This window comes from Bufo gargarizans, unplaced genomic scaffold (assembly GCF_014858855.1).
Source record: "Bufo gargarizans isolate SCDJY-AF-19 unplaced genomic scaffold, ASM1485885v1 original_scaffold_975_pilon, whole genome shotgun sequence".
Classification (NCBI taxonomy): Eukaryota; Metazoa; Chordata; class Amphibia; order Anura; family Bufonidae; genus Bufo; species Bufo gargarizans.
Window position 1 is genome coordinate 266,470 of NW_025334778.1, and position 68,374 is coordinate 334,843.

The window sequence follows — 68,374 nt, forward strand, 5'->3', positions numbered from 1 at the left end:
CAGCAAAACATACCCATTTCCGGACTGGACTGCAAATTGTGTTTTATACTGGTTTTAGACTGTTCCTGCACCGTATTGTGCTCATGTATTTATTGCATTTTATAAAGAAATAGTCTGAATATATTCCTTGAGACACTGACTCTTTACATTCAATAATCTGTAAGGAGACTAAACATCATTCACACCTTATAGGGTTATCATCAGCAGAACTGACAGTGAAAATAACTTGGGGAGGTTTCTACTTCCTCTGCACTCGGCATTTCCTCTTCTCCGAGGATCTTGTATTTCTACGCGCTGTGCACGGCTTTCAGGTAAGACCTTCATTTCCTATATACTGTATATACAGGGTCTCCTGTGTTATGGTGGGGGGGTCTCACACTGCTCCCTGATATGAGGGGGTCACAGACTTCCAGGAAAGGCTGCTGCAGTGAGGGAGAATAGGAAATAATCTTTTATTAGAAGTGCTTGTTTAACTAAGCGATCTACAGCGATTGTGTTTTGTGGGTGCAGTGCATACTTTTTGTTACCCTGAGCCCAGTGACACGGAAAAATTACTTTTATCCGTCTGTTAATTAGGTGGGCGCCGGCGGCCATTTTATGCAAGTTCAGTGCACCAGCACAGCACATGTGCTCTTGTGACAGTCAAATACAAGCTTGAAATAATGCAATTATATTCTGGGTTTAAAAAAAATAACAAATTTTTGGCAATACCCTACATCTGGGGCCTTCACTGCATTTGTCATTGGGAAATACAAGATTGCAGGGGACCAACTAAAAGCAATGACAGGATGGAATGCCCATAGGAGACAATGGAATGCCCATAGAGAATAATGGACCAGAGTGGAATGCCCATAGAGAATATGGACCAGAGTGGAATGCCCATAGAGAATAATGGACCAGAGTGGAATGCCCATAGAGAATAATGGATCAGAGTGGAATGCCCTAGAGAAGAATGGATCAGAGTGGAATGCCCATAGAGAAGAATGGACCAGAGTGGAATGCCCATAGAGAAGAATGGACCAGAGTGGAATGCCCATAGAGAAGAATGGACCAGAGTGGAATGCCCATAGAGAATAATGGACCAGAGTGGAATGCTCATAGAGAATAATGGACCAGAGTGGAATGCTCATAGAGAATAATGGATCAGAGTGGAATGGCCATAGAGAATAATGAGCAGAGTGGAATGCCCATAGAGAATAATGGATCAGAGTGGAATGCCCATAGAGAATAATGGATCAGAGTGGAATGCCATAGAGAATAATGGACCAGAGTGGAATGCCCATAGAGAATAAATGGACCAGAGTGGAATGCCCATAGAGAATAATGGATCAGAGTGGAATGCCCATAGAGAATAATGGATCCAGAGTGGAATGCCCATAGAGAATAATGGACCAGAGTGGAATGCCCATAGAGAATAATGGGACAGAGTGGAATGCCCACCATGGAGAATAATGGGACAGAGTGGAATGCCCACCATGGAGAATAATGGGACAGAGTGGAATGCCCATGGAGAATAATGGGACAGAGTGGAATGCCCATAGAGAATAATGGACCAGAGTGGAATGCCCTAGAGAATAATGGACCAGAGTGGAATGCCCATAGAGAATAATGGACCAGAGTGGAATGCCCATAGAGAATAATGGACCAGAGTGGAATGCCCATAGAGAATAATGGACCAGAGTGGAATGCCCATAGAGAATAATGGACCAGAGTGGAATGCCCATAGAGAATAATGGACCAGAGTGGAATGCCCATAGAGAATAATGGACCAGAGTGGAATGCCCATAGAGAATAATGGACCAGAGTGGAATGCCCATAGAGAATAATGGACCAGAGTGGAATGCCCATAGAGAATAATGGACCAGAGTGGAATGCCCATAGAGAATAATGGACCAGAGTGGAATGCCCATAGAGAATAATGGACCAGAGTGGAATGCCCATAGAGAATAATGGACCAGAGTGGAATGCCCATAGAGAATAAGGACCAGAGTGGAATGCCCATAGAGAATAATGGACCAGAGTGGAATGCCCATAGAGAATAATGGACCAGAGTGGAATGCCCATAGAGAATAATGGACCAGAGTGGAATGCCCATAGAGAATAATGGACCAGAGTGGAATGCCCATAGAGAATAATGGATCAGAGTGGAATGCCCATAGAGAATAATGGACCAGAGTGGAATGCCCATAGAGAATAATGGACCAGAGTGGAATGCCCATAGAGAATAATGGACCAGAGTGGAATGCCCATAGAGAATAATGGACCAGAGTGGAATGCCCATAGAGAATAATGGACCAGAGTGGAATGCCCATAGAGAATAATGGATCAGAGTGGAATGCCCATAGAGAATAATGGACCAGAGTGGAATGCCCATAGAGAATAATGGACCAGAGTGGAATGCCCATAGAGATAATGGACCAGAGTGGAATGCCCATAGAGAAATGGACCAGAGTGGAATGCCCATAGAGAATAATGGACTCAGAGTGGAATGCCCATAGAGAATAATGGACCAGAGTGGAATGCCCATAGAGAATAATGGACCAGAGTGGAATGCCCATAGAGAATAATGGACCAGAGTGGAATGCCCATAGAGAAGAATGGACCAGAGTGGAATGCCCATAGAGAAGAATGGACCAGAGTGGAATGCCCATAGAGAATAATGGACCAGAGTGGAATGCTCATAGAGAATAATGGACCAGAGTGGAATGCCCATAGAGAATAATGGACCAGAGTGGAATGCCCATAGAGAATAATGGACCAGAGTGGAATGCCCATAGAGAATAATGGACCAGAGTGGAATGCCCATAGAGAATAATGGACCAGAGTGGAATGCCCATAGAGAATAATGGACCAGAGTGGAATGCCCATAGAGAATAATGGATCAGAGTGGAATGCCCATAGAGAATAATGGATCAGAGTGGAATGCCCATAGAGAATAATGGATCAGAGTGGAATGCCCATAGAGAATAATGGACCAGAGTGGAATGCCCATAGAGAATAATGGATCAGAGTGGAATGCCCATAGAGAATAATGGATCAGAGTGGAATGCCCATAGAGAATAATGGATCAGAGTGGAATGCCCATAGAGAATAATGGACCAGAGTGGAATGCCCATAGAGAATAATGGACCAGAGTGGAATGCCCATAGAGAATAATGGACCAGAGTGGAATGCCCATAGAGAATAATGGACCAGAGTGGAATGCCCATAGAGAATAATGGACCAGAGTGGAATGCCCATAGAGAATAATGGACCAGAGTGGAATGCCCATAGAGAATAATGGACCAGAGTGGAATGCCCATAGAGAATAATGGACCCAGAGTGGAATGCCCATAGAGAATAATGGACCAGAGTGGAATGCCCATAGAGAATAATGGACCAGAGTGGAATGCCCATAGAGAATAATGGATCAGAGTGGAATGCCCATAGAGAATAATGGACCAGAGTGGAATGCCCATAGAGAATAATGGACCAGAGTGGAATGCCCATAGAGAATAATGGACCAGAGTGGAATGCTCATAGAGAATAATGGACCAGAGTGGAATGCCCATAGAGAATAATGGATCAGAGTGGAATGCCCATAGAGAATAATGGACCAGAGTGGAATGCCCATAGAGAATAATGGATCAGAGTGGAATGCCCATAGAGAATAATGGACCAGAGTGGAATGCCCATAGAGAATAATGGACCAGAGTGGAATGCCCATAGAGAATAATGGATCAGAGTGGAATGCCCATAGAGAATAATGGATCAGAGTGGAATGCCCATAGAGAATAATGGATCAGAGTGGAATGCCCATAGAGAATAATGGATCAGAGTGGAATGCCCATAGAGAATAATGGACCAGAGTGGAATGCCCATAGAGAATAATGGATCAGAGTGGAATGCCCATAGAGAATAATGGATCAGAGTGGAATGCCCATAGAGAATAATGGATCAGAGTGGAATGCCCATAGAGAATAATGGATCAGAGTGGAATGCCCATAGAGAATAATGGATCAGAGTGGAATGCCCATAGAGAATAATGGACCAGAGTGGAATGCCCATAGAGAATAATGGACCAGAGTGGAATGCCCATAGAGAATAATGGACCAGAGTGGAATGCCCATAGAGAATAATGGACCAGAGTGGAATGCCCATAGAGAATAATGGACCAGAGTGGAATGCCCATAGAGAATAATGGACCAGAGTGGAATGCCCATAGAGAATAATGGACCAGAGTGGAATGCCCATAGAGAATAATGGACCAGAGTGGAATGCCCATAGAGAATAATGGACCAGAGTGGAATGCCCATAGAGAATAATGGACCAGAGTGGAATGCCCATAGAGAATAATGGATCAGAGTGGAATGCCCATAGAGAATAATGGACCAGAGTGGAATGCCCATAGAGAATAATGGACCAGAGTGGAATGCCCATAGAGAATAATGGACCAGAGTGAATGCCCATGATAAGATCAGAGTGGAATGCCCATAGAGAATAATGGATCAGAGTGGAATGCCCATAGAGAATAATGGACCAGAGTGGAATGCCCATAGAGAATAATGGACCAGAGTGGAATGCCCATAGAGAATAATGGACCAGAGTGGAATGCCCATAGAGAATAATGGACCAGAGTGGAATGCCCATAGAGAATAATGGACCAGAGTGGAATGCCCATAAAGAAGAATGGATCAGAGTGGAATGCCATAGAATATAATGGATCAGAGTGGACATGCGGAAACGGAATACACCGTTTTTTTGGCGGACCCATTGAAATGAATGGTTCCATATACCATCCGCAAAAAAAAAATAACGAACACAGAAAGAAAATACGTTTGTGTGCATGAGCCCTAAGTGCTTCCCTTCCCCCGTCATACCGTTATGCCGCTCTGCATGTACTGCTGTTACTTATCAGCATCCTTCCCTGGACTGATTCTGCAGCAGTTCTCATGGTCCTGACGACCAATGCGGGAGGCACAGCAGCTGCTTTCTAAGGTAAAGGCCTTGTGCACACAACAAACAGTAGATCTGCAGAATACGGACCCTTCTGTGTACACACCGCGCCCTTCTCACTCACATCACTAGACTGTTCTTCTATATTGCAGACCTCACATCATCTCCTCCCTCTGCTGTCTGGATTGGTTTTGGCAGACCCAAAGAAACAAACAGGTCTGTGCGCTGTCAGATTGGACATGTGTACGCTCGTGTGCACGAGGCCGTACTATGGAGACTCCGAAAGCCACGGAAGGACTTCTGAGTGTTTCCCACAGTGTGTCACCCACAGATCCCCCATAACAGGGTGTCATCCACAGATCCCCCATAACAGTGTGTCATCCACAGATCCCCCATAACAGTGCGTCATCCACAGATCCCCCATAACAGTGCGTCATCCACAGATCCCCCATAACAGTGCGTCATCCACAGATCCCCCATAACAGTGCGTCCCCCACAGATCCCCCATAACAGTGCGTCCCCCACAGATCCCCCATAACAGTGCGTCCCCCACAGATCCCCCATAACAGTGCGTCCCCCACAGATCCCCCATAACAGTGCGTCCCCCACAGATCCCCCATAACAGTGCGTCCCCCACAGATCCCCCATAACAGTGCGTCCCCCACAGATCCCCCATAACAGTGGGTCCCCCACAGATCCCCCATAACAGTGCGTCCCCCACAGATCCCCCATAACAGTGCGTCCCCCACAGATCCCCCATAACAGTGCGTCCCCCACAGATCCCCCATAACAGAGCTTTTAAAAATGGCACCCGCTCGCGAGTGGAGTCGACGCCATAGCCGCCGGGTGCCTGCTGTTTTAAACGGCATACATCCGGCGGTAATGTCGGACAGTTAACCCTTCAGATGCTAAAACCCAGAAGCTTGCGCTTCCATCTGTGCTCCGGCTCCCCCTGTCCGGTTATTTCGGGCAGTCCCATAGAAAGTGAATGGAGCGGCAAGAGGGAAATATTTCGGTATGAAACGGGCAAAGGGAAATTCTTGGGATGAGAGAAAAAATAAAAACTGAGAGTCTCCAGTCGTTGATGGCTTTTAATGGCTAGCTGATATTATGTCAATCAGTAGCTTTCTAGACTGCTGAGGTCTCTTTATCAGGCATGGTTTAATACGGGGGGAGGCACATTAACCCCCTTCCCAGCGGGTCTTTAAAGATGGCGCCTGAATGCCTTACCCGCTGTTTTCCTGCCAGCAAGACACCAGGGCTAAATCCACGAGAGCATTGATCGTAGACATTTCACCCCTCAGATGCTGTGGTCAAATGTGAACACGGCATCTGGGAGCTAAAAAACTGGGGCCCGCATTGTCCCCGCTCCCCCCAGCAGGGATAGGGGGTGTCATATACTGTGTGCAGCAGCCTAGGTCCTCCTGAATGATCTCAGGCTGCCGCAGACGGAAGAGCGCCACGGCGCATGTACGTCAGCCCGTCCGCAACTGAGAAGTTGTATTTAATCACAAGCGCTCCAATCTGCAGGTGGACAGCAGCGCACAGGACATAAAGCGCGGTACGGTATAGCCGTACCTGCTGCACATATTCAGGGAGGTTATCTATCCGACACTGCGGAGCGATCAGAGCGCTGCTATTGTATTATGTTACTATACGGGGGGATACTCCTGCTTTTTTATGATTTTATGGACCCATATATATAAAGATGTATAGTAGCTGCCGGGCCCGCAGCAAAACATACCCATTTCTGGACTGGACTGCAAATTGTGTTTTATACTCGTTTTGGACTGTTCCTGCACCGTATTGTGCTCATGTATTTATTGCATTTTATACTGAAATAGTCTGAATATATTCCTTGAGACACTGACTCTTTACATTCAATAATCTGTAAGGAGACTAAATATCATTCACACCTTATAGGGTTATCATCAGCAGAACTGTCAGTGAAAATATCTAGGTGTGGTTTATCCTTCCTCTGCACTCGGCATTTCCTCTTCTCCGGAGATCATATATTTCTACGCGCTGTGCACGGCTTTCAGGTAAGACCTTCATTTCCTATATACTGTGTATATACAGGGTCTCCTGTGTTATGGTGGGGGGGTCTCACACTGCTCCGTGATATGAGGGGGGTCACAGACTTCCAGGAAAGGCTGCTGCAGTGAGGGAGAGAATAGGAAATAATCTTTTATCAGAAGTGCTTGTTTAACTAAGCGATCTACAGCGATTGTGTTTTGTGGGTGCAGTGCATACTTTTTGTTACCCTGAGCCCAGTGACACGGAAAAATTACTTTTATCCGTCTGTTAATTAGGTGGGCGCCGGCGGCCATTTTATGCAAGTTCAGTGCACCAGCACAGCACATGTGCTCTTGTGACAGTCAAATACAAGCTCGAAATAATGCAATTATATTCTGTGTTTAAAAAAAATAACACATTTTGGGCAATACCCTACATCTGGGGCCTTCACTGCATTTGTCATTGTGAAATACAAGATTGCAGGGGACCAACTAAAAGGAATGACAGGATGGAATGCCCATAGAGAATAATGGACCAGAGTGGAATGCCCATAGAGAATAATGGACCAGAGTGGAATGCCCATAGAGAATAATGGACCAGAGTGGAATGTCCATAGAGAATAATGGATCAGAGTGGAATGCCCATAGAGAATAATGGACCAGAGTGGAATGCCCATAGAGAATAGTGGACCAGAGTGGAATGCCCATAGAGAATAGTGGACCAGAGTGGAATGCCCATAGAGAATAGTGGACCAGAGTGGAATGCCCATAGAGAATAATGGATCAGAGTGGAATGCCCATAGAGAATAGTGGACCAGAGTGGAATGCCCATAGAGAATAGTGGACCAGAGTGGAATGCCCATAGAGAATAATGGACCAGAGTGGAATGCCCATAGAGAATAATGGACCAGAGTGGAATGCCCATAGAGAATAATGGATCAGAGTGGAATGTCCATAGAGAATAATGGATCAGAGTGGAATGCCCATAGAGAATAATGGACCAGAGTGGAATGCCCATAGAGAATAATGGACCAGAGTGGAATGCCCATAGAGAATAATGGACCAGAGTGGAATGTCCATAGAGAAGAATGGACCAGAGTGGAATGTCCATAGAGAAGAATGGACCAGAGTGGAATGTCCATAGAGAAGAATGGATCAGAGTGGAATGCCCATAGAGAAGAATGGATCAGAGTGGAATGCCCATAGAGAAGAATGGATCAGAGTGGAATGCCCATAGAGAAGAATGGATCAGAGTGGAATGCCCATAGAGAAGAATGGACCAGAGTGGAATGCCCATAGAGAAGAATGGATCAGAGTGGAATGCCCATAGAGAAGAATGGATCAGAGTGGAATGCCCATAGAGAAGAATGGATCAGAGTGGAATGCCCATAGAGAAGAATGGACCAGAGTGGAATGCCCATAGAGAAGAATGGACCAGAGTGGAATGCCCATAGAGAAGAATGGACCAGAGTGGAATGCCCATAGAGAATAATGGAAATGTAATATTTGAATTAGAGACAAAACCATTTGAAATATTAAATTAATTATTTTGCAGGCTTTCTCCAAGTTCAGTGGGATTATATTATGTTCAGAATAAGTGGAATTATCACTGTTTTCTGCAGAATGACGAGGGTGAATGACAAAGGAATGCCCGTAGACTATAATGGGAAGTAAAAAGTGACTTGGTGTCTGAAACATTCAACATATCAAATAAATCTGTAGCAGGCTTTCTCTTCAAATTCAGTGGGATTTTTTTAAATTGAGATATAGTGGGATTATCATGTTAATGTCCTACATAACACAGATTTACCTGCAAATGAGCTCATAATTTTCTTCCCATTATAGTCTATGGGCATTCCATTGTGTCATTCCCCTTCTCATATCATAGAAACCAATGATAATCCCACTTAATCTCAATTTTAGATAATCCCACTGAACTTGAAGAGTAAGGCTGCTACAGATTTATTTGATATGTGGAATGGTTCAGACACCAAGTCACATTTTACTGCGCATTATAGTCTATGGGCATTCCATCACCTTTGCATTCTATAGAAAACAGTTTTATAATCCAAGGTAATTTTTATTTTACAATGTGCTTCTCTACCCAGGGAACACTTGCGTTAAAGGTTAATGTCCTACATAACACAGATTTACCTGCAAATGAGCTCATAATTTACTTCCCATTATAGTCTATGGGCATTCATTTGTGTCATTCTCCCTCGTCATTCTGCAGAAAACAATGATAATTCCACTTAATCTGAACATAAAATAATCCCACTGAATTTGGAGAGTAAGCCTGCTAAAAAATTATTAACAGATCCCCCGTAACAGTGTGTCGCCCACAGATCCCCCGTAACAGTGTGTCGCCCACAGATCCCCCGTAACAGTGTGTCGCCCACAGATCCCCCGTAACAGTGTGTCGCCCACAGATCCCCCGTAACAGTGTGTCGCCCACAGATCCCCCGTAACAGTGCGTCCCCCACAGATCCCCCGTAACAGTGTGTCGCCCACAGATCCCCCGTAACAGTGTGTCATCCACAGATCCCCCATAACAGTGTGTCCCCCACAGATCCCCCGTAACAGTGTGTCGCCCACAGATCCCCCGTAACAGTGCGTCCCCCACAGATCCCCCGTAACAGTGCGTCGCCCACAGATCCCCCGTAACAGTGTGTCGCCCACAGATCCCCCGTAACAGTGTGTCGCCCACAGATCCCCCGTAACAGTGTGTCGCCCACAGATCCCCCGTAACAGTGTGTCGCCCACAGATCCCCCGTAACAGTGTGTCGCCCACAGATCCCCCGTAACAGTGTGTCGCCCACAGATCCCCCGTAACAGTGTGTCGCCCACAGATCCCCCGTAACAGTGTGTCGCCCACAGATCCCCCGTAACAGTGTGTCGCCCACAGATCCCCCGTAACAGTGCTTTTAAAAACGGCATACATCCGGCGGTAATGTTGGTCGGACAGTTAACCCTTCAGATGCTAAAACCCAGAAGCTTGTGCTTCCATCTGTGCTCCGGCTCCCCCTGTCCGGTTATTTTCGGGCAGTCCCATAGAAAGTGAATGGAGCGGCAAGAGGGAAATATTTCGGTATGAAACGGGCAAAGGGAAATTCTTGGGATGAGAGAAAAAATAAAAACGGAGAGTCTCCAGTCGTTGATGGCTTTTAATGGCTAGCTGATATCATGTCGATCAGTAGCTTTCTAGACTGCTGAGGTCTCTTTATCAGGCATGGTTTAATACGGGGGGAGGCACATTAACCCCCTTCCCAGCGGGTCTTTAAAGATGGCGCCTGAATGCCTTACCTGCTGTTTTCCTGCCAGCAAGACACCAGGGCTAAATCCACGAGAGCATTGATCGTAGACATTTCACCCCTCAGATGCTGTGGTCAAATGTGAACACGGCATCTGGGAGCTAAAAAACTGGGGCCCGCATTGTCCCCGCTCCCCCCAGCAGGGATAGGGGGTGTCATATACTGTGTGCAGCAGCCTAGGTCCTCCTGAATGATCTCAGGCTGCCGCAGACGGAAGAGCGCCACGGCACATGTACGTCAGCCCGTCCGCAACTGAGAAGTTGTATTTAATCACAAGCGCTCCAATCTGCAGGTGGACAGCAGCGCACAGGACATAAAGCGCGGTACGGTATAGCCGTACCTGCTGCACATATTCAGGGAGGTTATCTATCCGACACTGCGGAGCGATCAGAGCGCTGCTATTGTATTATGTTACAGTACGGGGGGGGGGGGGGGGAATACTCCTGCTTTTTTATGATTTTATGGACCCATATAGATAAAGATGTATAGTAGCTGCCGGGCCCGCAGCAAAACATACCCATTTCTGGACTGGACTGCAAATTGTGTTTTATACTTGTTTTAGACTGTTCCTGCACCGTATTGTGCTCATGTATTTATTGTACTTTATACTGAAATAGTCTGAATATATTCCTTGAGACACTGACTCTTTACATTCAATAATCTGTAAGGAGACTAAATATCATTCACACCTTATAGGGTTATCATCAGCAGAACTGTCAGTGAAAATAACTTGGGGAGGTTTCTACTTCCTCTGCACTCGGCATTTCCTCTTCTCCGGAGATCTTGTATTTCTACGCGCTGTGCACGGCTTTCAGGTAAGACCTTCATCTCCTATATACTGTATATACAGGGTCTCCTGTGTTATGGTGGGTGTCTCGCACTGCTCCCTGATATGAGGGGGGTCACAGACTTCCAGGAAAGGCTGCTGGAGTGAGGGAGAGAATAGGAAATAATCTTTTATCAGAAGTGCTTGTTTAACTAAGCGATCTACAGCGATTGTGTTTTGTGGGTGCAGTGCATACTTTTTGTTACCCTGAGCCCAGTGACATGGAAAAATAACTTTTATCCGTCTGTTAGTTAGGTGGGCGCCAGCGGCCATTTTATGCAAGTTCAGTGCACCAGCACAGCACATGTGCTCTTGTGACAGTCAAATACAAGCTCGAAATAATGCATTTATATTCTGTGTTTAAAAAAAATAACAAATTTTGGGCAATACCCTACATCTGGGGCCTTCACTGCATTTGTCATTGGGAAATACAAGTTTGCAGGGGACCAACTAAAAGGATTGACAGAGTGGAATGCCCATAGAGAATAATGGACCAGAGTGGAATGCCCATAGAGAATAATGGACCAGAATGGAATGCCCATAGAGAATAATGGACCAGAGTGGAATGTCCATAGAGAAGAATGGACCAGAGTGGAATGTCCATAGAGAAGAATGGACCAGAGTGGAATGCCCATAGAGAAGAATGGACCAGAGTGGAATGCCCATAGAGAAGAATGGACCAGAGTGGAATGCCCATAGAGAAGAATGGACCAGAGTGGAATGCCCATAGAGAAGAATGGACCAGAGTGGAATGCCCATAGAGAATAATGGACCAGAGTGGAATGCCCATAGAGAATAATGGACCAGAGTGGAATGCCCATAGAGAATAATGGACCAGAGTGGAATGCCCATAGAGAATAATGGACCAGAGTGGAATGCCCATAGACTTTAGCACAGGGATGTCAAACTCGTGGCCCTCCAGCTGTTGCAAAACTACAACTCCCATCATGCCTGGGCATACTACAGCTATCAGGGAATGATGGGAGTTGTAGTTTTGCAACATCTGGAGGGACATGAGTTTGACATCCATGCTTTAGCAGGAAAGTGGAATGCCCATAGAGAATAATTGAAATGTAATATTTGAATTAGAGACAAATCCATTTGACATATCTAATAATTTTTTAGCAGGCTTACTCCCCAAATTCAGTGGGATTATTTAATGTTCAGAATAAGTGGAATTATCACTGTTTTCTGCAGAATGCCTATAGACTATAATGGGAAGTAAAACGTGACTTGGTGCCTGAACCATTCAACATATAAAATAAATCTGTAGCAGGCTTACTCTTCAAATTCAGTGGGATTATTTAAAATTGAGATTTAGTGGGATTATTATGTTAATGTCCTACATAACACAGATTTACCTGCAAATGAGCTCATAATTTACTTCCCATTATAGTCTATGGGCATTCCATTGTGTCATTCCCCTTCTCATATCATAGAAACCAATAATAATCCCACTTAATCTAAATTTTAGATAATCCCACTGAACTTGAAGAGTAAAGCTGCTACAGATTTATTTGATATGTGGAATGGTTCAGACACCAAGTCACATTTTACTGCGCATTATAGTCTATGGGCATTCCATCACTTTTGCATTCTATAGAAAACTGTTATAATCCAAGGTAATTTAAATTTTACAATGTGCTTCTTTACCCAGGGAACACTTGTGGTAAAAGTTAATGTCCTACATAACACAGATTTACCTGCAAAAGAGCTCCTAGTTTATTTCCCATTATAGTCTATGGGCATTCCTTTGTCATTCACCCTTGTCATTCTGCAGAAAACAATGATAATTCCACTTAATCTGAACATAAAATAATCCCACTGAACTTGGAGAGTAAGCCTGCTAAAAAATTATTAGATATGTCAAATGGTTTTGTCTCTAATTCAAATATTACATTTCCATTATTCTCTATGGGCATTCCACTCTGGTCCATTATTCTCTATGGGCATTCCACTCTGGTCCATTCTTCTCTATGGGCATTCCACTCTGGTCCATTATTGTCTATGGGCATTCCACTCTGATCCATTATTCTCTATGGGCATTCCACTCTGGTCCATTATTCTCTATGGGCATTCCTTTCTGTCACTCCATTTAGTTGGTCCCGACGGGACGTTGCAATGACACTTGCTCACCGCTGCCATGTCCACGGTGAAGAGAAGACAGCGCTCATACAAACACTGCTTTCTCTTCAAACCGCTAATTGGTGGGAGTTAGGGATGAGCGCATCCAAAATAGATTTGCATAAAACTTTGTTTCCATACTTCGCCATACCGTATTGGAATGTATTGGCTCTGATGAGCCGAAGTTATTACTTCGTGACTAGAGTTGAGCGGACACCTGGATGTTCGGGTTCGGCCGAACTTGAAAAAAAAAGTTCAGGTTCGGGACCTGAACTTGACCCGAACTTGAACCCGAACCCTATTGAAGTCAATGGGGACCCGAATTTTGGCCACTAAAATGGCTCTAAAATAGCCCTGGAAAGAGAGAGAGAGCTGCAAAAGGCAGCAAAATGTGATTGAGCATGGCAAATGCTCTGCAAACAAATGTGGATAGGGAAATGAATTAAAAAAACATAAAAGACCTTAAAAAATCTAAAAATTAGAAATTATGTAGGAATTATGTACTACATGTATGTAATATGTATGATGGAGCTGTATGTTCTGTGACTGGATATAATGTATAGGTAGAGTATACAGTGAAATGCACTGTGACGTACATGTTTTTCCGCACAGGGATCCCTAAGGAGTTTCTCACGGACCGAGGTACACCCTTTATGTCTAAGGTTATGAATGAATTATGCAAATTGTTTAAAATCACACACATATGTAAATCTGTGTATCACCCCCAGACAGATGTGTTAGTTGAGAGATTCAACAAGACCATGAACCAGTTGTTCAAAAAAGTATTAGAAAAGGATGGCCATGACTGGGATTCTCCACTCCAGGGGGGCTGGTCCTGTATGTGGTGATGCCATTCAGGTTACATGGAGCCCCTTCTACGTTTCAGAGGTTGATGAACGTGATCTGGAGGCCACATTGTGACTACGCTGCCGCTTACCTTAACGATGTGGTCATTTATTCATCTGATTGGGAAAGTCACCCCTGGAAGGTACAGACCTTGTTAGACTCCATTAGTGATGCAAGCCTGACCATAAACCCTGAGAAGTGTGCAACGGGTCTAGAGGAAGCGGAATACCTGGGCTACATTATTGGTAAAGGGCTGGTTAAACCCCAGGTCAACAAAGTGGAGGCAATACAGAACTGGCCTAAGCCCTCAATGAAAAAAAAGTCAAGGCCTTCCTTGGCATAACGGGGTACTACTGTCTGTTTGTACCAATTTTTGCCTCGATCTCGGCACCGTTGACTGAATTAATGAACGGTCCTAATGGTGAAGTGGACCCCAGAGGCAGAGAAGGCTTTTCAGAGCCTAAAGTCTGTCACAACTCCATTAGTAAATGTGCCCCAATGTGTTGTGTGAGGGACTAGCTGTATCTCCAGGGTCTCAGTCACAATATTCTTGCTGACAACCATGTTGAATGTCCAAACAGTTCATTTATTTCAACAGCAGCACACACAAAACAATACAAATGAACACCTGCCCGTCTAGGCTCTAACTAAACCTAAACAAAGTATCCCTGACTCACCTATAAGACTTAGTTCATACAAGGAGCCAGATGCGGCTTCCCAGTCAGTCAGTCCTACAGCCTCCTGGCTGTAACAAGCTCAATGTCTCTTCTGGGGGATTGAGGCTCAGTAGTCCGCATGACTATGGCCCTGCCACCCACTTCCCAGGTGTCGCTTTGTTCCCCAACTCCCAGGCTATCTCCCAGCCTCATGGTCTCCTAGCCAAGCCCGGCTGAAACCACACATCCAGAGCCTCACCCAGCCTATGTTTGCACACTCCCCCTGATAGTGATGGATGAACATCGGCCGGGACGGTTCGCGAACCGCAAGTTTGCGGTGGGCCCCATTCACTTTAATGGCAGGCGAACCTGAAAAACCTTCAGCTCATATTTGCAGCCACCAAATAATTACAAGAAGTGCACAAATCGTCTCACAACATGGACAGTGACATACCAGAGGGGGGTCAATGGCAAAAATTACCACCAAAAATATGTATTTTAATCAGGGGCCATTTTTATTCATCTTAAATTAAAACTCTAAAAAATGTGCCATGCTGGAGCCTTGAAAATGTTTATTTTAGGCCATGGGAGTACAGACCCCCAATTATTAGGCATTCGCCGGACAGAAAACATCAAGTGATTATGTGGCTGGAGGTATATTAGACGGTCATTAGATATCAATTTGACTGCAGGCCAGTGGAGTACAGGCCCCAAAAATTATTCTTTCAATGTACAGAAAAGAACAAGCTTTGTCTTCTTCTCATTGTCTGGCGCTAGTATAAGCCTAAGCATGCCAGGCAGGTTCCCCCAGAAGTATCTCCTAAAAAAAAATATTAAGTTATTATAAAAAAAAATTAACATTTTATTATGAAATTTATTCCATATATATTATAAAATTCGGTGTCTCCATGATCAATCTGCAGCGTGGGGGTCCCACACGGGTTCTACACACTTCCAAAATAAAGTGGGGCGAATAGGTGACGGATGATCGGGACGCTCTGTGATCTTCCTAGGAGCTTCATGATCTTCCCAGGAGCCACGGTTCATTTCTGAGACCTCTGTGTGGGAATCCGAACGCCATCTCCATCTCTGTACACCACAGGATGTCCTCCTCCTCCTGTGTTAGGAAAAATGAAATTTTTATTATAAAATGTATTAAACATGTTATTATTAAATGTATTCAATATAATAAGGATGCCCTCCTTTCCATTCCATGATGACTAGGAACCCCTGAAGGAGAGACTGGGTCCTGGTTGGTTTGAATCTTGATTAAATTCACAACTCTTCCGGGCTCCAAGCAATCTTGAAGCTTTGTCGTCTTCTCATTGTCTGTCTCTAGTAGAAACATAGAAACATAGAATGTGTCGGCAGATGAGAACCATTTGGCCCATGTAGTCTGCCCAATATACTGAATCCTATGAATAGTCCCTGGCCCTATCTTATATGAAGGATGGCCTTATGCCTATCCCATGCATGCTTAAACTCCTCCACTGTATTTGCAGCTGCCACTTCTGCAGGAAGGCTATTCCATGCATCCACTACTCTCTCAGTAAAGTAATACTTCCTGATATTACTTTTAAACCTTTGCCCCTCTAATTTAACACCTATGTCCTCTTGTAGCAGTTTTTCTTCTTTTAAATATTCTCTCCTCTTTTACCTTGTTGATTCCCTTTTATGTATTTAGCAGTTTCTCTCATCTCCCCTCTGTCTCGTCTTTCTTCCAAGCTATACATGTTAAGGTCCTTTCATCTTTCCTGGTAAGTTTTATCCTGCAATCCATGTACAAGTTTAGTAGCTCTTCTCTGAACTCTCTCCAAAGTATCAATATCCTTCTGGAGATATGGTCTCCAGTACTGCGCACAATACCCCAAATGAGGTCTCACTAGTGCTCTGTAGAGCGGCATGAGCACCTCCCTCTGTCTACTGGTAATGCCTCTCCCTGTCAGGAAGCAGGGGGTGTTACCCCTACTCTGGGACCACGGGCACGGCGCAGGGCACGGGTTCCCCTTCAGCTCGGTAGAACACCTGGTGCCCGAGGTGCGGGTGCACGGCGTGTGCGCAGTACACAGGCTGCTCGCACATTTCCGGGTGCATAGAGTTCCTGCATTATCCGGCTGTCAGGTGTGAGCCTTGCTGAGGGAGATTCCCAGTACACACCTTCCACCTTCCTCGCCTGCCATTGGTTCCTGGGGAGGGTGGTTCCTACCTTCCCTGGCTATAAAGACCTGGCCTGAGCTCTGGTTCATTGCTGAGTTATTCCACCTTATGGTGAACACCTACCCTCCCTGCAGATCCTTCTATTGCCTGTTGTTTCTTTGTATCCTTCCCGGCTACTGACCCCTGGACTGTCTTCCGCCTTGAACCTTCGCTGCCTGCCTCGACCCGGATTGGACATTGACTACCCCTCTTGGATTATCCCTAAACTTGTACCGCATTCTGGGCTGTCAGCTGCTTACTGCCAGTGGGTTCCTCATCCCACTACTGGCTCCCTGGGAGGTTCTGACACTCCCTAAGGCCTAAGCATGCCAGGCAGGTTCCCCCAGAAGTATCTTGCTGGATGAGCAGCCAATACCGCACTTGCATCAATCTTGACAGGATTCGGCTCCAGGTGGAGAGTAATTATATTTTTTTTTTAATGCTTTCTCCATCGCAACACCACGTCATTGAATAAACAGAAGACTGGCTGATTCTCTCCTGTTTTACCCAACATTAAATTTTTATTACAAACCGGATTCCAAAAAAGTTGGGACACTAAACAAATTGTGAATAAAAACTGGATGCAATGATGTGGAGATGGCAAATGTCAATATTTTATTTGTAATAGAACGTAGATGACAGATCAAACGTTTAATCCGAGTAAATGTATCATTTTAAAGGAAAAATACGTTGATTCAAATTTTCACGGTGTCAACAAATCCCAAAAAAGTTGGGACAAGTAGCAATAAGAGGCTGGAAAAAGTAAATTTGAGCATAACGAAGAGCTGGAAGACCAATTAACACTAATTAGGTCAATTGGCAACATGATTGGGTATAAAAAGAGCTTCTCAGAGCGGCCGTGTCTCTCAGAAGCCAAGATGGGTAGAGGATCACCAATTCCCACAATGTTGCGCAGAAAGATAGTGGAGCAATATCAGAAAGGTGTTACCCAGCGAAAAATTGCAAAGACTTTGCATCTATCATCATCAACTGTGCATAACATCATCCGAAGATTCAGAGAATCTGGAACAATCTCTGTGCGTAAGCGTCAAGGCCGTAAAACCATACTGAATGCCCGTGATCTCCGGGCCCTTAAACGACACTGCACCACAAACAGGAATGCTACTGTAAAGGAAATCACAGAATGGGATCAGGAATACTTCCAGAAACCATTGTCAGTGAACACAATCCACCGTGCCGTCCGCCGTTGCCAGCTGAAACGCTACAGTGCAAAGAAGAAGCCATTTCTAAGCAAGATCCACAAGCTCAGGCGTTTTCACTGGGCCAGGGATCATTTAACATGGAGTGTGGCAAAATGGAAGACTGTTCTGTGGTCAGACGAGTCACGATTCTGTGGTCAGACGAGTCACGGTTCTTTTTGGAAATCTGGGACGCCATGTCATCCGGACCAAAGAGGACAAGGACAACCCAAGTTGTTATCAACGCTCAGTTCAGAAGCCTGCATCTCTGATGGTATGGGGTTGCATGAGTGCGTGTGGCATGGGCAGCTTGCATGTCTGGAAAGGCACCATCAATGCAGAAAAATATATTCAGGTTCTAGAACAACATATGCTCCCATCCAGACGTCATCTCTTTCAGGGAAGACCCTGCATTTTTCAACAAGATAATGCCAGACCACATTCTGCATCAATCACAACATCATGGCTGCGTAGGAGAAGGATCCGGGGACTGAAATGGCCAGTCTGCAGTCCAGATCTTTCACCTATAGAGAACATTTGGCGCATCATAAAGAGGAAGGTGCAACAAAGAAGGCCCAAGACGATTGAACAGTTAGAGGCCTGTATTAGACAAGAATGGGAGAGCATTCCTATTTCTAAACTTGAGAAACTGGTCTCCTCGGTCCCCAGACGTCTGTTGAGTGTTGTAAGAAGGGGAGATGCAACACAGTGGTGAAAATGGCCTTGTCCCAACTTTTTGGGGATTTATTGACACCATGAAATTCTGATTCAACATATTTTTCCCTTAAAATGGTACATTTTCTCAGTTTAAACTTTTGTTCTGTGATTTATGTTCTATTCTGAATAAAATATTAGAAGTTGGCACCTCCACATCATTGCATTCAGTTTTTATTCAGTATATAGTGTCCCAACTTTTTTGGAATCCGGTTTGTATTAAATGTATTAAATATTTTAACATTCATTTTATTAAACCAAAATTTGATTTAAATTCTAAGAAAGTATACTTAATTTGCCAAACCTGGCCTAATAATTGAACTCTGCCTCACAGGTCGATGTTAGTGTCAATAAGAAGCGCACTCCTTTTACACCCTTGTCAGCTGATTCCACATAGAGGTCTACAAAACCTGTTCTATTACACACTTATAGAAATAGAGCCCCTTGACAGAGTGGAGAAGGTGTCAGCAGTAAGTTTGTGTTGACGTCACTGATTGATTTGCCCTTCCTCTGATCCGTCAGAACAATAACCCACGAAAAACAGATCCTGTCTTTGGAGCATACGCCTTCACTCGGTCAGCATTTTCTCAGTATTTCTAATAACAATAAAAACAAGAGTGGATCTAAAACAGAGATGACACGTGAATGGAATATTTGCATGTCTTCTGTGTTTTGTACCCACTCCTGCTTTTGTCTACCAAATCATAAGCCAATTCTGATGGGAACATACAGGCCTTACAGCTGCTACACAGACAGGATCTGTTGTGCGTCTCATTTTTCCTTCCTTCTGACAGATCAGAAGAAAGGTTAAATAAATGATGATGTCAGCCAGGCCGAAAGCCAAAATAGTGGCCCAGTCATGAAGTGGGAAGGGTGTGACTAGCATGAAGTCCACAGAGTGTCCCTATGACAAAGTAGTGAGGTGGAAGCGGCATGAGGAGACCACACAGTGGCCCAATGACAAAGTCTGGAGGTGGCAGCAGTATCAGAAGGCCACAGAGTGACACAATGACAGTGTAGCAGTGGCAGCAGTATGAGGAGGCCACCGAGTGGCACAATCGCAGGGTATGCAGTTGGCAGCATTATGTGGAGGCCAGCGAGTGGCCAGGTTACATAGTGTGGAGATGACAGCAGCATAGTACAACAGAGTGGCACGGTGACATAGTGTAGATATGGCAGCACCAGGGGGCCACAGAGTGGCAAGGTGACATAGTGTGGACATGACGGCATCAGTAGGCCACAGAGTGGCAAGGTGACAGTGTGGAGGTGGGTGGCAATACTAGTACTCGCTGAAGATGGTGGGTAAAAGAAGGAGCACTTGGCATCAGATGTTTGGCATCAGGTGGGTAACGGCATCAGAATAGTAGCTGAGGCAGGTAGCCAGAAGAAAACGGTCTCTTTTGTCAAAATGTTGGTGCGGCACCATGGATGATCTAGTCTGATGCATCAGGCATTGGGGTGTTGAAATCCTGGTTGATCCACGCCTGATTCATCTTGATGCAGTGTCCCACTATGTGCTATATTTGGGCACTTTAATTTTAAACTCTTGCTAAATGTCATATAAAATGTATTGTGGTATCATGCTGTAGTTCCCTTTAACAGGCAGGCAGTATCATTTACCTTTATTCGCTCGTAGGTGGTGCAGGAACCACTTAGATATATAGCTGAGGGAGGGGGCGTAATGTTAGTGTGTCCAATGTCAAAGAAGAGATGAGGAAGGTAATGAAGGAGGTGGAAGTTATTCACAAAAGATTTTACCGCATATCAGTGCAGCGCTTAACGCCGAATACAAGATTTTTTCTGAAGTGAACGGGATGTAGCGGAGGAAGTAGGTCCGCGCTGGAAGAGCGAGATGCTGACCTTGTGCGGTTTCTGTGCTGCAGAAAAGTCCTCGTAGTGTCCAGTAAGCAATACCGTAAATAGATGTGGGCTGGTGTGAATTATTTAGCATTTTTGTGCAGGGTTAGTGTATAGTGTATTCACTTGTATTGGTGCGCCACTCTTATGGACGTCTAGACATAAGTGCGCAGTGTGTGAAACGTAAATACTAAATTTTAACACAATGCAATTCAGTCCATACCGCAAAAAGGACTTTCCCACATAAAGCTGCAGCGCTGAACGCTGAATATATCTTGATTTTTTGTACAGAAATACGCCACTAAAGGCTTTACCTCATATACCTGCAATAGTGAAAGCTGAATATATTTTTATTTTTCTACTAATATACGTCAATAAATGTTTTTCAAGATATAAGTGCAGCAGCGAATGGCGAATGTAAATTTCTTTTTCTACTGCTATGCGGCAGTAAAGGCTTTACCAGATATAACTGCAACAGTGAACTGAGAATATTCTTTTCTTGTAGTACTGAAATACGCCCCTATACGCTTTCACCAGAAATAACTGAAGAAGTGACCTGAGAATATATATTTCTTGTTGGACTCAAATAGGCCACTACGCTTTCAACAGAAATAACTGCAAAAGTGAACTGGAAATGTATTTTTCTTGTTGGATTGAAATAGGCCACTATACTGTCACGGTAGGAAAGATAAGGGAAGGAAACAGCACACGGCAAAGCAAACAAAAAAACTGACTAGGCCCCAAATGCTAGGGGACAAAGGGGTCACCTCCTAGCAATCCCTAAAACACTTTCCCTAAGCTGCTATGCCCATGTGCATATCTCGATGTTAGATATTCACATGCCTACGTACCTAAGACTGTAACACACTGAACCAAACCCTCAGCTGTAGGGAAGAGGAAAAGAGGCACCCAGCTCCTTCAACAATCGATGGAGCTAGCGTCACCCTAGAGGCCTAGTCAAAACAGACACAGAAGGAACAAGGGAAAAGGACTTCTCTAAAGATGTGTTGGAGCAGACAATCCACCAAACTTCCAGAGCTCACACGAGGCAGAACTATAACCCGCAAAGGCTATAGGGAGAGGGAGGAATAAATGGCCTCACCAATTACCTTAAGAGCAACAACTGGGAGGAGTTGGGATTCTTCTCAAACCCCAACTCTGACAGATCTCCTCAGAATACCCACAGGGCAGGGCGTGACATATACGCTTTCACCAGCAGTGTGTATGTATTTTTATTTTTTTATGAAATAAGCCCCAGAAATGAATGCAGCCGTGCAGTGCGTTTAACTGTTTAGTGCATTACTGAAAAACCGCCCTATTCTCTTTCACAAGAAATGACTGCAAATGATTTTAGTGTAAATAACACCCCTGTTTCAATCAGTTTTTTGGGGGGGCAACTGGTAAATCACACCAGTAGAAATGTATTTCTTTAAATAGTGTTTTTCACTCTGTGTAGATGCGGTAACGCAGCAAAACCGCACACAACTGCTGTACAATACAACTGCACTATAATATACTTTCTATGTTAGAAAGTGTATTATAAGTATATTACACCCCTCAGTATGTCACACCTATCGATAGCACACCTATACCAGTCCATAAAAAGACTTTTGTGGCCCTATTAGCTAGCATTGTGTACCTAACAGTCTGTCCCTGCTCCACACAGCAACCTCTCCCTACACTGGCAAAAGACTGAATGTAAAATGGCGGCCAGATCAGGTTTATTTTCAAGGTAGGGGGTATGTCCATGTGCTGAAACGTCTCAATTGGCTGTCCTGTCCCACCTGATGGAGTTCTTCACAATGGAAAAGAATATGGCGGGAGCGTATATCGTCATATGTTCACCCGTTCCGCGAACGAGCAAAGTTCGCCGCAAAACTACTGCCGGGCGAACCGCAAGGCCATCTCTACCCCCCTGACTGACAGTCTGGGCTGGGCTCTTATCTCAGACTGATTGTGGCACCTGGTGCTTCCTCAGCCCTGATGATTGCCAGGGAAGACATAGAAACTCCTGGCATAAATCTCCCCTAGCAGCTATGAGGCCTGTCACTGGTTTTTATGGACGCCAGTCCAGGTATTGTTTTACTTATAAATAGGCAATAGCTTCTGTCCTTACAGACTTAGGACTCTTGCACACGAGCATTTTTTGTATCCGTGTCTGTTCCGTTTTTTTTTAAGCCCATATTTGGAACCATTCACTTTAATGGGGCTGCAAAGAAAAACAAACGGAAATGACTCTGTGTGCATTACTTTTCCGCATGTCCCTTCCGTGAAAAAGTAGAACAAGTCCTATTATTGTCCGCATAACAGACAAGGATAGGACTGTTCTGTTATTGCCAAGCTGTTACATTCCATAAAATGCGGAATGGACACGGACATCATCCGTATTTTTGCAGATTCACATTTTGCGGACCACAAAATACATACATGCATGAGCTCTTATTTTGTGGCTACTGAGGAAGGGGCTGAAGGCCAGAAAAGCATGTGACTGAACTACATTTTATTAAGCAAGAGCCCGAACTTCTGAGAAAAATCGCATTTCTATTCTCAAGAAAAACATTACGTTGCCACCACCAACGGGCGGACTCTCCACGGACTGCACAACTATACGCAATATAGAAGTCCTGTGGAACTACAGCACCCAGCAGACGGGAGAGCGCCACGGCGCATGTACGTGGCCCCTTCTGCAGCTGAGAAGTTGTATTTAAAGCAGCGCACAGGACATAAAGCGCGGTAAGGTACCTGCTGCATATATTCAGGAAGATTATCTATCCGACACTGCGGAGCGATCAGAGCGCTGCTATTGTATTATGTTACTGTACGGGGGATACTCCTGCTTTTTTATGATTTTATGGACCCATATATATATAAAGATGTATAGTAGCTGCCGGGCCCACAGCAAAACATACACATTTCTGGACTGGACTGCAAATTGTGTTTTATACTTGTTTTAGACTGTTCCTGCACCGTATTGTGCTCATATTTATTATACTTAAGAAATATTCTTAATATATTCCTTGAGACACTGACTCTTTACATTCAATAATCTGTAAGGAGACTAAATATCATTCACACCTTTATAGGGTTATCATCAGGATTCTCCTCCCTCTGCACTGGACTTTCCTCTTCTCCGGAGATCTTGTATTTCTATACGCTGTGTACGGCTTTCGGGTAAGACATTCATCTCTTATATACTGTATATACAGGGTCTCCTGTGTTATGGTGGGGGTCTCACACTGCTCCTTGATATGAGGGGGCACAGACTTCCAGGAAGATCCAGTTCTAGGTCAGGTCCAGGGAGTTACTACTGAATGAAGAAAATCCGGGGTGTGACACAGAACAAGCTGTGGTTATATACTGTAACTATACAGCCAGTCATATACCTGACCACATACCGTCCATACACAGGACAAGCTGCGGTTATATACTGTAACTATACAGCCAGTCATATACCTGACCACATACCGTCCACACACAGGACAAGCTGCAGTTATATATTGTAACTATACAGCCGGTCATATACCTGACCACATACCGTCCACACACAGGACAAGCTGCGGTTATATACTGTAACTATACAGCCGGTCATATACCTGACCACACACAGGACAAGCTGCGGTGATATACTGTAACTATACAGCCAGTCATATACCTGACCATATACTGTTCACACATAGGACAAGCTGCAGTTATATACTGTAACCATACAGCCGGTCATATACCTGACCACATACCGTCCACACACAGGACAAGCTGCGGTTATATACTGTAACTATACAGCCAGTTATATACCTATAGTGTGTGTGTGTGTGTGTGTATGTGTGTATATATATATATATATATATATATATAGAATAAAGAAATTCCGCAGCACATCCACGTAGTAGAAAAATAAAAAGACTTTATTCACCCAGCGTGCGACGTTTCAATCCTCTCAATGGGATTTTCCTCAAGCAGTGACATGGTAGGTTGTGCACTGTGCATATTTAAGCACAGACCCATAATTAAACAATTGATGTGCCAATTACAATCATTACAATTAGTGTACATAAATCATAAAATAGACAATATAAAAAAATGTTAACACAATTCTATCATATCAAAAAAAATATACGTGCAATAATGTGACATGAAAAATGTCCCCAATTCATTCAGTATATAGTATATAGAGACATTCATTAATAACAATAAAAATCAATTCAGGTGTGTATTAGGGCTGCAGCTAACGATTATTTGAATAATCGATTAGTTGCCGATTAATTTCTACGATTAATCGATTAATCGGGAAAAACGACAAAATTACAAAACAGAGGTTTATATGATCTTACTTGAAAAATTATGTTCAAAGGCCATATTAAAACAAATTGTGGACGACACTTATGGGGGATCTGTGGACGACACTTATGGGGGATCTGTGGACGACACTTATGGGGGATCTGTGGACGACACTTATGGGGGATCTGTGGACGACACTTATGGGGGATCTGTGGACGACACTTATGGGGGATCTGTGGACGACACTTATGGGGGATCTGTGGACGACACTTATGGGGGATCTGTGGACGACACTTATGGGGGATCTGTGGACGACACTTATGGGGGATCTGTGGACGACACTATTATGGGGGATCTGTGGACGACACTTATGGGGGATCTGTGGACGACACTTATGGGGGATCTGTGGACGACACTTATGGGGGATCTGTGGACGACATTTATGGGGGGATCTGTGGACGACATTTATGGGGGGATCTGTGGACGACACTTATGGGGGGATCTGTGGACGACACTTATGGGGGGATCTGTGGACGACACTTATGGGGGGGGATCTGTGGACGACACTTATGGGGGGGGATCTGTGGACGACACTTATGGGGGGGATCTGTGGACGACACTTATGGGGGGATCTGTGGACGACACTTATGGGGGGATCTGTGGACGACACTTATGGGGGATCTGTGGACGACACTTATGGGGGATCTGTGGACGACACTTATGGGGGATCTGTGGACGACACTTATGGGGGGATCTGTGGACGACACTTATGGGGGGATCTGTGGACGACACTTATGGGGGGATCTGTGGACGGCGTTTATGGGGGATCTGTGGACGACACTATTATGGGGGATCTGTGGACGGCGTTTATGGGGGATCTGTGGACGGCGTTTATGGGGGATCTGTGGACGGCGTTTATGGGGGATCTGTGGACGGCGTTTATGGGGGATCTGTGGACGGCGTTTATGGGGGATCTGTGGACGGCGTTTATGGGGGATCTGTGGACGGCGTTTATGGGGGATCTGTGGACGACACTTATGGGGGATCTGTGGACGACACTATTATGGGGGATCTGTGGACGGCGTAGTTATGGAGAGGGGGATATGTGCACTGTTATGGGCATAACAGTGCACAGATCCCTTTCCTCATAACAGTGCACAGACCCCCCTTCCCATAGCAGTGCCATACACAGACCCCCCCTCCTCCCCATAGCAGTGCTATACACAGATCCTCCCCCCTCCCCATAGCAGTGCTATACACAGACCCCCCTTCCCCCTAACAGCCCCGGCGCTTGCATCTTTATTTTACCTTTTTACAATGACGCTCCCGCTCCTGTAACAGCCAGGCAGAGCGGACGGCGGCGTAACGTCACTCAATCACGTGACGCGCCTGCTCCGCCCACTTCATGAATGAAGGAGGCGGAGCAGGCGCGTCACGTGATTGAGTGACGTTACGCCGCCGTCCGCTCTGCCTGGCTGTTACAGGAGCGGGAGCGTCATTGTAAAAAGGTAAAATAAAGATGCAGCGCCCGCCCGCCCGAATAGCAACGAATCGGCGATTATTCGATAACTGGATTCGTCGACAACGAATCCAGTTATCGAATATAATCGATTACATCGATTAATCGTTGCAGCCCTAGTGTGTATCATCCAAATGATTAAAGTGTGCAGGTGTACCTTCGAAAAAGGATGAACAAAATTATATATATATATATATATATATATATACACAGTACAGACCAAAAGTTTGGACACACCTTCTCATTCAAAGAGTTTTCTTTATTTTCATGATTATGAAAATTGTAGATTCACACTGAAGGCATCAAAACTATGAATTAACACATGTGGAATTATATACATAACAAACAAGTGTGAAACAACTGAAAATATGTCATATTCTAGGTTCTTCAAAGTAGCCACCTTTTGCTTTGATTACTGCTTTGCACACTCTTGGCATTCTCTTGATGAGCTTCAAGAGGTAGTCACCTGAAATGGTCTTCACTTCACAGGTGTGCCCTGTCAGGTGTAATAAGTGGGATTTCTTGCCTTATAAATGGGGTTGGGACCATCAGTTGGGTTGTGGAGAAGTCAGGTGGATACACAGCTGATAGTCCTACTGAATAGACTGTTAGAATTTGTATTATGGCAAGAAAAAAGCAGCTAAGTAAAGAAAAACGAGTGGCCATCATTACTTTAAGAAATGAAGGTCAGTCAGTCCGGAAAATTGGGAAAACTTTGAAAGTGTCCCCAAGTGCAGTCACAAAAACCATCAAGTGCTACAAAGAAACTGTCTCCCATGCGGACCGCCCCAGGAAAGGAAGACCAAGAGTCACCTCTGCTGCGGAGGATAAGTTCATCCGAGTCACCAGCCTCAGAAATCGCAGGTTAACAGCAGCTCAGATTAGAGACCAGGTCAATGCCACCCAGAGTTCTAGCAGCAGACACATCTCTAGAACAACTGTTAAGAGGAGACTGTGTGAATCAGGCCCTTCATGGTGGAATATCTGCTAGGAAACCACTGCTAAGGACAGGCAACAAGCAGAAGAGACTTGTTTGGGCTAAAGAACACAAGGAATGGACATTAGACCAGTGGAAATCTGTGCTTTGGTCTGATGTGTCCAAATTTGAGATCTTTGGTGCCAACCACTGTGTCTTTGTGCGACGCAGAAAAGGTGAACGGATGGACTCTACATGCCTGGTTCCCACTGTGGAGGAGGAGGTGTGATGGTGTGGGGGGCTTTGCTGGTGACACTGTTGGGGATTTATTCAAAATTGAAGGCATACTGAACCAGCATGGCTACCACAGCGTCTTTTAGCGGCATGCTATTCCATCCGGTTTGCGTTTAGTTGGACCATCATTTATTTTTCAACAGGACAATGACCCCAAACACACCTCCAGGCTGTGTAAGGGCTATTTGACCATGAAGGAGAGTGATGGGGTGCTGCGCCAGATGACCTGGCCTCCACAGTCACCGGACCTTAACCCAATCGAGATGGTTTGGGGTGAGCTGGACCGCAGAGTGAAGGCAAAAGGGCCAACAAGTGCTAAGCATCTCTGGGAACTCCTTCAAGACTGTTGGAAGACCATTTCAGGTGACTACCTCTTGAAGCTCATCAAAGCAGTAAGCAAAGCAAAAGGTGGCTACTTTGAAGAACCTAGAATATGACATATTTTCAGTTGTTTCACACTTTTTTGTTATGTATATAATTCCACATGTGTTAATTCATAGTTTTGATGCCTTCAGTGTGAATCTACAATTTTCATAGTTATGAAAACAAAGAAAACTCTTTGAATGAGAAGGTGTGTCCAAACTTTTGGTCTGTACTGTATATATATTACCTATAATAAGACCTACAATTCCCAGCATTACCAGACTGTACTAGGGCATAAGTTGAATCTACAAGTAGAGGGATATAATAGGAGAGAACTGCAATTCTCAGCTCTTCTAGTATGTTATATGGACTATCCCAGGACACCACTAACCTCTCCTCCAGGCACCGCACATAAGTTCCACCCCCTCACAGCCAAATCACACAGGTCACATGATGATGACATCATCATGTTTATGGCCGTGACTCCTTGGGAGCCGCATACAGTTGCCCGCGGTTTGGTTTGTTGTGTCCAAACTTTTTTTTCTTTAAAAAATCTAAATAAAAAACACTCACTGCAGCTGTTACCGTTGACAACGACATGTGTGGCAAAGGTGTCCTGGGAGCCGGCCAAAAGGCCGAGACACTGCCACCACATGTACTAACGCCAAACGTTGCCACGGGCAGCCACAGAAGAAGGGAAAATGTCAGAGTGCACACCAAACATTCAGAGTGCATACATACACACACACAACTCAAAGGCAACCGCACACATACCTGTTGTCCGCGGCAACCGCACCTGAGGCAGACGGCAAAGTGCCCCCAGCTGCGGTTGACACAACAAAACAAACCGCGGGCAACTGTATGCGGCTCCCAAGGAGTCACGGCCATAAACATGGTCGTGACACTGCCCTGGTCACATGGTGATGATGACATCACCAAAGGTCCTTCTCCATGACCATGTCCTATGGTCTCCTCTCACAGGTAGTTATTTAAGTGGGTTGTGTTGCTCTGGCTTTCAACCCTTCTATTCAAAAGTCATGTGACAAGAGAATGTCATGTGACCCAGTGACGTCAGAAGGTCCGTTTCCTGCATGAAGTTTAGCCGATACCTGTAGTGGGCGTGGCCTATCCTCTACTGCAGGCCCCCTTCCCACAGGGGTCTCCTAGCAGCTGCCTGGTCTGCGTCTATTTGAGGTGCACCACTGCTGTTGATGTACTTACCTGAGGAAGGGGTCACTCCAACCCCCGAAACACATTGTTGATCATGATTAGAGTTGAGTTCTTCTTCACTCAAGGTCTCCTTGACTCTTCCTTGCTTCGCCGCTGATAAACTCTTTTATTTTTCTTCTTCCCTGGCTTATCACCGTACCCTGAGTACTTCATGTATTGTGATTGTCCATATTGCCTCCTTTGCTGGCTGGTTTCATTTATCCATCACATTATACACAGCGCGTTTCCATGGTTACGACCACCCTGCAATCCATCATTGGTGGTTGTGCTTGCACACTATAGGAAAAAGCATCAGCCTCTCTGGTGGCCGAGACCATGGTAGTGCCTATAGACCCCCACTGATGGATTGCATGGTGGTCGTAACCATGGAAATGCGCAGTGTATAATGTGATGGATAAATGAATCCAGCCAGCAAAGGATGCAATATGGACAGTCACAATACATTAGGAAGTGCCTTGTATTAACTTTCTCTACATGATAAATGCCATCTGCAGAATTGAGACACCCCTTTAACACTAAGGCTACTTTCACACTAGTGTTTCTATATTCCAGTGTTGAGGTCCATCATAGGGTCTCATTACAGGAAAAAAACGCTTCAGTTTTGTCCCCATTCATGCTCCAAAATGCATTCAGTTCCATTTGGTTGCGTTCTCATACCGGAGAGCAAACCGCACAATCCTAGTCAATGGGGATGGATCCGTTTTCTCTGACACAATAGAAAACGGATCCGTCTCCTATTGACTTTCAGTGGAGTTCATGACGGATCCGCCTTGGGTATGTTAAAGATAATACAACCGGATCCGTTCATAACATATGCAGATGGTTGTATTATCAGTAATGGAAGCGTTCCTGTTGAACCCTCCCGGATGCAGGAAAAAGCGCTAGTGTGAAAGTAGCCTAAACCTCATCAGAATGTGGGGAGGAAAATCTGCCGCTGCTTAAGGGGTTTCTCCGAAATGTAATAAAGGATTTTTTTTATGTTTCAGGGGATTTTATCATCTTACGAGGTTCAGGAATGGATAATAAAGCTTCCAGAGACGGTAAGGATTCCTCCTCTTGTCTCTTATTAGGAATAGACTTAAAGGGAACCTGTCACCTGGATTTTGGGTATAGAGCTGAGGACATGGGTTGCTAGATGGCCACTAGCACATCCGCAATACTCAGTCCCCATAGCTCTGTGTGCTTTTATTGTGTAAAAAAAAAAACTATTTGATACATAAGCAAATTAACCTGAGATGAGTCAGAGCTTGAAAATATGACTCTTCTCTGATCAGAAATAAAGCAATGGATCCAGCATCGAAGTTAGAAAATATTCTGGGTTCCTTTATTCGGTGTAGTACAGATCCATACAGTGACAGCATCACCTCAGTGTTCCAAATGAACGTCAACATGTTCTTAGTCGTGACCTATCAGAAATCCAACTGGCCATGTCTATTTAGATCTCTGGACACTCCAATAGTCCGCAGCACTCGCCAGTAGTTGGTGAAAGAATGGTGATTTATTCACTCAGACAGCCAGGTTACAGCCTGGCTGTCTGAGTGAATAAATCACCATTCTTTCACCAACTACTGGCGAGTGCTGCAGATTATTGGAGTGTCTGGAAGAATTGGGACCCCCAGTCAGGATCCCTATCTGCGTGCACCATCTGGCTCGAAGCCTATATACTGGTTTGTAACCTATTTTGTGGGATAGTGGTGCTGCCAACCCCTGAGATTTTCTATATAGATCTCTGGTCACACAAGTACGATATGACTCTTTTATGGTAATTTGCATAAAAGCGGTAAGTACAAAAATGCATAATACTTATTTAATTCATCTGCAAATGAAATTAAAAGTGTAATTTATATGTTTAGGGTAACACAATGAACATTTAGAAACGCTCAGTGAGGGTAGCATAGTAGAGGTGACAGGGTATTCCCATCACAGACAATGGGGGCATATCGCTAGGATATGCCCCCATTGTCTGATAGGTGCAGGTCCCACCTCTAGGACCCGCACCTACAATGGGAACAGAGCGGGGAAATGAACGGAGGGCACACTGCGCATGTGCAGCCACCCTCCATTCATTTCTATGGGGCTGCCAAAAATAGCCGAGCGCTGGCCATAGAAATAAATAGGAGCAGGGGCCGGGTGCACGGGAAATCCGGGGTCCTCCAGCTACAGCTCTCCTCGCTCCGTTCTCGTTGTAGGTGCGAGTCCCAGAGGTGGGACCTGCACCTATCAGACAATGGGGGCATATCCTAGCGATATGCCCCCATTGTCTGTGATGATATTACCCCTTTAATAGAAAATGAGGCCACACAGGAGTTATATACTGTGATATGGCTGCTGCAGGGCCGGACTGGGATTGTCTGACATTTTGACATTGATGTCCTTTCCAGAATAGCTCATCAGTATCAGACCAGTGGGGGTCCCTCTCTCAGCACCCCGCCGATCAGCTGTGAAGAGACCACGGTGCTCCGGTGAGCCCTGCAGCCTCTTCCAAATTTAGTGATGTCACATTCATTGGTTACATGGCCTGGGCTCAGCTCAGTCCTGTTCAAGTGAATAGGGCTGAAATGCAATACCAAGCACAGCCAGTATACAATCGAAGGCGCTGTGCTTAGTAAGCTGTGACAAGGCTGCAGCGCTCAATGGGGCGTCGCCTTCTCCTCAAACAGCTGATCGGTGGGGGCACCAGGAGTCAGACCCCGCCATACTGATACTATTGGCCTATACTGAGGATAGGTCATCAATATATAAAAGAGTTTCCTTTAAAAAGCAGCCCTGGCACCAAAACACCACTACTCAGCCCCCCTCTCTACTACCTTAAAGGGGTTGTCCTATCTCAACGTTCGATAGCGAGATCCGACTAAGCAATAGCTCCAGTTGCCAAAGTCATGGAAACAGCCTAACAGGCTGACGCACCCCTGGTTCTATGACTGCCATTGTAGTAAATGGGAGCTATGCAAAGCGGCTCCGCTGCTTCCGTAAAACCACACGATTAACACAAGAAGGAAAATAAAAGTGAAACAAAGAAACACCTAATCACACCATAAAGGAAAGAAAGTACTTCCCCACTTGGACCACGTACCACAGTGCAGCACAAAACCCCTTCCTCAATAGTGCCAAACAGATCCCTCAGTGCAGCAACATCCCTTTCCCACCTATCCTGCAGTGGCAGCAGCATTGTTCCCTTTCTCATCTGTCCCCCACTGGCAGTAGCACTGTCCCTTCACATCCTTCTGCCTCGGTAGCAGCATTCTTCCTTTTCCCACCCCTTCCCTCTAGCTGCAGCATTGTACCCTCTTCCACTCCTTTCCTACTGACAGCAGCATTCTTCCACCCCACCCCACTAGCTGCAGCATGGTCCTCCTTCCCACCCCACCCCCACTGGTAGCATCATTGACTTCCCTCTCGTATCAGGATATCACCATCATACTGTGCCCTTATTGCAGTGTATATATGGTGTGTCTCCATGTCCTCTCACCCTCTGCACCTAAATGTTGAGGTAGAAATTATAATCTAAATCTCTATCATTAAGGAAACTGCTTTGTATATTATCCATGGTATTTAAAGGGCTTCTGTCACCCCACTGTAACGGTCAGCAGAGGAAGAGACCGTAGAGCAGGACTCAAGTACAGTGCAGCAGACAAGGAGGCTGAAGTAGAAACCGGCTTTATTAAAAGAGAACTCTAACTGCCGGAGAAGCAGATTTACAATATGAACAGCTTGAGAATTCACAATAAAGATAATGGAAATTTGCATAAAGAACACAAATGAATCACAAACACAAGTACAGACAATAGCAGGCTACTCTCTTTTAGGTAGTCCTATCTGTCCCCGCTACCCGGGGTGCACCTCTACGGTGCACTAAACTAAATCCTATTCCACTATGTCCTAGCTCAGGTTAGCATCAGTGCACTCACAGTTCGGTGTCCGGCACATGCAGGCAGATACAGTCTGGGTCACGATCTGGTTGCTTGCTTGCTTGCTTGCTTGCTTCAGCGTGGCTCAGCTCTGGCCTCTCTTTGTAGTCTCTGTAACTCTGGTTAGAGATAATCAGCAGCTCTGGATGTGTAATCAGGCAGGGCCTGGAATTCACTCACAGTTCCTCTGGTAAGTGCCTCACACTACAGCAGTCTCTCTTCTACACCAGGACACATCAGCTCAGTCAGAGAGCAAACACACTCTAATGTCCCAGATACTGTGTCAGCAGGCAGGGAGAAATCGCTCTAATCTTCCCTGTGGATCTCCCTCTCAGTGCACAGCGTCCTTCTTCCTGTGTACTCAGACACCTTCAGCCCAGGCTCTCTGCTCAGCCCGGGAAAAACACTTAACTCCTTGTCCTCTGGAAACAACTCCTCTCACTGTCCTACTCAGCCACAGTGGCCTCTGGTGGCTGGAGGGAAACATGACAGTCTGCTATATATATATATATATATATGTGTTGTAAATGTTGCTGGATGATCAGGGCTGCCTCTTACACCACTAAACCGTTTTTTTTATTTTTTTTGTTTACTTATAATCCCTATAGTGCGATTTCTGCATACATAAGCTAAATAATCATTTCGGTTCAGTAGAATTTGTTAAAAACGTAATTTTAAAATATGCAAATTACTTTGCTACCAGCAAGTAGGGCGGCTACTTGCTGGTAGCAGCCGCATCCTCCGATCCTAAAGACGCCCCCTCCGCATTGTGATTGACAGGGCCAGGGAACGGGATCGTTCTCTGCTGGCCCTGTTTGAATTCCAAATATCGCGCCTGCGCCGTGCCTGTCTTCAATCGGCGCAGGCGCACTGAGAGGCGGCCGCTCCATCCTCAATGCGCCTGCAACGGGTGTAGATGTGATGTCAACGGCGCAGGCGCTGTAGGATAAACAGCTGCAGAGAGATCTGTGTTTCTATTAATTTGAAAATGAGAAGTTGGAGCACCAGGAGGCAGGGCTGAATCCTTTGAGCACTGCTATGGAACACCCCATGCTCTACACACTCCCCTTCCCCTTGATTGACAGGGATAGACATGCTGAGGGCAGAGCCCTATCCATGAGCTGTCTGCTAGCATCTACATATCATATACACTATGTACTATAGCTTCACCACACTGTGATCTGCTCAGAAAGCTAATCTGCACATTACTGCTTTATTCACAACTCTCTATATTTATTTTCTTCCACATTTATCCCATGAGAAAAGTCTATGTCCTTATCATATTGAGAATGTTTTTTAGAAAGCTAATAAATATTTCTGGTTTCTTTATAATCATATATTGTGTCTGTGAATAAACCAGTAATAGGTTATAGCAAAAACAACAACCAAACACTATTCTGAATATTGAAAGGCGTTTTTATTATCATTAATATTATTATATGATTATATATTATTTATTATAGAATATCCTTTTAATATGGTTTTAAATAAAAGAGTAAACAATATCAGAAAATAAATCCTTATGTAAGCCTCTCCTGGGACTTGAACTGAGGAGCTCTACATACATGGTAGACAACTATACCACGAAGCTATAATATTTCCATATAGAAAAAACTTTTTTTTTCTAGGTTTATAAGTTAACACATATGACTGGTGTGTGTATGATCATATATGGTGCCTGTCCTCTCTGACCTGGCTCAAAACTGCCCCCAATCCGAACATGGAAGCGTCTGTATGGACGATAAAGCGCTTGTTAGGATCTGGGGCAACCAACACATTGGCATTGACAAGAGCTTGTTTTAGAGCTTGGAAAGCCACCTCACACTCCGGAGACCACAGGACCTGTCGGGGTAACTTCTTTTTGGTCAAGTCGGTCAGGGGTTTGGCCAGGGCTCTATAGTCGGGTACAAAACGCCTGTAATAACCGGCTGTCCCTAAGAAGGCCATGACTTGTGTCTTGGTACGGAGAGTGGGCCAATTAGCAACGGCCTCGATCTTAGCTGGCTCTGGCCGTTGCTTACCACATCCAACCCGGTGACCCAGATTTTGTACCTCCGCCATACCAATGTGACACTTGTCAGGCTTCAAGGTCAGACTGGCCCCCCTAATCCTATCTAACACTGACCCTATGTGTTCGAGATGAGCCTCCCAAGTATCGCTATAGATGGCGATGTCGTCCAGGTATGCACACGCATAATCCTGGAGTCCATCTAGGAGGCGGTCTACCTTCCTTTGGAAGGTGGCGGCGCGTTCTTCATCTCGAATGGCATAACCCGAAATTGGTATAGGCCGAACGGGGTGATTAAGGCGGACTTGGGGACAGCATCTTCTGCTAAGGGGATCTGCCAGTATCCCTTACAGAGGTCAATAGTGGTCAGATACATCCCCTTAGATATGCGGTCAAGCAGCTCATCTATCCGGGGCATCGGATAGGCGTCGGTTACCGTTTTGTCATTGAGCCGCCTGTAATCCACACAAAAGCGGGTCGTGCCATCCCGCTTTGGTACCAAGACCACAGGTGAGGCCCAAGGACTTTTGGAGTGTTCTATTACTCCTAGCCGAAGCATCTCTTCTATTTCTCTCCGCATCCCGTCCCTAACAGCTTCAGGAATGCGGTAGGGAGGTTGTCTCAAGGGCGCCTGCCCTGGAGTGTCCACCTTGTGGATTGCTAACTGGGTTTCCCCGGGTTCCTGGGAAAACGTGACCTGTTTGGCTTCCAGCAGGAGGTTGGCTTCAACCCGCTCATGGGGTCCCAACTGTTCCCCCAGCTGGACCAACTCTATGTTCCTAGTCTCCCCGTCACCCCCTAACAGGTCTGGTAAGGGTAAGGCTTCTGTGTCCTCCCCTGCTGGGGCACATATGGCCGTCACTTCCTCTGCCCTTTCTTTATAAGCCTTGAGCATATTGATATGAAACGTCCGTTTTCCATCCTCATTCTCGCAGCTGGCTATAGTGTAGGTGGTATCGCACACCTGCGCTTTATACGGGCCCTGCCAGGCCGCATGGAGGACCATGACCTTTTGCCCAATTTGAAAGCTCCGATGCCTAGCTCTCCGATCGTACCATACCCTCTGGCACTGCTGGGCCGCCCAGAGTTTTTCCTTACTGTCTGAGCCAACTGCTCCATACGGTCCCTCAACTCCAGCACATAGGGCACAATCAGAGTCCCCTCGATCTGTCTGGCCCTCCCAATGATCTTTGATAAGGTCTAGGGGCCCCCTCACGAGCCTCCCGTACAACAGCTCAAAGGGTGAGAATCCTGTGGATTCCTGGGGCACCTCCCGTTACGCAAAGAGGAGGTGCGGCAGGAATCGCTCCCAGTCCCTGTAGGCCCCCGTGGAACGTCTTCAGCATTTGCTTCAGAGTCCCGTTGTAGTGCTCGAGAGAAAATCTTGACCAGGGCGTCAGCCACAGTCTCAGCATGAATGTTGGAGACAGCTACTGCCTCCGGGTAGCGTAGTCCACTACGGTAAGTATATAGCGCTTGCCGGAGCGGCTAGGCTGGGCCAGGGGTCCTATGAGATCTACCGCCACCCTCGTGAAGGGTTCCTCTATGATGGGCATCGGGACAATTTTAGCCTTAGGGTTGTCTCCCTTTTTTCCCACCCTTTGGCATAACTCACAGGTCTGGCAATAATTCCGGACGTCATCAGATACCCCAGGCCAGAAGAAGTTCTGGTTTACCCGGTGCAACGTCTGGCGTATTCCCAAATGCCCTGCTAATGGGACGTCATGCCCAATACGCAATAACTGCTGCCGGTACTTCCTCAGAATTACCAGCTGGCGTTTTTGCCGGGGTCCGGGTGCGTTGACCCGGGTCTCCGTAAGTCGGTACAGCCGGCCACCCTCCCAGACTAACTGCTCCCCCCCTAGTCCCCCTTGGCCTACCCTAGCCTTTTCCCCGTACTTCCTGATTGAGTGGTCCCCCACTACTTCCCTCCCAAAGTCCTCTGGGGTGTCCCAGGGATGGGGCTCTACAGTCAGGGGTGGGGTAGGTTGACTTACCTGGGTCTTGGTAGAAGGCTCTCAGCAGCACGGCTTTGGGCTCTGGTGGTCACGGCTTGAGCCTCGTGTGTAGTTGCGGGTACAAAAGCGGAGGTTAGTGGCCCAATGTCATTGCCCAATATGACCTCTGCGGGCAACTCCTTCATGATGCCCACATGGACATTGCCAGCTCCCGCACCCCAGTCTAGGTGGACCTGGGCCGTGGGAATCCGATAGATAGCCCCCCCTGCCACTCGAACAGCAATAGATTTCCCCAGTCGTTCCGAATTGTCAATCAAGTGTCTTTCAACAAGGTTGATGGTAGCGCCGCTGTCCCTGAGACCTCGGGCAGTTTTCCCATTGACCATTACTAACTGACAATGGTGTTTCCGGTTGTCCATGATGGTAGACTGGACTAGGTGAGCTTCATATAATGTGCCAAGGGGTTCCTCACGGCTTAACCCTTTGGTGTCCCAAGCAGGGGGTATAGGATAGTCCACGCAATGGGCTGCAGCCACGGAGTTGGAGAACCCGGGGCGGGTCCAGTTGGACCTGGTGGCTTCCAGTGGACAGTTGTTGCGCATGTGCCCCAGTTGATTGCAGAGAAAACAGCGGGGCTCGTTGCCAGCTGGGCGTCGTGGGTTGGAAAGTATCGGTCTGCTGGGGGGTTGGTACCTGGTTGGTGGTGGTGGTGTCTTGGTCCTAAGGGGTTGTATCCGAGGTGTTGTACAGGCCGCCTTGCGGGTATCCGCATACTCGTCTGCGAGTTTGGCTGATTCATTGGTCTGGATGTGGTCGTAAAATTGTTTCAGTAAAATAAGCTGCAGGACGTCATCCACTGTGGTGGCCTGGCAGCTTGTGACCCAATTGGAAGCAGAGAGCTGCAAGCGGCAGGCCCACACTGCATAGGAGTCTCTGTCCACTTTGCGGGAGTCTCTGAATTTTCTGCGGTACGCCGCTGGGGTTACTGCGTACCGAGCTAGGAGCGCCTCCTTCACTCGTGCATAGCTGTGGATCTCCTGCTCTGGTACAGCCCTGAAGGCATCAGCTGCTTTGCCCGACAGTTTTCCTGATAATATCGATACCCAATCGTCGGCAGCCACTCTGTGTAGGGCACACTGGCGCTCAAAATCTGCCGGATAGCGATCAATCTCGCTTTCATTTTCATTAAAGCTTTTAAATGCGCTGAAGGGAATCTTCCACGAATCAACTGTGCTGTTCCCTCCGTTTGGTAGAATTGCTGCAGTTCGCTGGTTTTCAGTCAGCCTCAGTTGTAGCTCTCGCTGTTCCCTTTGGTTCACATGCTCTGTCACACTATTGATCACCTGTAGGATGATTTCGGTAGTTGGGTTTCGCCCAAACAGTGCCAGTCGTTCCCTAATTTCTCTGTTGATCGGTAGTTCTGTCTCCTGACTGGTCGGTGTTGCCGCAGCCAAGTTCTCCCGGTCTAGCTCCATTAATTCAGCAATTATGACGCGCTTGGCTTTGTTGCTGGTAATCCCTCCACGAACTCCCAACAGTTCCTTTAGTGTGCTGCGCTTAAGCGGTGTGTACCAGCCTTCCAATCACTGTGGAATACACCAGTGCCTTCCTTGGATTCTCAGTGCAGGGAAAAGGGATGATGCCACTGCTTGCCACCAGTTGCGACGGTCTGAATATGAGTTACCGTCTGTCTTTCCCTTATTCCCATGAAATAATATCGCCAAGAATCCACAGAGTAAAATATCGCTGGTGTCGCATAATTATCCACGCAGGAGCCAAAGCTTCATGCTGGAACAAAAAAACACTTTAATGGAAAACAAGGGCATTCAATTTAAACAGGATCAAACTCCTTCTCTGAGCCAGCGAGACAATGGAGTCCTGGAAACTCAAATTACAAAACAGGGGCTTGGTCACATGGCTTACAGTCAATCACTGTCTTTTCCAAGACAATGGCCAAAGTGTTATCTCGTGTATTAAGTAGATCAGTTTTTTGGTTAGAAGCAGACTGAGTGTCTCAGAAGTGTGTGTACACATGTCCTTGATACACATAAATGTCTATGTCCATTGTCAGGAGCAGGTATCCATGGGGCTTAAGTAGCAGGGAGGTAAAATAACTGAACGGATACTGGGGAGTTCTTCACAAGCCCTACCAGGCAGTATGTCTAATTTAATAGGGTTGTTCCTGGTGACAGAGCCCCTTAAAGGAAAAAAGAAAGATCAAGCATTTCCCTTGTTTATTAATGTAAAGAGGTTAAAAAAAAAAGCCTATAGTCGTATGTACCCCAGAATGGCCCCAATGAAAACTCATCCCCCAAAAAGCAAGCCTCATACATGTCCGATAGTGGAAAAATAAAAATGTTCTGGGTGAAGGGACACACTAAATACATTTTTCTCAAGAAAAATTATTTTTGCTGTATAAAAGTAGAAATACATAAACACTATATAAATTGCCATAAACACAGAACCCGAAAACTGTGGTGAAATCACTCTGTAATTTTTTTTATTTCATGCAGTTCATTAGATGTACCCCAAAATGATACCATTAAATAATATAAGCACTCACACGGGTATGTGGATGGAAGAGCAAAAAAGTTATGGCTTTTGAAATGTGGAGATGAAAAAGTTAAATAAAGTCACCAAGGATTAACTACCAAATTAGACGGCGTCCTTAATGGGAGTGTTTTTATCTTAAACGTCTTTTCAGAATTTCTGGTGATTCTGATTTTCTAGGCATGTCTGTGTCTGTAGAGAAAATGGTGGATCCTGTGTTATCTATACAGAGGTGATACCTATCATTGTCATCCTGCCTGTGATGATAATGAGATGGCTACAGAAAAGTTACCTGTCCAATAGCATACAGCAAGTGTGATATGAAACTAACCACATCTTCAGGCACAGTCACAGTATAGCGGTAAATAAATATACATGAGGCAGAGGTACAAATGATAGCAGAGGTGTACCCACCAACCGGGTGCCGGGAGCCCAATTTAGTATTGACAGAACCGCTGACCGACCCCCTCTGAGGGTAGTGTATTATTGAGACTGGTTCTCTCTCTTGAATAAGGGGACGTTCCCATCGCTTCTCACCAGTGACTGACATCTGCCATGTATCTCCATGTATAGAAATACTGACATCAATGTAAAGATGTCTCCTGTGAATGTGTCCTGCAGGGATTGTGCTGGTGAATTACAGGGGGTTGTGGATTTCTCATTAGTGGAAACCTGTGAAATGATCCAGGACAGGAATATTCCACATAAACTGCCATCAGTCTCCTCCATGTTCTAGACGACTTCATTCTTGTGTCTCCTCCGTTTCCTAGATGATGAGACCCGGCAGTTCTACCAGAAGCTCCGTCAGTATGAAGATCACTTCCTGAGGATGACGTATGAATATTTCCAGGATGATCTGCTCCACATTGTGGAGAACATGAGTCTTCAACCACTTCTGAGTGAACTACATTCCCGAAATCTCCCGGATACTGAGGTGAGAGGACATGAGCCGCTGGTGTTGTATATAAATGCCCCAAGTGATATCACGTGTTACAGGCATAGTTTACGTCACTTTTATCGTGGTGGTTGATGCCCGCCTCCGCTCCGCTCCCTCTGGTGAGCATGGCTATCGCTGTGGTCACCTGCCTTCTAGCTCCTGGATGCCAGAGGTCTGGACTCACAAACATTTCTCTCCTCCGACTCTGAGGACTCCAACTTCTGGAGTAGTTCTTCTCTTTACTCTATCCAGGCTGCAGCCTGAATTTCTATGGCCATGCTTCTCCATACCTGAAGGGGCACATGCACCATGAACACATATCATCTACTCCAACTTATGGCAGACCTCCCTAGGGTATTTAAGGAGCCTTCCCACAGGAGAGCGCCGCTGAACAATGGTTTCTAGTTACTAGATTCCTGCAAAGACGCGCTGTACTCTGTCTATTTACCTGTGTAATGACTTCTGCCTGTTTTTCCAGATCTGACCCTTTACTGCCTGACCTCAACACTGACCCTGAGCTGCCTGTCCTGACCTCGTACTATTTAATAGATTACATGAAGACCAGGGGGGCTGCTTAGATGACCCCATTAGGAGTTACCACAAGCCAAATCTGTTCAAGTGACACAGCAGATCCACATCCCCTGCACAACATTCATGTCCCCATCCTGCTGTCTACAAGAGGCTGAATGACAATTGTGCTTCATTCGTCAGAGTGAGATGTTGGACAACGTCCAGTGTAATAATAGACAGCAGCTCATATCTGATGGAGAACCCCCCAGTAGTGTATAATCCAGTATTGTGGAGGATTTATCCCCTCCCCCGCACACGTACATTAGGGGTCACGACATCCTGTAAATAATCTGATTGTTACTTGTGGATTCAGGAAGGATTTTCTCCACATCTATTCCATAGATTTCTCTTTCTCTGCACAAAACATTAACATGTAATATCTGCAGTGTGTTAACCCTTTGTGTTATGCATCTGTGTATAACGCACCTTATGTCTGATCTTTCTTGTGCTCTAGAAATACCAGAGTCTAGAACATGATGGAAGAAGATTGGCGCGGACTTTACTACAGGATATATTTCTCAGAGGAAGAGAAGCTGTGATAGGACTGTGGGTCAGTATCTATGTATTACGGAGACGTCATGGTTCCCCCGGCCTGGACGCTGTACTGGAGGAACTCCGACATAGAGGTAACATTGTGTATGAGACGTGTCACCCATGAAATAGAGGTCTTCATGACTTACATTGTCCACAGTAATAAAGATCTCCCTCTGGATCTTTTACAGATATGAACCAATTTTGGAGTCTAGTCTGGGGTGTGAAGTTTAGGTCTTGCCTGTGGCCTGAATTGATTTGGGTCTGGCTTAGGATTTGATGTCAAAATGAGCCACAGGGGATATAAAAAAATAGCCAAAAAGTTACTCAATGTGAACATGACAAACATATAAATGATAGCAGCAATTGCCGATGAGGCTTCAGGGCCCCTCATGTAATGACTGCCACATATGCAGTACGCCAGTTCTTCAGTGGGAGCGAATGTGAGGTCACGGGGGTAGTTAACAGACCGAGGGTTACTCTTGGTACTCACAATTTGTAGGATACCCTGGGCAGGCGTACGGCAGTGATGGAGCGGCTGGCACATGGATCCTCTGGGACACTCTCTGTATATAGGGACCAGGCTGGGTGGTAGGTGAGGTGCCCTGGTTGTTGGAAGTTTAATGTGCCGGTGGCAAGATCCCTTATAGTTCATGATGCCAGTGCCGGTAATGGTGGCACACAGATTTATTGTAGGAATAATTGAGGTACACACTGTTGTAGTGAACCAGAACTCCTTTTTGCTGAACAGTTCAACTATTTACAGGCTTCAGATAAAGTTCCATATGCAGGGTAATGGTATCAGGCAGGCTTGACCTAAATGGCAGGTAAAATCCTAGCAAGATAACTCAGAGGGAATAAACTCACAGATCAGGCTGTACTTTCTGCAGAATCCTGTCTGACTTTCTCCAAGGCCCGGATGCCTAATAGCTGGCTTTATCCTTGGGAGGGGAACCTTCCTCTGGTATAAATCCACTTGCTGCAAATAACCTTCTGCCCTTCAGCTTCCTACTTGGCTGGATACAATTAGCACTGCTCTGTACTTTGTAAGATGCAGGATAACTTCAGGAGGGAACTTCTTCTCCTGGACTAACTTCTGAGCTTTTCTTACTCAGGACCTCAGGCAGGCAAGACTGGGCTACATAGCCTCCTGGACTGGACTGAACTACTCTTTCCTGTCTGGGCCTAACTATATGTACTAGGGGGTTCCCTAGCTCCCTCTACAGCTTGGGAGGATAAACTACACCCCCAACAGGCCTGGTATACAGGAAACAACGTGAAGATATGCATTACAATGCAATATAAAATACCATAGCAATTTCCCACAGGAGGTGGGGGCAACATGTCCCTTAGTAGTGCCCACCCTTACGTAGTGGGACACTACACATATAGTGACCATCAGTGTCCTCATAGTGACCACCACAATGCCTCTATATACTTTATCACATACAAACAATCCCTTCTCAACTTCAAGTCCACACTCACTGCTGCAAACAGACCTACCTCACATCATATCTTCTCTGTCTCACAACCCTAAACAACGGTTTAACCCTTGTGACTCTTTTCTCCGTCCCCCAGTGTCTCCACCCTCACCCCTCATCTCAGCTGAGGACTATGCCACAGACATCAGAGAAGCTTCAGCCTACAGTCCCCACAGCCCCTCTACACAACTACTCATTCCTCTCCCCCCCCCCCCCCCCAAACCTGCTTCTCCGCCATTACAGAGGAAAGCCTTTCCACCCTACTGTCCAGATCACATCTCACAGCAGCATGCAGGCAGCATGCACAGGGTCACATCACTAGGGCCTGTTCTGGTTGGGGGCCACATTGTCAGCCCGAACCAATTCCAAGGACCAAAAATAAAATTTAAAGGGCTATTACCAACTGAAATACTTTAATTATGGCATATTGAACATTCAGTATATATCATTAATGTCTAGGAGGGAAGAAATGCAAATGAGCTCTTAACAAGCTTTGCCTCTAATGCCACCAGGTGTAAGGCAGCTATCCTATAAGTCAATATTCAGCTCTTAAAATAAGGCTTGAGACATGACTTGGATATTAAATAAGCCAGCACCTCATCTGCAGACAGCTGTTTCGGGGTGATTTCCCCTCATCAGTGCAGAGCAGAGAGTACTGGCTTAACTGGGTAGGAGGCCTGTGTCCGAGCAAGGGGGGAACTAACTCTCCTTAGGGAGAGAGCACCTTAATCAGTGTGAGGAGACTTATAGGCCATACATGCTCTGTGTCTAGTTACACTTCTAGTACTCCCATCCAGTGGGAGAATACATGAAAGATACATGTGAGCAGCCACAAAGCATGGACATACATGTCTGTTACCACATGGTTGGGGGCCGCACAGAATGGTATTAAGGGTCGCATGTGGCCCCCGGGCCGTAGGTTGTGCACCCTTGTTGTAGATGGTAAGCCCTCACGGGCAGGGTCCTCTCTCCTCCTGTACCAGTCTGTAACTCGTCTTGTTGATGGTTATTGCAGTTGTTTTCTATGATGTATGTATACCCCTTATTATATCTGCAGCGCCATGGAATGGATGGCGCTATACTAAGAATACTACAGCCCCCTCATAGTAACGACCATAGTGCCCCTTCATACAGTATCCATCACAATGACCACCACAATGTGACCATACACAGTGACTAGCACAGTGTGGGGGACATGGACACTATGTCACAGCTGTACATTTAGGACCATTAGACCTCGTCCGGTCCCTGTATAATGTGATATTTCCTGTACATTATATGTCTACATCCAGCACTGATGACGTCTGTATCATTTCTTATTAGGTGACACTCTGGTGGAGCAAATCCTGCTGGATGAACATGGACACCAACTGTCCCCACAACTCGAAGGTAAGTGAGATTTATCTAGCCCTATTATAATAAAACTGCTCATAGTTTACATTACATTACACCGGTCACATAGAACATGGTGTTTGGACTGCAGCGGGCTGTTATAGAGCAGGAGGAGCAGAGCAGATTCATATATAGTTTTCTGTAACGATTCAGTAAAAGGTGTATCTTGTAAATCGGTCGGCACTGTGTAAGGTGGGTGCTCGGTCAGAGGGTCGGTTACCCTAATATCAAATTTAAGCAAAAGACCGGCACTCCGAAGTTGCTGATGCAGTGAGTTTATTGGTAACAAATTACATTTGTGACGCGCGTTTCGACACATATAGTGCCTTTCTCAAACTGTGTCATCGTAACAGTTTGAGAAAGGCACTATATGTGCCGAAACGCGCGTCACGAATGTAATGTGTGACCAATAAACTCACTGCATCAGAAACTTCGGAGTGCCGGTCTTTTGCTTCGATTAAGTAAAAGGGTCTATTCATACATCCGTAAGTGTTTTGTGGATCCGCAAAATGTGGATCCTCAAAACACGGACACGGGCAATGTGCGTTCCGCATTTTGCTGACCGCACATCGCCGGCACCATAATAGATAGTGCCTAATCTTGTCCGCAATTGCGGACAAGAATAGGACATATTCTTTTTCTGGGGGGAAACGGAATTGCAGATGCCGACAGCACATTCAGGCCCCAATGAAAATGAATGGGTCTGCACCCGTTCTGCAAAATTACGGAACGGATGCAGACCCATTTTGCGGAAGCGTGAATGGATCCTTATTTGTATAACCTCCTTCTCATAGAGGGAAGGCTGTCAGTCCCTGATAGGACCTCCTCCTCATAGAGGGAAGGCTGTCAGTCACTGATAGGACCTCCTCCTCATAGAGGGGAGGCTGTCAGTCACTGATAGGACCTCCTCCTCATAGAGGGAAGGCTGTCAGTCCCTGATAGGACCTCCTCATAGAAGGAAGGCTGTCAGTCACTGATAGGACCTCCTCCTCATAAAGGGAAGGCTGTCAGTCCCTGATAGGACCTCCTCCTCATAGAGGGAAGGCTGTCAGTCACTGATAGGACCTCCACCTCATAGAGGGAAGGCTGTCAGTCACTGATAGGACCTCCTCCTCATAGAGGGAAGGCTGTCAGTCACTGATAGGACCTCCTCCTCATAGAGGGAAGGCTGTCAGTCACTGATAGGACCTCCTCCTCATAGAGGGAAGGCTGTCAGTCCCTGATAGGACCTCCTCATAGAAGGAAGGCTGTCAGTCACTGATAGGACCTCCTCCTCATAAAGGGAAGGCTGTCAGTCCCTGATAGGACCTCATCCTCATAGAGGGAAGGTTGTCAGTCACTGATAGGACCTCCACCTCATAGAGGGAAGGCTGTCAGTCACTGATAGGACCTCCTCCTCATAGAGGGAAGGCTGTCAGTCACTGATAGGACCTCCTCCTCATAGAGGGAAGGTTGTCAGTCACTGATGGGACCTCCTCCTCATAGAGGGAAGGTTGTCAGTCACTGATAGGACCTCCTCCTCATAGAGGGAAGGCTGTCAGTCACTGATAGGACCTCCTCCTCATAGAGGTAAGGCTGTCAGTCCCTGATAGGACCTCCTCCTCATAGAGGGAAGGCTGTCAGTCCCTGATAGGACCTCCTCCTCATAAAGGGAAGGCTGTCAGTCACTGATAAGACCTCCTCCTCATAGAGGGAAGGCTGTCAGTCACTGATAGGACCTCCTCCTCATAGAAGGAAGGCTGTCAGTCCCTGATAGGACCTCCTCCTCATAGAGGGAAGGCTGTCAGTCACTGATAGGACCTCCTTATGGAAAGATAACTGTTAATTACTGATAGAACCAACTCCTTGACTTCACAGCCCAGAATGAGCATGATTATAAAGCGACCCTGTCAGCATGATTAACCCTCCAATAGTCTGCACTTCTGCTACAGCTCTGCCAGGGGCGGACTGGGCCGGGGGGCAGGGAGGCAATTGCCCCCCAGGCCGCCCTAAATAAACGGCCGCTGGGCCGCCCGTCTAAAAAAATAAATAATTTTTTTTTATTCTTCAGGGCCGCACTGCCGATCACCACAGGCGGCGCGGCCCTGGATGTAATTGCGCTGCGGCCGGGCTGTGGGGCAGGGGAGGGAGAGGCGTGTCCCTCCCCTGTTCTTCTGATAGGCCGCAGGCACTAATGCCTGCAGCCTAACAGAGGCCGGCTCAGGAAGCGCGATGACGTCATTATCATCGCGACGCCTGAGCCGGCAGCACACGCTGCTGATGGAGGTAAGTATTTTTTCTTCTTTTTTCTTCTTTGCAGAGATCTGGCACTATGGGGGGGGGGAGATCTGGCACTATGGGGTGCACTATAGGGGGAGCTGGCACTATGGGGGGCACTATAGGGGGAGCTGGCACTATGGGGGGCACTATAAGGGGAGATGGCACTATGGGGGGCATTATAGGGGGAGCTGGCACTATGGGGGGCACTATAGGGGGAGCTGGCACTATGGGGGGCACTATAAGGGGAGCTGGCACTATGGGGCGCACTATAGGGGGAGCTGGCACTATGGGGGGCACTGTGGGGAGCTGGCACTATGGGGGGGCCTATAGGGGGAGCTGGCACTATGGGGGGCCTATAGGGGGAGCTGGCACTATGGGGGGGACTATAGGGGGAGCTGGCACTATGGGGGGGACTATAGGGGGAGCTGGCACTATGGGGGGGACTATAGGGGGAGCTGGCACTATGGGGGGGACTATAGGGGGAGCTGGCACTATGGGGGGACTATAGGGGGAGCTGGCACTATGGGGGGGGGGACTATAGGGGAAGCTGGCACTATGGGGGGGACTATAGGGGGAGCTGGCACTATGGGGGGGGACTATAGGGGGAGCTGGCACTATGGGGGGGGACTATAGGGGGAGCTGGTACTATGGGGGGGACTATAGGGGGAGCTGGCACTATGGGGGGGACTATAGGGGGAGCTGGCACTATGGGGGGGACTATAGGGGGAGCTGGCACTATGGGGGGGACTATAGGGGGAGCTGGCACTATGGGGGGACTATAGGGGGAGCTGGCACTATGGGGGGGGACTATAGGGGAAGCTGGCACTATGGGGGGGACTATAGGGGGAGCTGGCACTATGGGGGGGGGACTATAGGGGGAGCTGGTACTATGGGGGGGACTATAGGGGGAGCTGGCACTATGGGGGGAGCTGGCACTATGGGGGGGGGGGGACTATAGGGGAAGCTGGCACTATGGGGGGGACTATAGGGGGAGCTGGCACTATGGGGGGGGACTATAGGGGGAGCTGGTACTATGGGGGGGACTATAGGGGGAGCTGGTACTATGGGGGGGACTATAGGGGGATCTGGCACTATGGGGGGGACTATAGGGGGAGCTGGCACTATGGGGGGGCACTATAGGGGGAGCTGGCACTATGGGGGGCACTATAGGGGGAGCTGGCACTATGGGGGGGCACTATAGGGGGAGCTGGCACTATGGGGGGGGCACTATAGGGGGAGCTGGCACTATGGGGGGCACTATAGGGGGAGCTGGCACTATGGGGGGGGCACTATAGGGGGAGCTGGCACTATGGGAGCTGGCACTATGGGGGGCACTATAGGGGGAGCTGGCACTATGGGGGGGCACTATTGGGGGAGCTGGCACTATTGGGGGAGCTGGCACTATTGGGGGAGCTGGCACTATTGGAGGAGCTGGCACTATGGGGGCATTTCTTACATTATGCAGGGGCACCATGGGGGAGAGGTGCACTATGGGGGTAACTGGGGGCTCTAAAGGGGCTTTTTTTTTAATTATTGGCACATTCTGGGGGGCACTATAGGGTAGAGCAGCACTATGGGGCATCTGGTGCTACTATAGGGGCATTATTTGGGGGCACTATGGGGAAGTGGGGGCTCTAAAGGGGCCTTTTGTATTGGAACATTATGGGGGGCACTATGGCATTTGGTGGCACTAAGGGGGCATTTTTTACTGGCACATTATGGAAGGCACTATAGGGGAGAGCGGCACTATGGGGGAGTGGAGCACTATTGGGGCATATGGTGGCACTAAGAAGGGGCATTTTTTTACTGGTACATTGTGGGGGAGAGGAGCACTATAGGGGCATCTGCTGGGGGCACTAAGGGGCATTTTTTTACTGGCATATTATGGGGACACTATGGGGAAGGGGGAGAGGAGCAGTATGAGGGCATTTACTGGGGCACTATATAGGGGTATTTTATACTGGCATACATTATGGGTACATTAGCTCAACTGCGGGCACTAAGAGGGGGTATTTCATGTACTGTCATATTATAGGGAAAATTAGTACTACTAGGGGGTATTATGGGGAGCTTTACTACTACTAGGGGCTATGAAGAACATGATTACTAGGGCACTATAGGGGCATTATTACTACTAAGTGTGCTCTGGCAGAGAATTATTTCTATTGGTGGGATTTTGGGGAGCATTGTTACTTTGGGGGCACCCTGGCATAGTATCAGCTTAGCACAATTATTTTTGGGGGACATTATCTTTATACTATTAGTGTCTGGGCACAGTTATTTTTTAGAGCGCTGTGTGCCAATAATTGTTTAAGGGGGCACTATCTGTGGGGTAGTAGTATTTCCAGGCAGACTGTTTCTGCAGTATAGTATTGGGGGCATAGCGGGTACAGTATTGGGGGCACTATCTGTGTGGTAGTAGTATTTCCAGGCGGACTGTTTCTGCAGTATAGTATTGGGGGCACTATCTGTGTGGTAGTTTGTATTTCCAGGGGGACTGTTTCTGCAGTATAGTATTGGGGGTGGCAGGAAACTAATGTCTGTTTCTCAATCTCTGCAGTGAAGGGAGATGGCAGAAAAATCATCATGGCGGTCTGGTCTGAATGGAGAAGATGAGGAAAGAGAACGTCTACAACAAAGGTGACATCACTGGATGTAAGAGGTATGTGGTGCTATGTAGGAGAGGAGATGCTCCGGCTCCTCCTCCTGCCATTTGCAGAAGGAGGATTCAGAACTGGGTGAGGATGACGAAAGGGGGCAGCAGGCCACGGGCGGGTGGCAGATGGTGGGGGGAACCACAGGCCTTGAGCAGGATCAGGGGAGGGAGGAGAGCGGAGGAGCTTCCTGGCTGTAGCTTGTTATATAAGCAGGCAGTGCAGCCAGGACAGACCTCCCCTCTCCGTATGATGTGTAGAGACAGGCCGCAACTATAAAATGTCAGCTGTACAGTGTGTGTTGGGACTGGGAGTGGCCTATTATATGTAGGAGGGGCTTTTAATGATGGGCGGGGCTAAAAATGGGCCACTTGACTAGATTTGCCCCCCAGGACTAAGGCTGCCAGTCCTCCCCTGAGCTCTGCTGCTGCTTGCTGACCAGTGCAGGTGCTGATGACATAATTGAACGCGAAAGTAAAGGCGTCCCTGGCTACAGAGACAGAGGAGGATCGCTTCTAGGTTAAATGAGGTCATCGGCTCCTGTGCGGTATGGATATGAAATGCTCGGTAAGCAGCGGCACAGCTGTAGTACAGGCGCAGACATTTGGAGGTAGTACTCAGGTGCAGAAGACAGGAAAAGATAAGATGTCTTGCTGCATCAATGAAATGTCAGGGTGCAGTGTTCAGCGCACCAGGGGGGCTTATAACGATACAGCACACCCCTCCATGTTCCACATTTATAAAAGTAATGATTTCTGTGCATTATTAATACCTAAAAAATATATAATTTGTATTAGAATGATCAACCCTACCAGGCACTATGTCTTTTTTAGTAGGGTTGATCATGCTGACAGTGCTGCTTTTAATAAATAAAGTCTAAGTTTTACTGGATCTTTTCCCATAAACTATACACCAATCTGCTCAGCTCCTCCTGCTCTATGACATGCTGCCTGCATTTCATGTAAATTACACCGTACAGCACCACCACACCTAGTATTCCAGTTAGTAACATGCAGCGGTGGCCCGGGCCGAAGGTGAGAATATGTGTGTGATGGTGGTACTAGTACTCACGGTGGCTATGGTCCTCCCTGGTACTCATTTGGACCGTGCACAGTGAATAGAGCACCATTTGTCCCCCTCCTGGCAAACCCTGGTTTGGGGTCTCCCTGGTTTGTGATGCCCTTGATGTTGTGTAAAGTTATTATCCAGATTTATCATCCAGTGTCAGTCTGTGTGATAAATCTGGAGCCGTGTCAGACGGTCTGGTCTTAGTTCACACAGTCTTACTTTCAGACACTATTAGTAAATCCGCTCTAATATGTGGAAAACTCAGCAATGTACAGATATCTGCTATTTCTTCATCAAGATATTTAGTTCTGTTTCAGCTTCTTATCTTCACCTCTTATTTTCCTATTTTCTATAGATTTCCAGATCCGTCACAAGAAACATTTACATGAAAGAACTGAGAAACTTCTAGAGAACAATCCTCCAACATGTGACCAGCGAGAGGAGAGTTTTCCATTCTCTACACGTTATGTCAACCTCATCATTGTCTCCACTGATCACTTCAGAGAACGCTCTGAGAATGAGCTCATAAAGACCGGGGTAAAACATGAGGAATACTTAAAGAGAAAACACAATGAATTACTACACATTTCCCCCAACAAACTGTTCCGCTGGTGCCACCGTTTCAGACTTGTGCCACGTATGGTAATGGTGAGCGGAGTGCCCGGTGTAGGGAAGACCACACTGATGCAGAAGGTTGTCTATGACTGGGTGAAGGGGGATCTCTATCAAAGATTCTCCTTTGTCTTTTTCTTCAAATTCCGAGAACTCAACAGACTGGTTAAAGTTAGTCTGGACTCTCTAATCCTTCATCAGTACCCATATCTGGAGGAGCAGCTTAGTAACATCTTACAGGAACCAGAAAAACTTCTCTTTATATTTGATGGTTTAGATGAAAGTCTTCATAACATGGATTTCGCATCACGTTACTTGTGCTCTAATCCTACACAGCTCGAACCTTGTGGTCAGATTGTGGTTAGTTTGGTGAGAAAGTCTCTTCTTGATGGTTGTTCTGTCCTAATGACCAGTCGCCCAACCAGACTGGCATCAATTGATTGTACAGTTTTCCAGAGAATAGTAGAAATCACTGGGTTTTTACCGGAAGAACGACGGATGTACTTTCAAAACTTCTTCCCCGACCCTGAAATGGCAGAAAAGGCTTTTAATTATGTGAAGCAGAATGGGACCCTGTACACGTTCTGTTACCTCCCGTCCTACTGCTGGATCATCTGTACAGTATTATCCAGGAGCTTCCAGCCAACAAGTAGTGATCAGCCGGTGTCATTATTACCCAAAACCGTCACCCAGCTCTTTGCGATATTTGTTGCCAACATCCTGTCCAATCACAGCCTGCACAAAAGTGACGCTCAGAAGATCCTGCAGTCCATCGGATGGATGGCAGAACATGGAGTCATGAATCACAGGCTTATCTTTGATGAACGAGATCTGGACTGTTTCCATGTGGACAATAAGTCAAAGCTCTTATCAAGTTTTCTGATGGAATCGGAAGAACCTGTGTCCTATTCCTTCTTACATCTCACTGTTCAGGAATTCTTCTCTGCCTTGGTGCATTATGTGGATTATTCTCCTGAGAAGTTACAGAAATCACTAAAAGATGCCAAATCATATCCCGATGGACGAGGTGAGATGTTCCTCCGTTTCCTATGTGGTCTATCAGACGGCTCCACCAGGTCAATGCTAACTGGATACCTGGAAGAACAAGCAGCTCAGGCCTCCAGAGATGTTATCACTTGGCTGAAGGACTTCATTCTAGAAGAAAAGTGGACGTTGGATAACAAGCGACATCTTCTCAGTACATTTTTCTATCTGTATGAATCCCGGAATAAGGCTCTGGTGCTGGAATCACTACAATCACACAGAAGTCTTGACTTCTCTCATGTTCGTATGTCTGCTCTAGACTGCACAGTGTTGGCATTTATTCTGGACACCTGCACAAATATAGAAGAACTCAATCTATATGGATGTTCCTTAGACACCGAAGGATTAGAAAGACTTGCTCCAGCGTTACATAACCTGCAGGATCTAAGGTAAAATACTAATTATATTTCCTATTTCTGTAGTATTCAGGATCTGACAGATTTATTGTATGTATTTGTTGAGATGTGGGTGTATATGCCGTTAAAACAGTCTAAACTAAGTTTTTGGCAAAAGCAACGCTCATTTTTATTTTGAGCAAAAACAAAGCAGAATAACAGCAAAATAAATTATCTTTATGGGTATTTGCAACTACCTTGGTAGGAAGCGGCCCCCCCAGTGTCCAGCTAACACTGAACTGAAGGTGGGTTCCTAGCACATTGCACAGGTGCCTTTAAGTACATAAAACTCAGGATCACAACCTTAAAGGGATACACACACTTTATATTTCCAAAACAAGTGTTACAAATGAAACATAACTCATCACAGAAGAGCTTACAGTCCACTTAATATACAGATCATAAAATAGCAGTTATACTAAAGAAACAAAACCACTTTGTGTAACTGCGGCTCTGCCTCCCCGAGGTTAATCAGCCGCATCTCACAGCTTGTAATGCAGGCGAGGTGATAATGCTGGATGTTAGTGTGAACAATGCCTAAGGCTACGTTACACTCTCGTTTTGGGCGGATCTGTCATGGATCTGCAAAAACTGATCCGTTACAATAATACAACCGCATGCATCCGTCTGAACGGATCCATTTGTATTATCTGTAACATAGCCAAAATGGATCCGTCTTGAACACTATTGAAAGTCAATGGAGGACGGATCCGTTTTCTATTGTGCCAGATTGTGTCAGAGAAAACTGATCCGTCCTCATCGACTTACATTGTGTGACCGGACGGACCCGTTTGGCTCAGTTTCGTCAAGCGGACAGTAAAACGCTGCAGGCAGAGCGGAATGGACACTGATCGGAGGCAAACTGATGCATTCTGAGCGGATCCTTATCTATTCAGAATGCAATAGGTCAAAACTGATCCGTTTCGAACCTCTTGTGAGAGCCCATGATAGATCTCACAAATGGAAAGCCAAAACTCGAGTATGAAAGTAGCCTTAGTCTGCAAGAGTAATAGTGGACAGAGAGAGAGGTTTGCTGGCCAGCAAGAAAATGAAAGCATACAAGACAGACATACAGACGCAGACACAGACAAACTAATGACATATTCAGCCCCTAACATACCCCCCAGCTCAGGTGGAAGCTTGTCCTTCCACAAAATAGTTTTCTTGGACTTGGGTACCAAACCGAGATAGACGGTCAGCATTCTTATACTGGACTCCTGGTTTATACTTCGGCAAGGCTGTAAAGTCACGTACCATCTCGTCAGACAAGCATCGTTACCTTTCATGGTGTTTAGCCAAAATTAAAGGATGATGATCAGAGATTTGTAAATAATAATGCAAACTCTCAATGGCCCATTTAATGGCTAAACATTCTTTTTCTATAGTGGAGTATTCCTGTTCCCTGGGGAACAATGTCCTGCTTATGTACAGAATAGGATGTTCTTCTTCATCCTGAATGTGACATAAAACAGCCCTAATTCCTCTCTCATATGCATCAACCTGAGCCTGAAATGGTAAGAAAAAGTTTGGAATCCTCAATATCGGTGCAGTACAAAGTCTCTCTGTTAAACTACTAAGTCCTTGGGCACAACCACTTGCCCACTCAACAATGTTCCTCCTTGTTTTTTTAGTAAGATCACTTAGTGGGGCTGCTAGCTGGGAAAAATGTGGAATAAATCGGCGGTAATAGCCAGCCAGTCCCAAAAGTTTTTCGGAATTGGGGCATCCTTTACTTCTTTGATCTTAGACATTTCCATCACCTATTACTTAACCAAGATACCATGTCTCTTTCTGTACGATTGTACATTTGGCTGATTGATTGTGAGTCCTGCTCCTGCTATGGCAGATATGACATTGTCTAGGTGCAAGATATGGGATGTCCAATCTGAACTGTAGACAATGACATCATCAAGATAGGCTGCACAGTATGAGCGATGAGGATTGATCACAGTATCCATTAACCTTTGAATGGCAGCAGGGGCGTTATGTAGGCCAAAAGGCATATCCGTAAACTGAAATGAGCCTTGTGGAGTGGCAAAAGCAGTTTTTTCACTGGAGTTTTTCTCAAGTGGTATAGCCCTTGATTAGAACAAATGTGGAAATATATTGGGCGTCCCCCAACCTTGTAATCAGATCCTCAACATGGGGCATAGGATAAGTGTCAAATTTGGAAATCTGATTAAGCTTTCTAAAATCAGTACAGAATCTCATGTCCCCATTCTTATTGGTACATTCAAAATAGGAGAACACCAGGGACTACAAGGTGGCTCAATGACACCTAGTTTTAGCTTATTTTGGATCTCCCCTTCTATTACTAAGTTTTTTCTGGTGCCCTGTAGGGTTTTTATCGTATAGGTTTTGAGTCACCAGTGTCAATTATGTGTTGGGCTAAATGAGTGTGACCAGATGTGGAAACAAACGTACCTTTATGTTTCTGCAGTAAAAGGACTAAATCTTTGTTCTGACTTTGTTCTTAATGTACAAGGTTACAGTCTGTTTAGAAAGGGATCGTCAAAACCGGAGAGGGCAGAGGTCTGCCTTTATGTAAAGTCCTGTCTAAAGCCCACACTCCGTTAAGATATAAGTGATGGACATGATGTCACCACAAGATCTTTGAGAAGTTCTGATAGACGTTTCTTCAGTACTTCCTGCATGATCTTCTTTTGTTTTGCTTTCGTTTTGACATCTCTCCTCTCTCCCAGCTGTCATCTATTAGCAGTGATTGCCTCCCTATATATCTCCTCCCCATAATGCCTCACCTTGCAGTTTATACAACTTCCTGGACTGTGCTGATGCTAGAAGCTGCTACTGCTGCATCCACAAGATAAGTCTGTTCCTTTATTTCTGTTTTCCTGTGGTCTTGATCCTAGGTGACCCTGATTCCCTCCGTATTTAGTGTAGGGAGCCAGTGGTCGTGTCCCCTCACTATTATAGGGTGTTCAGGTGTCATACAGTCGAGGAACGAGGGTATGCAATTATCTACCATAGAGATTTTTGCATAGGCTGAGCAGTAAGGGAGAGAGCTAGGGCTGTTACAGAGCTTACCCTCTTGTTCCTTAGTTTTGGATCAAGTCAGTCGGATCTTCATTTGTGTCTTCTAGTTTTCTGCAACACCATCCGTGACACATGAACATGTGGAGTCACTGTGGGTAGAGATACATGGAGCTAAAAACAACAATAAATTACTAATAGGAGTTTACTATAAACCACCTAATATATCCACAGAAAATCGACTACTAAACGAGATAGACGAGGCGGCAAATTATAATGAGGTGGTTATTATGGGGGACATCAACTACCCAGATATAGACTGGGAAACTGAAACTTGTATATCTCATAAAGGAAACAGGTTCTTGGCAATAACCAAAGACAATTACTTCTCCCAACTGGTTCAGGACCCGACTAGAGGGACAGCCATTCTGGACTTAGTGTTAACCAATAGGCCTGACAGAACAACAGACATGCAGGTTGGGGGACACCTGGGAAATAGTGACCACAAAGTAATAACCTTCCAATTATCATTCAAAAGAGCGTTTCTAAAGGGAGGAACAAAAATACCAAACTTCAAAAAAGCTAAATTTAGCCAACTAAGAGAGGCCATAGGCCGAACTAACTGGGACAAAGTCCTCAAAAATAAAAATACAGCCACAAAATGGGAGCTCTTTAAAAACATCCTAAAATCTCATTGTGAGAGGTACATACCGTATGGGAATAAAAGGTTAAGGAACAAAAAGAAACCAATGTGGATAAATAGAACTGTAAAGAAAGCAATAAATGACAAAAAGAAAGCATATCATTCACTGAAACAGGAGGGGAGCATGGAAGCACTGAAAAACTATAAGGAAAAAAATAGAACATGTAAAAAACAAATAAAAGCGGCCAAACTAGAGACCGAGAGATTAATTGCCAAAGAGAGTAAAACTAACCCTAAAATGTTCTTCAATTATATAACGTTAAAAAGTATAAATCTGAAGGTGTCGGCCCTTTAAAGAGTAATGAGGGGGGAGTTGCAGAGAGCGACGAGGAGAAAGCAAAGCTGTTAAATATTTTTTTCTCCAATGTATTCACTGAGGAACATAAACTGATGACATGCAGAATGTAAAAATAAATTCCCCATTAAAAGTGTCCTGTCTGACCCAAGAAGAAGTACATCAGCGACTTAAAAAGATTAAAATAGACAAATCGCCAGGACCGGATGGCATACACCCCCGTATCCTAAGGGAATTAAGTAATGTCATAGCCAGACCCTTATTTCTGATATTTGCAGACTCTATACTGACAGGGAATGTCCCACAGGATTGGCGCATGGCAAATGTGGTGCCAATATTCAAAAAGGGTCCAAAAACAGAGCCTGGAAACTATAGGCCGGTAAGTTTAACATCTGTTGTGGGTAAACTGTTTGAAGGTTTTCTGAGAGATGCTATCTTAGAGCATCTCAACGGAAATAAGCAAATAACGCCATATCAGCATGGTTTGGTGAGGGATCGGTCATGTCAGACTAATTTAATCAGTTTCTATGAGGAGGTGAGTTCTAGACTTGACAGCGGCGAATCAATGGATGTCGTGTATCTGGACTTCTCCAAAGCATTTGACACTGTACCACATAAAAAGGTTAGTATATAAAATGAGAATGCTCGGACTGGGAGAAAACGTCTGTAAGTGGGTAAGTAACTGGCTCAAAGATAGAAAACAGAGGGTGGTTATTAACGGTACATACTCAGATTGGGTCACTGTCACTAGTGCAGTAGCTCAGGGGTCAGTATTGGGCCCTATTCTCTTTAATATGTTTATTAATGATCCTGTAGAAGGCTTGCATAGTAAAGTATCAATTTTCGCAGATGACACTAAACTGTGTAAAGTAATTAACACTGAAGAGGACAGTATACTGTGTATATATACTACAGAGGACAGTATACTGTATATATACTACAGAGGACAGTATACTACTACAGAGGGATCTGGATAGATTGCAGGCTTGGGAAGATAAGTGGCAGATGAGGTTTAACACTGACAAATGTAAAGTTATGCACATGGGAAGGAATAATGCAAGTCACCCGTACATACTAAATGGTAAAACACTCGGTAACACTGACATAAAAAAGGATCTAGGAATTTTAATAAACAGCAAACTAAGCTGCAAAAACCAGTGTCAGGCAGCTGCTGCCAAGGCCAATAAGATAATGGGTTGCATCAGAAGGGCCATAGATGCCCGTGATAAGAACATAGTCCTACCAAATTACAAATCACTAATCAGACCACACATGGAGTACTGTGTACAGTTCTGGGCACCAGTGAACAAGACAGACATAGCAGAGCTGGAGAGGGTCCAGAGGAGGGCAACTAAAGTAATAACTGGAATGGGGCAACTACAGTACCCTGAAAGATTATCAAAATCGGGGTTATTCACTTTAGAAAAAGACGACTGAGGGGAGATCTAATTACTATGTATAAATATATCAGGGGTCAGTACAGAGATCACTCCCATCCTCTATTTATCCCCAGGACTGTGACGAGGGGACATCCTCTGCGTCTGGAGGAAAGAAGGTTTGTACACAAACATGAAGAGGATTCTTTACGGTAAGAGCAGTGAGACTATGGAGCTCTCTGCCTGAGGAGGTGGTGATGGTGAGGACAATAAAGGAATTCAGGAGGGGCCTGGATGTATTTCTGGAGTGTAATAATATTACAGGCTATAGCTACTAGAGAGGGGTCGCTGATCCAGGGAGTTATTCTGATGCCTGATTGGAGTCGGGAAGGAATTTTTTTATTCCCCTAAAGTGGGGATAATTGGCTTCTACCTCACAGGTTTTTTTTTTTTTGCCTTCCTCTGGATCAACTTGCAGGATAGCAGGCCGAACTGGATGGACAAATGTATTTTTTCGGCCTTATGTACTATGTTACTATCGGAAAGTTACTTACCTCGCTTAATTTCTCAGGTTTGTGAGCAATTGGGGGACAATACAGAGTAAGCTTGCTCAGGAGTATAGGGATGATATTTTGATAGGCCCACAGTTGCTTGTACTATTCTATCAACCCATTTTTTAAGTAGATTGTCATGGAAGATGTATTTTTCTCTTGAATTCAGCCAGGCATACTGATTTCATACAGGACCAGTCTGACGCAGGACTTCAAATGGTCCCTGCCACCTCGCTAGCAGTTTGCTATCAGAAGTTGGCAGTAACAGTAAGACCCTATCACCTGGTGACAAATAGTTATCTTTAGCAGATCTGTCATACCAGTGTCTCATATGGGACTGTGTCTCCGTAAGGTTGATCTTTACAAAATCGCCCAACTCAGTCAGTTTATTCCTCATAGAAATAACATGCTCCATCAAGTTCTTTTGATTTGGGACAGGTTTTTCCCAGTGTTCCTTTATCAAATCCAGTGGTCCTCCTGGTCGTCTCCCATAGAGCAGCTCAAAGGGGGAGAAACCAGTGGATGCTTGGGGAACCTCTCTGTATGCGAACAAGACATAAGGGAGCAATTGATCCCATTGTTTTGGATACTGCTGCACAAACTTATAGAGCGTTCAACCAAGCCATCCGTTTGGGGATGGTATGGAGTGGTCCGTACAGCCCGAATTCCTAGAAGCTGATGGATTTGCTTCATTAATCTAGACTGAAAGTTTGAGCCTTGATCTGTAAGAACTGTATGAGGAAGACCCACAAGACAAAAAAACGTTATCATCTCCTCTGGAATTATTTTTGTAGTGATCGTTCTTAAAGGTATAGCCTCTGGATAATGTGTCATATAATCACTTATAACCGGCATATAGCGATTACCTTTTTTACTTTTTTCAAGAGGACCGACAATATCCAGAGCTATCCTTTCAGAGGGAGTGTCAACCACAGGGATGGGAACCAATTTACACTTTTTGTCACCTGGAGAAATATACTGGCATTCTGGACAGGATTCACAAAAATTGGCTACATCTACATGTATTTTGGGCCAAAAGAACCTGTTCAGTATCCATAATAGTGTTTTCTTTCTACCCAGATGTCCCGACAATGGTATACTGGGAGCTATTATCATTATTGACTCTCGTTATTCAGATGGCACCATTATTTACCACACCTGTTCTTTTCTCTGTGGATGCTCACACAGCCGGTACAAGATACCACTTTTAATTTTGGAACAAGGATACCGTTTAGGTTCCTCTGTCTCATCTTTCACTAGTTTAAACAGTAAGGACGGGATGTTTGTAACTGATCACCTGGCACCCCGACTGAGTACCTCCGTTGATGGATGCTCCCAGCGTGTTCCTGAGGTTTCCAAGCACTCTGCAGACCCCACAATCACCGAACCGAAGAAGCATATAAATCCTCTCTCTGCATGTGAATGCTGTAGACAGTTGAATAGGAAACCATATGAATAGGTTTACGCTCCTAGCAGTCAAACTGGAACAGCATACCATAAATCCTCCCCCCCAACAATGAGACGACACTTCACTTTGAGGGTTAAAACAGGAACTGACTTTATTTAGACATAGCACACCTACTTTAAACCCCCCCAACAGCCTAATTTGCATACAATAGGGCACATGGAGGTCTATAGTACAAGGAAGGGTGGGGTCCGACAATAGCAAGGGCTGATGGGAGATGGAAGAGGGACAGAGCAGCTGGTTTAAACTGGTTTCCCAGTGTCCCTGAGACAACACCTTGCTGGGGAAACAATGGGACAGGAAAAGGGGGAGGAGAAGAGGCACAGAACAGCAATGCCTTTAACATCACAGCAAGAGCAAGATACACACAGCCCACAATACATGGCAATACAATCCAACCGAACCCATAACAACATACACAATATTCAAGACAGCCCGAATGCAATCTGCTACACAGTCTCAAACGCCATTGTTCCCAAAAGTACAAATTTACCAGGGGCCATAGTCAGCAGATAGGAGGCGGGTAGCCAGTCCTCTCCAATGCCCAGTGGCGAGGCGGGTTCCGCCACATTTCTCCCCTTTCCCATTCAGACTATCCAGACTCCAGACCTCCAGTCGGTCTGGGGCTCTGATAGTCAGCCGGCTTTTCTCAAAGGGTGTAGTTGTCCCTATGGCCCCCTGCCACTTGTGCCCAGTTGTAGATCCATGGCTTGGGGGGAAGGTAACCAGGGTGCCCTCTCCCCTAGTGGAACAAAGCTGTTCCTGGGGGGAGGGGGTAACAGGCTCCTCTCTCTGCGACACCCTCCCTTGTTGCAGGGGAAAACAGACTGCCTCTCCTTCCAATACATTGTCCTGTTGTTGTGGACCAGGACAGACTGTCCATATCTCCAGTGGTGCAGATACAGAGACTACGGTCCCATCTGCACTGTTGTGGGGCGTACTGTCTCCCCTTGGTGTGCTAGGCTGCCGCTGGGGAGGGGGGGGTAACAAACTCCTCTCCCTTACACACTTTCAGCCGCTGGGGAGAGGGGGTAACAGGCTCCTCTCCCTGAACCGTAGACTGACAGTGGGGAGAGGGGGTAACAGGCTCCTCTCCCTGAACCGTAGACTGCCAGTGGGGAGAGGAGGTAACAGGCTCCTCTCCCTGCGACACCCTCTCTTGTTGTAGGGGAAAAGAGACTGTCTCCCCTTCCAAAACTTTGTCTTGCTGTTGGGGACCAGGACAGACTGTCCCTATCCCCAGTGGTGTAGGTGCAGAGACTACGGTCCCATCTGCACTGTTGTGGGGCTTACTGTCTCCCCTTGGTGGGCTAGGCTGCCGCTGGGGAGGGGGAACGAGACTCTCCCCTCCCGGTGGAATATTCTGCTGCTGGGGATCTGGGCCAACTGCCCAGCATCCCTGTAGGGCCGGTCGAGAGACCGCAGTCCCATCTCCACCTGCCATCTGTGGGTCTTCCGAGGACCAGTCGATAAGGTACCTCATTTCTGGAGCTGGTTGGGGGGTAGGAGGTACCGAATGCAAGTCTCCTGATGACGGACTTAGCTGTTGGGGAGGGGGAACGAAACTCACCGCTCCCAATGGTGTACAGTCCATAAGCACCATCAGGTTAGAGACAGGCGATGTCACTTGATTATATAAGTCCGCATAATACCGTTCGATCTCCCACTGCTCTGGTGGTACTTGCAGGGTATAGGGTGACTGACTGGAGCTGAACAGGTGCTGGTAATCCTGCTCCAGTTCCCATTCCTGGACAGCTAGTTCAATCAGGTCTGGCCTTAGGTCTTCGGCCATAGGGAGATCCAGCACGGCCTCTCTGTAGTCAAATATGTCCCAAAGCCGTGACTCTGCCGCACTCCCAAATTCCGGTTCTGCAAAGGCCCCCATAATAAGCCAGGGCCATTATAATCCTTGCCCTCGGGTTTGTCAAATTTGGCCATTCCGGGAACCCGCTGAACCGCGTACCAACGTAGCGCTTGGTATGCATCATCGAGACCCAGTTCCCTCCATGCCAGTGAATTAAGTTGCATCACCAACTCCTCCTGGGCCTGTTCTCCCAGCATAGGTATCCGTAGGGCCACTCTGGCCTGTAACCGCTGCTCCTTGCTGGGAAGACGCTCACCTCGCCAACGCTGGACACTTTCTAGAGTTTCTTCCCACATCTCTTGTCGGGCACTCTCTCTGCAGTCCAACCTGGTTGCCTCTCCTATTGGCTTGACCAGTGGTGCCAAGAGGTTCTGTAACCTCCAGTTACATTCATTTCCCACCTCGAGCGTTGTCCAGGGACTCGCTGCTTCTATGCCGCTCCATAATAATTCCTGTGTCTCCAGGGTGTTGTTCCTCTCACACCAGGACGCCATCCCACTGCTTGCCACCAATGTAATGGATCACCTGGCACCCCGACTGAGTACCTCCGTTGATGGATGCTCCTATCGTGTTCCTGAGGTTTCCAAGCACTCTGCAGACCCCACAATCACCGAACCGAAGAAGCATATAAATCCTCTCTCTGCATGTGAATGCTGTAGACAGTTGAATAGGAAACCATACGAATAGGTTTACGCTCCTAGCAGTCAAACTGGAACAGCATACCATAAATCCTCCCCCCAACAATGAGACGACACTTCACTTTGAGGGTTAAAACAGGAACTGACTTTATTTAGACATAGCACACCTACTTCAACCCCCCCCCCAACAGCCTCATTTGCATACAATAGGGCACATGGAGGTCTATGGTACAAGGAAGGGTGGGGCCCGACAATAGCAAGGGCTGATGGGAGATGGAGGAGGGACAGAGCAGCTGGTTTAAACTGGTTTCCCAGTGTCCCTGAGACAACACCTTGCTGGGGAAACAATGGGGCAGGAAAAGGGGGAGGAGAAGAGGCACAGAACAGCAATGCCTTTAACATCACAGCAAGAGCAAGATACACACAGCCCACAATACCACAATACATGGCAATGCAATCCAACCGAACCCATAACAACATACACAATATTCAAGACAGCCCGAATGCAATCTGCTACACAGTCTCAAACGCCATTGTTCCCAAAAGTACAAATTTACCAGGGGCCATAGTCAGCAGGTAGGAGGCGGGTAGCCAGTCCTCTCCAATGCCCAGTGGCGAGGCGGGTTCCGCCACAGTGTTATCCTGTTTTTGTTTCACAGAAATTTCTTTTCCCCATTGTGGAGCATGGAAATGCCCTTTTTCTAAGAGAGGATGTTCAGATCGCCATTTCTCACGGGCAAGCCGCTTTTCTCTCTTAGAAAGATGACCATCGAATACATCATCATCAAATGGAAATAGGTTACTCAAAACATCTGAATCCGATACCTTTCTAGTTTGAGATCTAGTCATAACTGCAGAAACCACATTGTGTCTTTTAAGCATATTACAAACAACAGGTAAATCGTGGCCTAGTACCACAGGATATGGCAGATTTGGATCTCACAGGCTGGAAGTTATACACACAGTATTACTCATACAGCCAATGCATTCCAATACAGACGTATTGGAATGCATTGTAAAGGATTAGACCCCCAAAAGTTCAAGTCCCAAAGTGGGAAAAAAAATAAAGTGAAAAAAAAGTTAAAAAAATTAAGTTTCCCCCCAAAAAATTAAAAGTTTCAAGTAAAAATAAACAAAAACGTAATTTTACCCAAATAAAGTTAAAAAATTGGTAAAAAATAGGGGGAAAAAAAGTATACATATTAGGTATAGCCGCGTCCGTATCGACCGGCTCTATAAACATATCACATAACCTAACCCCTCAGATGAACACCGTAAAAAAAAAAAAAAATTAAACTATGCTAAATAAACCATATTTTTGTCACCTTACATCACAAAAAGTACAACAGCAAGCGATCGAATAGGCGTATGCCCACAACAATAGTACCAATCTAACCGTCACCTCATCCCACAAAACATGAGCCCCTACCTGAGACAATCGCCCAAAAAATTAAAAAACTATGGAGACACTAAAACATCATTTTTTTTTTTGTTTTAAAAAAGCTGTTATTGTGTAAAACTTACATAAAGAAAAAAAAAAGATACATATTTGGTATCGCCGCTTTCGTATCGACCTGTTCCATAAAAATGTCACATGACCTAACCCCTCAGATGAACACCATAAAAAATAAAAACTGTGCTAAATAAACCAATTTGTCACCTTACATTACAAAAAGTGTAATAGCAAGTGATTGAAAAGTCACACGCACACCAAAATAGTGCCAATAAAACAATCATCTCATCTCGCAAAAATCATACCCCACCCAAGGTAATCGGCCAAAAACTGAAAAAATATTATGGCTCTCAGACTATGGAAACACTAAAACATGATTTTTTTTTGCTTCAAAAAAGAAATCATTGTGTAAAACTTACATAAATAAAAATAAGTATACATATTAGGTATCGCCGCAACCGTTACAACCTGGTCTATAAAAATATCACATGATCTAACCTGTCAGATGAATGTTGTAAATAACAAAAAATAAAAACGGTGCCAAAACAGCTATTTCTTGTTATCTTGCCTCACAAAAAGTGCAATATAGAGCAACCAAAAATCATATGTACCCTAAACTAGTACCAACAATACTGCCACCCTATCCCGTAGTTTCTAAAATGGGGCCACTTTTTTGTAGTTTCTACTCTAGGGGTGCATCAGGGGGGCTTCAAATGGGACATGGTGTAAAAAAAACAGTCCAGCAAAATCTGCCTTTCAAAAGCCGTATGGCATTCCTTTCCTTCTGCGCCCTGCCGTGTGCCCGTACAGCGGTTTACGACCACATATGGGGTGTTTCTGTAAACTAAAGAATCAGGGCCATAAATATTGAGTTTTTTCCTTTTACATATCAACCCTTGCTTTGTTACTAGGAAAAATGGATTAAAATGGAAAATTTGCCCAAAAATTTAAATTCTGAAATTTTATCTTCATTTGCCAATAACTCTTGTGGAACACCTAAAGGGTTAACAATGTTTGTAAAATCTGTTTTGAATACCTTGAGGGGTGTAGTTTCTTAGATGGGGTCACTTTTATGTAGGTTCTACTCTAGGGGTGCATCAGGGGGCTTCAAATGGGACATGGTGTAAAAAAAAAACAGTCCAGCAAAATCTGCCTTCCAAAAACCGTATGGCATTTCTTTCCATCTGCGCCCTGCCGTGTGCCCGTACAGCGGTTTACGACCACATATGGGGTGTTTCTGTAAACTACAAAATCATGGCCATAAATACTGAGTTTGGTTTGGCTGTTAACCCTTGCTTTGTAACTGGAAAAAAATTATTAAAATGGAAAATATGCCTAAAAAGTGAAATTTTGAAATTGTATCTTTATTTTCCATTAATTCTTGTGGAACACCTAAAGGGTTAACGATGTTTGTAAAATCAGTTTTGAATACCTTGAGGGGTGTAGTTTCTTAGATGGGGTCACTTTTATGGAGTTTCTACTCTAGAGGTGCATCAGGGGGGCTTCAAATGGGACATGGTGTCAAAAAAAACAGTCCTGCAAAATCTGCCTTCCAAAACCGTATGGCTTTCCTTTCCTCTGCGCCCTGCAGTGTGCCCGTACAGCGGTTTACGACCACATATGGGGTGTTTCTGTAAACGACAGAATCAGGGCTATAAATATTGAGTTTGGTTTGGCTGTTAACCCTTGCTTTGTATATAGTAAAGTTCAGACGGCTCACTCCTTGTAATCAGGGTCAGATGCTCTGGTCTGATTTGAATCGGCCTATTTAAAAGCAGATATGTAAAAGGAAAAAACAACCGGCACTCTAACAGTAGGAGTATATGTTAAAAGTTTTTAGATATATTCGATATATTTCATGTTCCGAATTTGTCAATGCAAAATAACCAATAAGACATATATTATGCAGTAAGGGAAAACTGCAGACGAAAAAACGCATAAAAATCGCATTCCTCCTTTGAAGAGACATTTAATCGCATGAAAAACGCAATATGGAGACTTAGGATCGAAGAATCCACTCCTGAGTTTCGATTTGACATTTTTATCTATAAAAGCATGAGATTTCTTATTGTGAGTGAACCCACTGAGGAAGAAGTAGTGATTACTTCGAAACGCGCCTGGGAAAGCTGAGAAACATTAGCTCACATGGCCATGCGATCTATATGAAAATTTGAATAAGGACTTTCACATTCAATGCCTCTGTAGAGATTATTTTCACGATACTTGCAGTATACAGCACAACAGCTGCAGACTGAGGCAACGCCCGGATTAAGTCCATTGCGAAATTGTAACTATCGAAAAATCGAAAGAAATTTTCATATTCGAAACATTTTGCATCCGACAAACGACTTGGAGCATACAGCACTTACATGTGGGACGCCACAGAAACAAGAGCCAGCTCGTAATAGTGAGTAACGATCGAATAAATTGTATCATATGTCCGAGCACTACAGAGAGACTATCTATGCGCTGTAATACTACCATATACGCATCATTATATTCTCATGCGTTTTTATTGCCACCCATGCAATTTAAAGGGGTTGTCCGGGATAAAACAATTTTTTTTAAACATGCAATATCACCTTGTCTAGCAGTTTCAATGTCCCCCTGTTGGTTTTCAATATTTTCAGTACTGCTACGGTCCCCCACGGAATGTTTACATTTCTGAAACTGGGTTATGTAATTTCCGGCCGCAGTGCCTTGTGGGTCCCATCGCCGCTGCTAGGCTATATATCACAGCAGTCTCCACTCCTCCGTGTATCCCTCCCCCTCATTGCTATTCCGCCCCCTGCCACTCATATGTAAAGTAGATGGGAGGTGTGGACTATGTTAAATAGCATAGTTCTCTGCCTCCTTCTTCAGAGGATAGTGCTCCTGAATGCCCGGCCCGGAGTGTGCCTGTGATGTCACTGGGCTCCTTCAGAAGCGGAAGAAGAGGCTTCTCTTTCCACAAAGGAGCCCGGTATGTCACTCACATTTAGAAAATACTCACTTCCGGCTCGCAATTTAGATCTGATGAATCAGGGGATCAATAGAAAAATGAAGGTAAAACACAGACACTGTAGGTGACTTTGGTGCTATTAAACTAATTTTACCAATCCCGGACAACCCCTTTAAATCATGCGCTTTTTTTCATTCACTCCATGATTGAATAAAAGACACATTATACTGAAAGCTACCTCAGGAGGACATAAATAGTATATACTTGGATTTACAATTCCACAGTAGATTCTTATTGCTATATTTATTTTATATGTATCTTTTTATCTATGTATTGCAATTTTATTGAACTGTATGATATAAATGTTATTAAATAGTGTTAACCATATTTTAGTTGTCCCACATTACTCCTACTGTTAGAGTTCCGGTGTTTTTTTTCCTTTTACATATCAACCCTTGCTTTGTAACTGGCAAAAAATTATTAAAATGGAAAATCTGCCAAAAATGAGAAATTTTGAAATTGTATCTGGAACACCTAAAGGGTTAACAAAATAAAATATTCCCAAAATGATCCAACCATGAAGTAGACATATGGGGAATGTAAAGTAATAACTATTTTTGGAGGTATTACTATGTATTATAGAAGTAGAGAAATTGAAACTTGGAAATTTGCTATTTTTTACAAGTTTTGTGTAAATTTTGGTATTTTTTTTATAAATAAAAATACATTTTTTTGACTTCATTTTACCAGTGTCATGAAGTAAAATATGTGACAAAAAACAGTCTCAGAATGGCCTGGATAAGTCAAAGCGTTTTAAAGTTATCAGCACTTAACCTCTTAAGGACTCAGCCCTATTTCACCTTAAGGACCAGGCCATTTTTTGCAAATCTGACCAGTGTCATTTTCAGTGCTGATAACTTTAAAACGCTTTGACTTATCCAGGCCGTTCTGAGAGAGGTTTTTCGTCACATATTGTACTTTATGACACTAGTAAAATGAAGTTAAAAAAAATTATGAATGGGGGCCACAATAGATGGTGGAGGAAGGAGAATGGAGGCCACAATAGATGGTGGAGGAAGGAGAATGGAGGCCACAGGGACCACATTAGATGTGGAGGAAGGAGAATGGAGGCCATAGGGACCTCAGACTGAGGGCCACAATAGATGAAGTAGAATGGGGGCCACAGACTAAGGGCCACAATAGATGGAGGAAGGAGAGCTGTCAGCAGCTGATGACGCTGACACAAGTTCCTCCAGCTTTATGACTATTGTACATTCATGTGCTGCCATCATCATCACTGATTTAGGACATGCCATAAAGTGAGGACATTTCTCAGGGGTCCTGGATTTCTAGGACATGGACATATCATATAGCTGCCGCCATTCCTGACATCCACCACACACAAGAGGCGGCTTCTAGTGATGACATTTATGGATTTTTACTAACAGCCGGGG

General features: G+C 45.6%; 1 protein-coding gene across 1 annotated transcript; it reads left to right on the plus strand.

The window, feature by feature from the left end:
* The first annotated feature begins 240 nt into the window (after nt 1-240).
* Nucleotides 241-52,641, plus strand: LOC122924266 (NACHT, LRR and PYD domains-containing protein 1 homolog). The gene is made up of 8 exons (XM_044275204.1): nt 241-311; nt 6,859-6,977; nt 23,763-23,850; nt 30,263-30,316; nt 40,471-40,634; nt 41,662-41,833; nt 44,543-44,608; nt 50,948-52,641. The coding sequence occupies exons 4-8, from the start codon at nt 30,292-30,294 to the stop codon at nt 52,639-52,641; spliced, it is 2,121 nt and encodes a 706-aa protein (XP_044131139.1). The 5' UTR covers nt 241-311; nt 6,859-6,977; nt 23,763-23,850; nt 30,263-30,291.
* The last annotated feature ends 15,733 nt before the right edge of the window (nt 52,642-68,374 follow it).

What these genes read in the sequence shown, in the direction of transcription:
- LOC122924266 (XM_044275204.1), top strand. Translation starts at nt 30,292, where the DNA reads ATGGATAATAAAGCTTCCAGAGACG. An exon ending in GAAATCTCCCGGATACTGAG is followed by an intron (nt 40,635 to 41,661) that starts GTGAGAGGACAT and finishes CTTGTGCTCTAG; the next exon opens with AAATACCAGAGTCTAGAACA. An exon ending in GGAGGAACTCCGACATAGAG is followed by an intron (nt 41,834 to 44,542) that starts GTAACATTGTGT and finishes ATTTCTTATTAG; the next exon opens with GTGACACTCTGGTGGAGCAA.